This window comes from Salvia splendens, chromosome 15 (assembly GCF_004379255.2).
Source record: "Salvia splendens isolate huo1 chromosome 15, SspV2, whole genome shotgun sequence".
In the NCBI taxonomy this organism is placed as follows: domain Eukaryota; kingdom Viridiplantae; phylum Streptophyta; class Magnoliopsida; order Lamiales; family Lamiaceae; genus Salvia; species Salvia splendens.
The window spans coordinates 15,033,271-15,098,178 of record NC_056046.1 but is presented as its reverse complement, the minus strand read 5'-3'; the positions used below and the strand labels follow the sequence as shown (position 1 = coordinate 15,098,178).

Sequence of the window (64,908 nt, the reverse complement as noted above, 5' to 3'; positions counted from 1 at the left end):
GTAAATGGCTGCATGCCACGATCTTGGTCCTTTGTATAAATAGAACCTAGATCAGATAGATAGGGTTAGACTCTCTCGCTTTCTAGAGATAAAATACAAAATAGCAAGTCTGTATTGTAAGCTGTAAGAAAACAGATCAAGCAATACAACTCTGCCCTCATTTCTTCCCGTGGACGTAGATTTACCTCAGTAAATCGAACCACGTAAAATCTCTGTGTCGTGATCTGCATCTTCCTGCATTCATCACCATCAAAAATTCGCCGATTCATCACTGGCGCCGTCTGTGGGAAACAGAGAACCAAATTTGTGATAAAGCGAATTTTTGACCCTTTTTCCACCCCAAAAAAATGCATACCAGATCACGTAACACCCATAATACCGTTCGTGATAACCGTGAGGAAGCTAGTCCAGCTCGCAGGTCTGAAAAAAGGCCTCGGGAGACATCTACCTCCGGTTCTCACGAAGAAGGAACAAGCCACTCCAGGAGTCATCGCACCGAGTCTTCCCAGCAGCCCGATTTAAATGAAGCTGTCAAGCTGTTCTTGGCCGAGAAGCAGGAGGAGTTCTTAACCTTCCTGCAGAAGAGCCAACAGCCGGAGAAGACAACGGCGGATTCTCCCTCCTCATCCAGACATGAAAGTCACTACCGCAGTAGTGACGTGTCTTCCAGGAGAAAGAATCCTCAACCCGACATGTTCCTGTTCCTCCTCGGTACCGGAACCACAGGAGAACTCCATCTCCTCCGTACCGAAGAGATATCGGGTTCGCCATGTACGGATCATTAAAGACTCCTTTCTCGGACGATATCACCCGAACTCCTTTGCCGCGGAACTACCGGACACCGTCAATGACTTATGACGGGCTAGTGGATCCTCATGACTTCTTGGGACGCTATCAATATAACATGGCGAACCAGGGTCTCAATGAGGTCCATATGTGCAAGCTGTTCCCCGAGCTGCTTATCGGGAACGCCAGAAGGTGGTTCGACAGCCTTCCTCAAGGCAGCATTAGATCTTACCGAGATCTAATGGATGCATTCCATAGGAGGTTCTTTCAGAAAGCGGAAGCCCGGATCACTTCGGCTCAGCTGCTTTCCATTCGTCAAGGTCGCGACGAAAAAATCAGCGATTTTATGACAAGATTCCACAAGGAATGCCTGCAAGTAGACGATCTCAACGATCTGCTTGTCATCTCGGCATTCCAAAATGGAATCCTGCCCGGAGCTCTCTACAGGAAGCTCGTTGAGTGCGGTCCGCAGACAGCTCAGGAAATGTGGGACATTGTGGACCAGTACTCCCGGGCCGATGAGGCAGACCGTCGCAAACGGTCGTTAGACAGCTCATCGTCCCGAGGAGACAGAAGGAAGCCCGATCATAGCGATCAGGGGCATCCTCGCCGGACTCCATTTGAAAGAATTCAAAGGGCTCCGGTGCAAGACAGATTGGGACCCCGTCTCAATCCCGAGAAGCCGCCCGCTCAGTTCGTACCGCTGAACAAGTCAAGAACGGAAATTTTCGAACTACATTCCGATATGTTCGAAAGACCAAAGCGGATGACGAAATCAGCCGTGCGGCGACCTCAGGATCAATATTGCTCCTTCCATCAAACCCACGGTCACGATACCGAGGAGTGCCGAAATTTGGCTGCAGGTATTGATGTTCTTGTGAAAACAGGAACGTTAAAAAAATACCAAAGCAAGCAGCCGAAAAAGAACAAAAGACAGAGAGGTGCGAACTGCAATCCTCAGGATCCGAAAAGGCATGAGGATCCCGAAGACGACGACGAGCCGCAATATGATGGAGTAATCCTGACTATTGATGCTCTCCCTGCCGGGAAGACTAAGTCGTCCCTAAAAGCAGAACGCAGAGGTTCCAATCAAGAGGAGCCAACACATAAAAGGCTGAAGAAAGACGAAGTGATTACATTTTCAGATGCCGATCCCGTCCCAGCCATCTCTCCTCATCAAGACGCTATTGTCATTCAAGCCGGAGTGGCAAACAAACTGATCCACAGAGTATTTGTGGATACAGGAGCGTCAGTCAGCATTCTTTTTAAAGAATGTTTCGATAAAATGGAAGTGGATCCAGCTCGGCTCAGTCCGGCTCCACTTCCTCTGAAAAGTTTCGCCCAGGAGGACACCCGCCCTGAAGGTATTATCAGCCTTCCGATCACGGTGGGAAAAGCGCCTACAAGCTCCAATACGATGATCGAGTTCTTTGTGGTGAAAGCTCGGTCCCCGTACAACATCATCCTGGGGAGAGACTGGCTCAACACAGTTCGGGCCGTTTGCTCTACTTATCACCTCACCATCAAGATCCCCACTAAAGGTGGGATAGCGGTCATCCGAGGTGATCAAAAGAGAGCAAAAGAATGTCTGCAGATTGCGCTTAAAAGTGCCGAACAATCAGTTCGGCACCATCAAGCATAGCAATCACAGCAACCGGAGTCAGAGGCAAGCGAGATGACCGAAGTCACTTCAGAGCCGAACTCAATGACCGTTCAGTTATACGAAGATGATCCATCCAGAACGGTCAAGATCGGCTTCGCAGGAACGCCTCTACTCCGGGAAAAGACCATTCAGCTCCTCAAGGAGTACAAAGATGTCTTTGCATGGTCTCCGTTGGACATGACCGGAGTGCCCCCCGAGGTAATCACTCATCGGTTAAATATTGATCCTTCAATCCGGCCAGTAAAACAGAAGCAAAGACTCTTTGCGGCAGAAAGAAGCCAAGTCATCCATGACGAAGTCCGCCAATTGCTAAAAGCGGATGTACTATTCGAGGTGAAATATCCTTCTTGGGTGGCCAATCCTGTGATGATCAAGAAAAAAGAAGGAGGATGGCGGATGTGCATAGATTTTACCGATCTAAACAAGCACTGTCCTAAAGATTGCTATCCCCTTCCGAATATAGATAAAAAAGTAGAAGCTTTGATCGGCTTCGAAATTTTCTGTTTTCTTGATTTATACAAAGGATATCACCAAGTGTTGATGGATGAGAGTGACGCTCCGAAAACAGCTTTCATTACCGATTTCGGCATTTTCGCTTATAAAAAGATGCCATTCGGTTTAAAGAATGCCGGAGCCACTTATCAAAGGATGGTAGACAAGCTTTTTCGGCACCTAATCGGAAAACAGGTTGAAGTGTATGTCGACGACATAGTTGTCAAAAGCAAAAGCACTTCGGAGTACGAAGACAACCTCAAATCCACTCTCAACGTGCTCCGAAAAGCCAACCTCAAACTCAACCCCCAAAAATGTACCTTTTTGGTAGATTCGGGAAAGTTTCTGGGTTGTTTGGTTTCAAAGGACGGACTCAAGGCAAACCCCTCAAAAGTTCAAGTCGTTCAGAACATGGCGATGCCGAAGTCCATACATGACGTGCAAAGGCTAACCGGATGTCTAGCCGCACTGAATCGATTCCTTTCCCAAGCAGCCGAAAAGCAACTGCCGTTCTTCAAGGTGTTGAAAAAGGCACCAAAGTTCGAGTGGGGAGCTGAGCAGAAAAAGGCCTTTGACGAGCTCAAAAGTTATCTAGCCGAGCTTCCTATTCTCTCTGCTCCAACCGAAGCCGAAGTAATATTCTTATACTTAGCGGCATCCGATCAAACCATTAGCGCGGTGCTTGTACGAGAAGAAGGCCTAAAGCAGTTTCCCATCTACTTTACAAGCCGAGCATTAAGAGGTCCAGAAACAAGGTATCAACCTCTGGAAAAAATTGCTCTGGCGTTAGTAAATGCAGCAAGGAGACTGCGGCCATACTTCTATGCTCACAAGGTATGCGTCTTAACCGATCTGCCTCTTCGGCAAGTTTTGACCAAGCCAGAAGCATCAGGCAGAATCGCCAAATGGGCCATAGAGCTGGGAGAACACTCAATCGAGTACCTACCTCGGAAAGCCATCAAGGGACAAGCCTTGGCAGATTTTCTTGCAGAGGCCAAGTTCGATCAAGCAATCCCTGTCATTGCCGAACAGAAAAATTCTGCCAATGCCGAACTAGCACAGCCCTTGGAATCCGAAGAAGAGCCGCCGGACTGCTGGAGCGGATTCGTAGATGGAGCTTCGAATAAAACGGGAAGTGGAGCTGGTATTCTGCTTATCGCTCCCGATGGACACGAGGTAACCTATTCACTTCGGTTCTCATTCCCAACCACTAATAACGAAGCCGAATATGAAGCCCTCCTTGCCGGACTCCAGTTAGCGCAAAGTCTGCTCGTCAAATCTCTCAAAGTCCATTGTGATTCACAAGTCATAGTAAATCACATGTTGGGTACAAGTGAAGCTCGTGACGAGAGAATGAAGAAGTATTTGGACAAAGCGCAAAGCATCAGCCGAAGTTTCTCCTATTTTCGGATAATCCGCATTCCCAGAGCGGAAAATAGCCGAGCAGATACCTTAAGTAAGTTGGCCTCAGATCCGAGCTCAAAGGCGGAAGAATTAATGCATCGAAGCATTGATGAAGCCGAGGTACATTCAGTATCCAGCTCGCCGAACTGGATGACGCCGATCTTGCAGTATCTGGATCAAGGACAATTGCCCGAGGATAAGAGAGAAGCTCGGAAGATCACGTGCCGAGCACTTCGGTACGAACTTCATGAAGGAGTCCTCTTTAGAAAGTCTTACCTCCAGCCGTTATTGCGGTGCGTAGGACCAGAAGAGACGGACTACATCCTCAGAGAAGTTCATGAAGGATCGTGCGGCAGCCACATCGGAGCTAGAGCTTTAGCTAAAAAAGTTCTAAGATGGGGATATTATTGGCCAACCTTGGTACAAGAAGCAGTGCAGCTCGTCAAGACCTGCCCGAAGTGCCAAATCCATGCAAATATCCCAAGGATGCCGCAGACCGATCTATCCACTATGCAGAGCCCTTGGCCTTTCATGCAATGGGGCATAGACATAGTGGGACCACTTCCTCAAGCTCCTCGGCAAATGAAATTCCTAATCGTTGCCGTGGACTACTTTACGAAGTGGGTGGAAGCTGAACCATTAGCTACGATAACGAGCTCGAAGGCATTGGATTTCGTCTGGAAGAACATAGTGTGCCGATTTGGCATACCCCACATCCTCATCTCGGATAACGGGACTCAGTTCACCGACAAGACGTTCAAGAATTGGTGCCAAGAGCTGAATATTCAACAGCGGTTCACTTCGGTCTCTCATCCACAAGCAAACGGACAAACGAAGGTAACAAATCGTATCCTGGTGAAAGGGTTAAAAGCTCGGTTAGAACAAGCCAAAGGACAATGGGTAGAAAATCTCCCTCAAGTCCTATGGTCCTACCGAACTACACCCACAACCTCCAACGGTGAAACTCCGTACAGTCTGGTGTACGGCACTGAAGCCGTGATTCCGGTGGAGATCGGCGTACCCAGTCCCCGAACTCTAAATTTCTCCTCAGAAATGAATGACGACGGACTGAGAGCCGAGCTAGATCTTGCCGAAGAAAGAAGAGAATTGGCATGCATAAAAGCAGCCAAGTACAAGGAGCAAGTAGCCCGGTATTACAACCAAAGGGTGAAGAAGCTGCAATTTCAAGTGGGAGATCTCGTCTTGAGAAACAACGAAGTAAGCCGAGCAGAAAAGCTGGGCAAGCTCGAACCCACATGGGAAGGTCCGTATCGGGTGTCAGAAGTCCTCGGCAAAGGGTCTTACAAATTGGCTCACATGTCAGGAGAACAGGTACCCCGAACATGGCACATTTCCAACCTCAAAAAGTTCCATTTGTAAGAGAGTCCGGTCAGTCAGTCTTGAGTCCTGTTCAGTCAATGTGCTTTATTTGGTTTACTTGGTCTTTATTTGTCTCTGTGCGTTTTGTCTGTGTGTTTTGTCTGTCTTTGTGCGTGTCGTCTCTTACAAATGTTACTGAGGTATCTTGTTCTTCGAAGGCTGATCCCCTTCTTAGAACATATACAAGCCAACGATTGTGAGTCAAAGCTTCTACAGAAGATACAAGACCACAATTCAGCTTAAACAAGCAGTTCGTCTGAAACGAGCTGCAACAAGCCAACGATTGTGAGTCAAAGCTTCTACAGAAGATACAAGGCCACAATTCAGCTTAAACAAGCAGTTCGTCTGAAACGAGCTGCAACAAGCCAACGATTGTGAGTCAAAGCTTCTACAGAAGATACAAGACCACAATTCAGCTTAAACAAGCAGTTCGTCTGAAACGAGCTGCAATAAGCCAACGATTGTGAAGTCCAAGCTTCTAAAGAGGATACAAGACCACAATTCGGCTTAAAAATCAAGCACTTCGTCTGAAACGAACTGCAACAAAAGTCCGATTCACGCGATAAAACTTGCCTGAATTAGGACAAGGGAAAGTCCGATCCACGCGATAAAACTCGCCGAATTAGGACAAGGGAAAGTCCGATCCCCAAATTAGGACAACGGAAAGTCCGATCCGAGCGATAAAACTCGCCAAATCAGGACACAAGCTTAGTCCGGTCAAAGATGTTTATTTCATCAGACCAAAGACGAGCCCGGCCAAAGATGTTTATTTCATCAGACCAAAGACGAGTCCGGTCAAAGATGTTTATTTCATCAGACCAAAGACGAGTCCGGTCAAAGAAGAGTTCACTTCATAAGACCGAGGACAAACATCAACTTACCCCGTACCTTTTTTCAGAATGCCGAAGTAATTCACTTCGCTTTCCGGGGGGGGTAGTGATGGAGTGCGTACTAAACAAGCCCAACAGCAGTAAAGCCCATCAGCCTAAAGCCCAAGAAAGAGTATCAGTTCGGCATGACTAAAGAGTATCAGCCCGGCATGACTAAAGAGTTCAGTTCGGCACAACCAAAGAGTTCGGCCCCAGCCTACAGCTCGGTAAAAGCCAACCAATCAAACTCTGCTCTCAGGTCGGCATCAAGCTCTACTCTCAGATCGGCAAAAGCTGCTCGGCAATAATTCAGCAGTTCGGTCTCAGTATTCGACCGAACTAGGAGATAGTGGACTCATGCAGGATTTCCACCTCCACTACACCCACGATCTATTTAGTGGTGTCAAGCAGTCATTAACTCATGCAGGATAGTGGACCCATGCAAGATCGCCACGATCTCCACGACATCCACTACCTAGTAAATGGCTGCATGCCACGATCTTGGTCCTTTGTATAAATAGAACCTAGATCAGATAGATAGGGTTAGACTCTCTCGCTTTCTAGAGATAAAATACAAAATAGCAAGTCTGTATTGTAAGCTGTAAGAAAACAGATCAAGCAATACAACTCTGCCCTCATTTCTTCCCGTGGACGTAGATTTACCTCAGTAAATCGAACCACGTAAAATCTCTGTGTCGTGATCTGCATCTTCCTGCATTCATCACCATCAAAAATTCGCCGATTCATCAAGAATCAACTTTTGGAGGGGCGAGATTAATACTACAATTGAATGTGAGAGGAATATATTTTTTTTACTTTACTAAGGCATGAAATTGTAATTTTATGAAATAATATAAAAAATACTATTAAAACAACTTCGCTTTGAGATCGGTCGGGAATGCAACGACAACAAACTTGGACTCGGTAAGACCGGGCTGGATCCGGATGCCGAGCAGAATAAAAAGAGACTTCGGATTAGGTTGGATCAGATTTCACTATCAATGTTAATTTTTGTCACTGGGCTCACAGTGGATGAGAGGTTGTAGTGAAAAAGAGAGAAAATTAAAGTAGAGAAGGAAGATGAAATGAAGAACATAGTGATATTAACTTTTTTTACTACTAGTACTTATTTTAATTTAAAATTCAAAGCGACGTCGTTCTTGTGTATAAATCTTTTAATATTAAAAATCAATCATCAACTTACAAGTACTCAAAATAAATAAAGTCCATGTGGGCCGTACATAGTTATGTGGAGTAATTGCGAAAGCGAATGATTTGGGTTAATTGGGTTATGGGCTCAGAGCATATACCACAATAAGTGAGTTAATAAAGTGTTAAGTGGGATTAATTTCAAAATAAATTGACTTTTAAAATTATTACGGAAAAATAGCGTTAAGTCTAGTGCGTATATTTTATTGAAGTAGTACAATGTATGGGCTAACAATTCTCGTATTAAAAGCCCGAACATGACATAGATATTACGATAAGAATACGGATAATATATAGTTGTATCCCAAATCATGCCCACATTTTTATAATTAAAATCATTCAAACACTTCCATTAACAAAATATCCAATGTATTAAAAATTAAGTCGATTTTCTTAAGCTTGAAAATCTTAATCCAGCTAGATGGTGGACGACTAATGTGAAATTATGTTACAATCAAAATATTTTTAAATAATGATTGGGAAAAATTACATTGATTAAAACGAAATTAATCTGCGGTATAGAGATACAACAAGTGGGATGCCGAATGGAAGATTTTCCGAATAATTGCCCAAAAACAACGTTAACCCAACCCGACTGTACCAGATTAGAAATCTTTTCGCTACATTTTTTCTAGAAGAATCGTTAAAAATAAGATTTTTATAAGTTGGGGTCTTGCTTGGTGGCATTTTACATGTAACAACTAAAAAGTTTTTAGAGCATCCACAATGGCGGCGAGCGGACCGGCTAGCCGATCTCCGGCACTCGCCGGTTCGCTCGCCGAACCATTGTAACCAGCGAGCGCCATTTCGGTGAAAAAATCGGCGAGCGCACGCCGATTCGCGAGCGCTGGGCGATGCGCTCGCCGGTCCGCTCACCGCCATTGCAGGCTCCGGACCGGCGAGCGATCGGCGAGCGAAATTTTCTTTTTTTTTTTTATTTTCGAAACACTATATATACGCGTTTTGCACGTCATTTTCATTCGCACCACTTGTTTTAACGAGTACTCTCTCTATCTTAATTTCTGTACAAGATCAACAACGTGAAATGGAGAACAACAACGAAGGTACTCCAATGACGAGCGGGTCTCAAACTCCCCCGGTACCCGTGGAAGGTGTATGGGGTCCGATGCCCGGTACTACAACATGTACCCGTGGCAGCAGATGATGCCCGGGATGGCAGCCGGGGGGGAAGATCGCCGGGGGGGTTACCGGCGATGCCGGGGTGGGCACCCGGGATGTATTTTTTTAAATTAATGTATTTTTTTTAGATTAATGTACTTTTTTTAAATTTAAATAATATTATTGAATTTTCGCGTATCTGTGTCGTAAATTAAATTCCGTATTTTGTGTGATTGTCAATTATTTGTTTTATATAATTAGGAGTGATGTGGTTAGGCTATTGCTGGGCTATTGCTGGCCTATTTGCTTGTCCTGATGACGTGGCAGGAGGATTTTTAGTGCTGATCCTATGACAGGAGGAGTTTGTGGCTGGGTTAGACCATCCACAATGCCGCCCAGCCGAGCGCCGGCGCTGGGCGGTCTATTGCAGTCGCCCAGCGGGCGAATGGAGAGAGAAACCGCGCAGCGCTGGGCGGTCGCGTGGCGCTAGGCGGTCCGCTCGGCGCTATTGCAGCGCCCGGATCGCCCAGCGCACCGCCTAGCGCGAAATTTAATTTTTTTTTTCCGAAACACTATATATACGCGCTTTGCTCGTTATTTTCATTCGCACCACTTATTTTAACGAGTACTCTCTCTATCTTAATTTCTGTACAAGATCAACAAGGGAAATGGATCTCAACAACGAGCCTAGTTCCGGAAATAGCGGGTCACAAACTCTGTCGATCCCCGTGGGAAGTGGATGGGGTCAGATGCCCGGGTACTACAACATGTACCCGTGGCAGCAGATGTTTTCCGGGATGCCAACGGGGGGGAGTCCGCCGGGGGGTTTCCGGCGATACCGGGGTGGGCACCCGGGACGCAGATGATGCCCGGGGGGGTACCGCCGACACAGGGGACTCCGGGGGTCGTACCGGCTACACAGTGGACTTCTGGGGGGTCCCCGGCGACGGCGGGGGATGTCTATCGCCCCAGTTTAGATTTTTCGACTGGTTCATCGCACACATCGACCCAAACGCCCTTGGGGTTTGATAGTTTCTCCTTAGATGACTTGGTGTTTGATACTCCCGGAGCTCCGGAAACTCTCGTTGAAGGGGGGGCAGAGCTGGGGCGTGACGCCCCCGCGAAGAAGGGCAAGAAGAAGGTCGGCGAGTCGTCGCAGCCGGGTGAGGAGGAGGTACGGAGGAGGTGGACGGACGAGGAGAACGTCGCGCTCTGCAAGGCGTGGGTGAGTGTTTGCGACGATCCTCTCGTTTCGAACGAGCAGAGGATCGTCAACATGTGGGGCAAGATAGCAGCAGCCCACCAGAGATTTTGCCCGGAGGGGAGGCCACGCAACGGGGAGGATTGCCGGAAGGCCTGGAACCGAATCAGGGGTGCGGTCTCCCGATTTTTGGGTTTGTACACCAACGCACTCCGCATGATGAGCAGTGGCCAAACGGAGGAGGACTGCAGGAGAATAGCTGAGAAAGCCTTCCCACTGAAGGGGGTATACAAGGACTTCACCTACTGGAACTGCTATCTTGTGCTGAACGAGTCCGAGAAGTTCCGAGTAGGTGTCGACTCTGGCTGGCCGAAGAAGCAACGACTGAACTACACCGACGATTTCAGCGGCAGCAGCGGTGGTTCCCACGACCTCCCCGAGACGACGCAGGAGTTCCCCACGCCGCGTTCGATCGGTGGCCGACCTCGCCCGATGGGGCGCAAGCGCGCTCAGCGGGAGGCGAGGGGGAACGCTGGGGCTTCCCAGGAGGTCCAGTCGGCATCCCCCCTTGGCCAATCCACCGAGGATCTCAAATTCTTCGCTCGCGCCCAAACGCGCGCTCAGTTGATCAAGACGATGGCCGAATGGAGGGTGGCGACGGATCCCGTGGAGAAGAGCGTGCTTCAAACCTTGCTCATGAGCCTGCAGGACGAGTTGGAGGCGGCACGGAGGGAGACCGGCGGCGGCGGCGATGGTGGCGACAGCGACGGAGGCGGCGACGACGGAGACGAGGAGTGAATTGACACTCCTTTTTATTATTTTATTTTTTTTAAAATTAATGTATTTTTTTTAAATTATTATACTTTTTTAAATTTTAATATTATTATTAAACTTTTCCCGTATATGTCTCGTAAATTAAATTTCGTATATTGTGTGATTGTTAATTATTTCATTTTGTATATATTTGTTAATAGTGATGTGGATATTATGTGGCTAGGCTATGGCTGAGCTATTGCTAGGCTATTTGCTTGTTTTAATGATGTGGCATGAGGATTTTTAATACTGATGATGTGGCAGTGGCTAGGCTATGGCTGAGCTATTGCTGGGCTATTCCTATTGTGGATGGTATGGCTGAGCTATTGCTGGGCGAAAGCTATTGTGGATTATTAAGGATTATATTTTCATCTAAATGACAGCTTTTGAGACTTTTTGCTAGTAAAAAATTACTACTGCTATTTCAATTTTATAAATTCAATATACACCTATCTTCTAGATGTGAGGAAAGTACATTAAATTTGGATACTCAATCCAAACTAAATCAAAATTTAAAATTTGCATGGACTGGTTCAAATCGGATTGAAATTTTGTCTACTTTCAAATTTTCGGATTAGATATATTAAAAACAAAAAAAAATCCAAATTAAAATATGATTATTTAGATATTTGTATTGGTTGGTTGTAACTATCTTATCGGTTAGATTGGTTGATATACATTATTCCGTATTATTTAATATCAAGAAAAATGAGTTTATGATTGTGGTTTTCTTATTTTGGATATTTTTATGAAATTTAAAGTTTTTTGGTTCGAACCGAACTTTGGATTTTCGGATAATTCAGTTCAGTTCGGATTCATTGTCATATATTTTGATTTTTGAATGTGATGGAATTAGGCAAAGTTCCGAACAGGAGTTTAAAGCTCACTTCTAATTCATAACACTATATAATACTAGTACATCTTCAAAGTTAGATACATAAATCCTTTATTAAAATTCTCCATTCTATGCGCTTTGTATATCCCCTTTCGAATATCATATTCGACACCAAAATCACAACATTTTGTTGTGTGATCATGTGATGAATATATGATACATCTGGAATTCAAGAAATAACACAAGCATTAGGATTTTCTTCAGCACTATAAACGCGGTAAGTCTGCGTGTAGTAAGGATTATGTTTCTTGTAGAGCTCCAAAAGCTCTTCAATTTTCTCAGCCTCTGTTTTTTCCTTTTTGGGTTCCTCTTTCTTAGGCTCATCCTTCTTCTTCTTCTCCTCCTCCTTGGCGGGCCCCACTGTCACCAGCTCTGCAAGGCAATGTTTCTTCAATTTTCCAACTATTTCAATTGGATCCACTGCTCCTACTACTGTCAGTTTCTTCTCCTTCATGTCCATTGACAGAGACTCTATCCCTGCATATGTTGCAACCACAAAATTGCTTCAAAAAATTATCTAAAATATACAAATTGTTTCACATTTCCTACTTTTAAATTTTGAATTTCATTTGCAAAAATGTTTAAAGATGGAGAATTTGATACAAGTGTGAAGAGTCCTGATTGATTGGTTACCTGCAAGAGAAGAAACTGATTTGAGGGCCTTCCTCTTCTCCTTTTCATCATGAACTCCTAGTTTTAACACCATTTTCTGCAGGGGTAAAAAGGATCCATAAATTTTCTGTCAAATGTAATTTCACAGAGCTAGAAAACAACAAAATTATGATTGTTATAAACAATAACAACAAAAAGTGGATGAAAAAAGACTATAAATTTGTATCAATTTTTTGCCGGCATGATATATGTGGCACTATTTCATATGTTGGTTAGTGCAATCGAGATTCCATATAATAATAAAAAAAAGTATGTTAAAATTGTGCTATAATATTAGTATACTGATACATATAATAATATATGTGCATCAATAAACAAGCACATCGAGGAGGGAAATGAATGAGATTTTCACCTTCGTCATCGGGAATTCTTGATATGGACGTGAAATAATATTAGGAATTATAGAATGAAAATTTCGTAGAAATGAAGAAGGTGAAGTGTAAGTTTAATTATATGAAAGAACAGAAATGATATGGATTTATATGCTAGTTTAGTAGGAGAGAGGAGGTGAGAGGGAAGTTCCTTGCATAAGAAGGAGAGTGGAAGAAGTCGTTACACATAAAATAAAATACGCTAAAGTCAAACTTAGGCTAAGGCGATTAATCAAAGAACCAATAAATTCCACTCGTCTGGAACAAGGAATTTGGTTTCTCACTAGTTTCATTTTCGTTGATAATGAAATAATATTAAACTTAAAATGTACAATCATTTGTATTTTACCATGGCTGCTCATGATTAATAATAAGAGCATCCGCAGCGGTGCTTGCTGCGGAGGACGGCGTCCGTGCCACTGGCACGGTACGCCCCTGTCCGCTGATGTGCTCTTGCCAACGGCACGGCTCTGCTTGATACATAGAGCACGTCCGTGCCGCTGAGCAGGGCGACGTGACGCGTTTCTATTGACCGTTGGTATTTTTTTAAAAAAAAATTGAAAATAATACCACAAATTAAAAAAAAAATATTTTCGGATTCCCAAAAATATAGCCGTTTTATTACCGTTTTGTTGAAATTTTTTTGAAATTTTAATCTCAAAATCATCTATAAATACTCACATTCATCATCCATTTGGGCGAAATTCGGCCACGAGTAGTGTGTTTTTTTAATTTTACGTATTTAATATGTAATTTTTAATTTTTAGGATTTAAATTATGTAATTTTTAAGACTTTAATTATGAAATTTTTAATTTTTTGTAATTTGTAATAGTATTCCGGTTATTTTTAATGCATTTTAATATTGTGGAAATGTTTTTATTTATATTGAATAATAGAATGGTGAGACCCTTGAGCTTGTCCTTGCGGAAGAGCATGAATGTGAGTGTTGCGCTCTTGAAAAAGAGTATGGAGTAAAAAATTAATAAAAGTGGGTCCGGGCCCACATCCGTGCTCTTGCCAAAGAGCATGGATGTGGATGCTCTAAGACCATGACTCCCTCTGTTTTTTTAAAAGTATGAACTTCTGAAATAGTACGTGTTTTATTGTAAAATTAATAAAGTAAAAGAAGAATTGAAAGAAAAGTGTGTTAACGGAAAATGCATTCCACTTCACAAAGAGAAAGAACTTTCATAAAATTGAGTGTTTCTATTTTTAGAAAACGGATGGAGCATAATAAAGAGAGTTTTCAATGTGCAATTGATTGTAAATTGATTTGAATGACAATTTTGTAAATAGAATAAAATTCTGCATTAATTTTTTTCCTAAAAAAGTCAAGGTTCCCTCATATATTTAATTATGTAATTTAACATATAATTAATAAATACTATAAATGTGCATTATATCATTTTTTATCTATTTTTTATTCCACATGTACACTCAAACACGCTCACAAAATTTTATTTTGTTAATTGTAATGAAAAATTGCAATATTTTACGTTTCATGATTTATATGTATCTCCTAATATTAGCTATATTAGTAGTATTTTTTTTTTCTTATTTAATTATTGCCGTGCATTGCACGGTGGGCAAATCAATCTGGCTAGTTCATTTTTATGAAACTTTTTATATAAGATTATATCATGAAAAAGAAACTAGTAGTACTATTTTTGTATCTTTAATGTGTATACCCTACACCTTTTAACGTTTCAACATGTCTACCAAATCACGGAGACAATTTTTAGAAATTTGGAATTATTTTCACCAGTTACCTTTAAAAACATTTACCTCATATATAACAACATGAAATAAAAATTTAATTTAATTAATATGAGTATCAATTTTGTAGGTGGATGTGAAATGGCATACAATTTATTTGAAAGTCTAGCACCAAATTACTTACGTTAAATGTTCGACAATGAGAATACGAGAAAACAACATAGACAGCCAATTGGAGTTTCATAGTGTCAACATTTATGGGTCTTAAAATCCCAACTCCAATCACATGTTACGAAGAATATAAAGAGTCTAATTCACTACTAATTAATTATTAAATTATAGTAATACTATCTAACTTAAGAGCATCCGCAATGGCGGACTTCCGCGCGGATGTCATACCGGCGTGCGCGACGTCCGCCATTATGCAACTGTTCAACGGATACGGACGTCCGATACGGACACCGCATGTTCGCGCCTTTTTACTGACGTTCGTCGCGACCTCCGTCGGGACGTCTGCCATTGCGTTGAATCCCACGGACGTCGGCGCGGAATTCCCGATTTTTGCATTAATTTTTTTAAAAAAAATTTCTATATATACGTCTCGTTGCACTTCATTTCAATCGCACCACTTGTTTTAATAAGTTTCTCTCTCTAACACAATTTTCTTTCGAAGAACAATGGAGCACCACGATAGCGATTCCCCCGCTTCGAGCGACTCACCGTCGCCTTTTTTTCCTGTCGGCGGAACGGCGCCGATGTCTGCCGCGATGCCCCAACTGCCAGGGATGAGGCCCCAACCTCAAATGCCGGTGGGGATGATGCCCGGGTACTACAACATGTACCCGCAGTGGTATGGGATGATGAGCCAAATATTCCAGATGCCCGGGGGGAGTTCCAGAATGTCCCAAATGCTGGGTATGATGCCCGGAATGCCGGGTATGATGCCTGGAATGCCGGGGATGATGCCCCAGATGCCCGGTATGATGAAGTCGGGGATGATGCAGGGGTTGCCGGTGGGTGCGGGGGGGAGTAGGCAGGGGGTCCCCCAATCACCGGTGGACAACGTCTACCGGCCCTACATAGATTTACTGTCTCCGATCCGGGATTTTCCCACCGACGCGCAGACGCCCACGGGGAGAAGGGGGAAGGGAAAGGGAAGGGGAAAGGGGAGGGGAAGGGGACGGGACACTACATCGTCTGCGGCGGTGTACGATGGTGGGTCGGGGGCCGCTGAGGTGGGGGATGGGTCCAGCGGGAACAAGAGGACCATCTGGAGCATGGAGGAGTGCATTGCGCTGGCGAAGGCGTTGATCAATGTAGTGGAGGATCCATACGTCGGGGCGAACCAGCACATCGACAGGATGTGGTAGCGCATTAGCCAAAGCTACCTCCAGTTCAAACCGGCAGGGGGGAAGCCTCACAACGGCGAACAATGCCGGAAACAGTGGGAGCGGCTGAGAAGGCAGCTCAGCCGCTCTGCCGGCCTTTACACGAACTCTCTCCGCATGGCGTCCAGCGGCATGTCCACCGAGGACGTAAAGGTTGCCGCGCACCAGCAGTACAACGATCCTTAAAAGGGGTTCGGGGAATTCAAGTATTGGGATGTCTATCTCGTGGTGCAGGATTCGGTCAAGTTCACTGTGGGCGTTGAATCTGGCTGGCCGAAGCGAACGAGGATCAGTGCCTCCGGGGAGTATAGTAGCAGTGCTGGTTCCTACGAGCTCCCCCCCCCACCGAGGCAGAGTTCCCCACACCCACATCGTCGAACCGCCGCCGTCGCCCGGTTGGGCAAAAGGCCGCGGCGGGGACTCCGGGGGGAAGCGGCAGCGTATCCGCAGAGGCACAATCGGCAGCACCCACCCAAAACGATCCCGAGAACCCCTCATTCGCCCGCATCGCGGCACATGAAACCTTGTTACGTGCGATGGTTGAATGGCGCCAAGCGACCGACCCCCATTACAAGCGGAAGCTTAAACCCCCTCCTCAACAGTATGCGGCGCGATTTGGGGTTCGACGAGATGTCGGATAGCGACGGCAAGGGGGGTGGCGGCGGCGACGACGAGGGTACCGGCGGCGAGGAATCCGAGGAGTGAGAAGACGGTTTTTTTTTATATTTATGTAATTTTTTTATGTATTTTTTTTAATTAAGTATGTTTTTTTAAATAAAGTGTTCTCATTTTCTCCATATTTGTGTCAAAATTTTACTTCCGTAAATTGCTTAATTCCGTAAATTGTTAAATTGGTGAATTTGTGAATTTTTTTAATATGGGAAGTCCGTCGGGATGTCTGCCATTGTGCAGTGGGATGTCCGTATGACGTGGCATCCGCAGTGGGAGGTCCGTATGACGTGGCAGGAGGTGTTTTTGGGATGTCCGCAGGGATGTCCGCCGGGACATCCGCACCAATGCTGATGCCCTAATTACAACCATTTAAAACTTGAATTGAATTGCAGCAATATGTGAAGTTTGTAATGCAATATGCAATTACGTATCTGTGTTAAAACAGTCCCTAACGATCATGCTTAATTTAAATTTTGAACCATGTTCTAATAAATGGCAACGATGGAGTCAATGCAATTGGTCAACTGCTAGTCTACTGCCGTATTAAAAAATCAACGTTGTTAGCTAAGCTACGTGTATGAATAATTCATTTTGAATGATATCTTAAAATATCAAGACAAATTTTGGATTGGACTAATACTCCATAATACAAATAAAACATTCACGTCATAGAAAATGATTCATAATGCAGTCAATACTTTGAACAACTGATGTATTCTAAAGTTCTAAACCAAACGAACATTCTAAGATCAATGCCTTTTTTTTAACTTCCCTTATGAAATAATTTTGGGTAACTAATATATAGAAGAAAAAGAGAGTAAATAGATTAATAAACGAAAGCTACCCTCCAATATTTTAATATAGTAATAATAATAATAATAATATCTTTGCGGATTTTAGCTGTTTGTTTGATAAAGTGCGCGCGCTTTAATTTTCTCGTAAAAGTTATAAAGTTTATAATTAGATTGATTTAAAATGAGAATGCTTATGACAAAGATTGGTCTATGTTCCTATCTTCACTACTGTATATTAATATTGTCACTTCTCTACCTTACCAAAATTTTGAACTCCATATTTTTAATTTATGCATAAAATTCATATGTATTCACTAATAATATTTTAATTAATCAAATATTTTTCATAAAACTAAAAGAATTATTCACGTGAACAAATAATATTAATATGAATATCATCCATTTTTTAATCAATGCGATCTTGGTTATAGATATACTACTTTACAATTACTACTAATAAAGACAAGTCAAGAACGTTATCAATCTTATAGTAAAAGAAATGAGAGTTTTTATAAAACAAAAAAAAAAAGAATAACACAAATTACAATACAATTGACTTTCAGTGACTCGAAACTTGGCATAGTCAATCTTTTCAATTCACAAAAATCATTATAGCAATTAAAGCGTTCATACTTCATACCGAACCACCAAAACAAAAAAAAATCAGGATGAACATACATACAAAAACACAAAACAAAAAAAATTAGGATGAACCACCAAAATAAATAAAGCATTTATTTCTTTTATTTTCTTTTTTCGTTCAGACATCAATGCAAATAATTTAACCATTCAGATGAGTGTAAAACTTATTGGGAAAATTCTACCAATCTTCTCAATTATCAGCCATATGAAACAGTCTGTAAACCGTTAGAAGAAGAGGTAGAGACGATTTGAGGTTGCATACAGAGCCATCTACATGTCTATGCAAGAAACAAACTAAACCTTAGCTTCAACCTGTAATGAAGATTGTGCGATTTCCAACGCCTCCTCTACTGAAGAAGCTTTCTGAAGCTTGGCTATGTCCACGGACGGCTGGCTCCTCGCAAGTTTAGGAAGCAGTTGGAATTCCTACAAAATCACATCAAAGTGTCAAATGTTACGAGTCAGAATCGAAAGTCAGTGAAAGGCGGGTCATTGTAGCTAATGTCATTACATGGGATGAATTGAGATCATTCAGTCTCAGGCATTTATTAGATGAATGGTTTGAGCATAGCATCTATGTCGATTCTATTGAAAAACCTTCGTATCATGGATTAAAATCAGAGGCTCTTTATTGTATTTGAACTATGTTGGCGCATAATCATTTGCAGAAACATATCAAACCTATTAATGCAACATCTGAGGCATACTGATCGAAACCTGTGACTTAAGTAATCGCCTAGTCTTCGTACAAGATATTTATATGTGCTACTTGATTTTGGTAAACCAAACAAAATGGTTTAGTTAGCAAAGATCTGGGTACAGTTGATTGGGCTCGTATAACTGCTACATTCCCAAGATCCTGTTAAGGTTTGGACTGGTAATACATTAAACATATAGACAGAAGACTTCCAAAATAAATTTGGTAGCTACTTCTGAGCATTCAATATTCTACATGGTCCCAAAACTCAATAGAAACTTTCTATACGGAACATTCATGTGGCAACAGAGATCAGTTAAATAGAAGCTCAAAGTACACGATTTCTCTTCAGAAAGCTGATAAAATCAATTTTTAACGGTGTGAGGGTGAAAATTATGGATTTTAGTATATAGATTAACTGGTAATAACTCATACCTCAGGGCTTCCACTTTCAAGAAAGACGCCTTTCAGTTTCCCTGCAAGCACAAAATATTGATGTCAGTCATCTTTGCCCGTTAACATTTCTACATGAATGTGTGCACATATATATATAAATATATAGTACTTAGTATATAAATTTAACTGGATCCCCTACTGAGATCAATAAGCAGTAGGACCTCCAATCATTTTCTTGTCATTATCAGATGCTTTACAACAATGAGATCACTCGGTCTCAAATCCCCTTTCAGAAGTAAAAAGGGATGCAAAAGCAAGGAAAAAACTTCACAGACAGTTCCCATAGATATGACCACACAGGGGCAGGGATTTTACCAGAGTCAATCCAGAACGTTGCTACTTTGGGATCGAAATTCCCGATTTCAACTGTTTCACCAACTGTTCATTACATTTAAGCACTTAGTCCAGTGATATGCAAAATCCACCTAAAATGTAATTTTAATTTTGTCCTTACCATTGTCGCCAAAAAATTGCCACCAAACTTTCCTCTGACTTCCTTCATATTCAAATACTCTTGAGTAGAAAGAAGGGAGATAGTCATACCTGAAAATTAATCACCATAATGGATTGTTACAAAGGATCCAGTAGTTTGAAGCTCAGGAGCAGAAGTGTGAATTAGAGAAGTATCAGACTTACGTGGCAGTGTGTGCAGTTAGAAGGGACTGAACGCAATGTTTGGCAGAACGACGAGCATGGTCAACATGTTCAACCCGTGCAATTCGGTTGTAAATCTGTCAACATTTTGGCAATATGTTAAATTCACAAAATACAAAAACGTTTTTCTTGCTTAGTTACTATGAAAAAATACCTTTAAGGGAAATGCTGCCACATCCCCAATAGCAAAAATGCCAGGTATGTTTGTTCTGAACTGGCCATCAACCTGAAATTCAAACATCAGAGAAAATGGGTCAGTTATGCTATCTTGCTTGAGCAGGAGATTTCTTATATTTTACAAGTTCATTAATCATGACTGAAACAAAATTATCAGTCTCCACCCAAGTTGGGAGTGTCTTTTGATTTTTGTTTTCCCAGAAACAAAAGACATTAGAAATAGGATTGAGATCCAACAGAAGGTGACATGCCTAGTTTCAGTTACTCTCATAATCACTTGCCTTTGGCAACAGAAGTATGCCCAAAACAATATGAAAGTGGGAATGGTAACCGAAGTCCATAATTCTTGAAAGACACCCTACTCAAAAGAGACTATGTACAGTCATCATTAATACCTGTATTCCTCCAACACTGCTATTCAAACCGATGCTTTCAAATGGACCAACTGCTGGTTTTGCTCCAATGCCAATAACAACCTGCATCATAAAAGACATGATTTAATATCTTCTCATTTGTATTTTGAATAACAAAACCCCTGTCAAACTATCTAATATCTGGAAGCATATAAAAATGACCAACCAAGAACCAACAATACAAGTTTGATATAAAATGATATCCACTTCAATCAAAACTTCTTATACCATAACGTGCATTTATAAATTACCGTGTCAGCTTCAATTGTAGAACCATTCCCGAGTTTTACACCAACTACACGACCATCAGAACCAGCTTCTAAATGCTTTATTGAAGCACCCTGAAGTATGAGACTTAAACAGGTTAGATACTTATTTATCTTGCATTCAATCAGCTGGACAACTCACGTTTCTATACTCTCTTTTTGTCTTATAGTATCTCTTTTGGCAGAGGGTTGGTGAGCAAGGAAATCGCAAGAGTTGGAAGAAGCGATGTTAAAAGAAAGCACTTACTTTTACAAATTTGACACCATAATCTAGGTATAGCTCTTCATATTTTCGTCCCAGAGAAGGAGTAAACAATCTTGTCATAAGATGATCTTCAGGAAAAATTACCTAATAGTAAAAAATAAAATATAAGGATCAGTTCAATATTTGTCAAATGAGAGAACTGAATGAGGTAAAATTGAGTTTGAAACCAAACTTTGATACAATAATAATTCCATGAATGAGGTATACTAATATAAAGCCCTGTCAACAACAGTAAGGAGGTATGATGGTTACAGTGGTATCAAGTTTCCAACCAACAGCTGCTGCTGCAACTTCCATGCCAATGTAGCCACCACCGACGACGACAACTTTCTTTGCTTTCTCCTACGAAAAGCATTGCCCAGTATCACCAGTTTAGCAAATACATATTGTCAAAATTTATATTTACTGTGTGATGTCTCGTAATATTAATTCCAAGTCGGCACAACAATTACAATTTACCAGGGATGATATAAGCGAATTGGCATCTGCAACGTCCCGAATATAATGAACCCCTCCCAAGTTTCCTCCAATCTTATCTGGGAATCTGATACAAAGGAGAAATATGATTACTATTATTGCAGAAGACTACTATCTTTAGAAAACCAATAACTGTATTTACGATGGAGTATCTTTGAGAAGGAAAAAAACTTCACTTCAACTTCTTGCAGATGGGAACAATCTGGAAATCATTAATTGCATAATGTTGACAAACATGAAGATTATTTCAATATCTAGAGAGCAGAAGGTGAGAACAATGTTAACTGTTACATACGATGAAAGAACATGTTGCTTAAAAAAAGCATGCAAACCTATATAACAAGAGGATGCTTATGAGTTAAAAATTATAAGATCATTGATAAAAGACATACATACAGGAAAGCTCGCATGCAGCTCTCAAAATTTTAGGACAGTCAGATGCTAAAATATTTTTTGGGAACCTTAGGCATAGTTACTTGCAAACTTAAATTTAGATTTATTTATAAGGACTTGATTTTCTATTTGGCAATTGGCATATAATACCTCATGGTGATATTGTTTTAAGGACACAAGATAGTCCATCATTCAGTTTCCTTTATTTCAATTAAAAGCTCACTATCACAGTACTTGGATAGAGAGATTGTAAATCAAATTGAAGTAGATACTCTTGTGGTAGATGATAGTCAAAAAGGTATTCAAAAGTGGAAATACCTGGAGGCAGTGCATCCAGTAGCAATTATTAGGGCACCATACTTCACCAACTTTCCTGAATTTGTTTTCAAAGTTTGCTTCTCAACATCAATGTTGGTTACTGGATCTTCATAGATCATCTATTGACAAGGAGGTTGGTGTAAGCACAAACTTATATTAGCAATTCATATGCACATAATGCAGACAGTGGTTACAGAAACTTCCCAAAACAAAATACCAGTTGAAAGAAACTTATTACGGTCTCCAAAAACTCTTCAAAAGCCCTTTTTAAGTGATTCTCCTCTTCTTTGGAACTTATAATTATATAGAATTGTCACAGGACTAAGGAAGAAAATACAATTGGTCTGTGCAGCTGACTTGAGTGAGAATATAATGATACAGTACGATGAAACTTGCCATTCTTTTTAGCATTTTAGCTTCGAGATGACATTTACAGTGAAGAAAATGTTTAGCTCTTTTTTCTTGTGGTCAACTCAATCTACAATTGTCAACCCACTAAAATCTTTGGGCAACAAAGAATTTCAATGATATTTTAAATCAAATAGCTCTGACACCCTTACAATAGAGAGATAACCTAATACAAAGCTGTAAGCACAATAGAACTATGTCAGATGAATAAAGAACAGGAATATGTTTACCTCTATCCCTTTCTCATTGTACCACTCCGGAGTCTGTCTTTCACCACCTGATCCAACACAAGTATGGAAACCCTAGAGTAACAAATGCAAACATGAATATCTAGAGAGAGACTATAAGATGGGATAATAAGTGTATAAATTATGAAAAAGTGCCCAGATATACCATTGATATTGCATCACTTTGATGAAGACAAAGTTAGGTTTTTTATGAAACTCAAGGACAATGATCTTAAAGTAATGATGATGCATTCAAATATGCAGATGATATATCCATATTATCGAGCTGAAATTAATAAGTAGAAAATAGTAATCACCGGCAAACGTGCTGGTTTTTTATCCAAAGGGAATAAATAGCCTTTTGTCAAAGCTGGGCGCTCATAAGGCGCATGTGCCTGCATTTAAGAAGAGTTCAACCTTAATACCACTAAAGCAAAACATATGAAAACTCATGAAGACGATGATGTGATACTAAGTAATGACTCTTTTGCAAGTCCAAACCATTCGCATATCTAATATGAGCTTGTTCCTATTCTTGCAAGTCCGGAAAAATTCTACAGATCATCATAATCATGATCTCAAATATTCATTGAGCAAAACTCAGCAATTTTCAAATTTTCTCCTAATCACTGTCAGAAGGGGCATAGGTGCACATTTTCATGAGCTTATAAGTAGTACTTAACATGTGTAATCAATTTCGCTTATTTATCAATCTTGAATTTACACAAATACGGGGTGATCACGCACATAACTGTCATGTAAAGACCTAATCACGTTTTCCTCCGATCCTCGTGATTCACAGTTCTTCAATCAAGATTCTGTTAGTAGATAACTACCTATGGCTCACGAAATACACAAAATTCTACTGTCTGATACTCCACACAGCTATACAAAGTTTTATGCCATATACTTAACAGAATGAAAAACCTCTTTAGAGATGATGCAGAGCTTCCCATCAGCCAATCCATGTTCAACAAAAGTCCGAGCAGCATAACCAGCTGAATTCCCACCACCTACTATAACATATCTGCAGCCACAAATCCAACCAGACATAAATTCACAAATTCACCTCCAGAAACAAATAGAGCAATTAATTAGATGCAAGAACCAAAAAAGGCGACAGTAATTACTCCCGATTTTCGTTGGCGAAAGAGGAAGCTGAAACAGTGAATCTCCGACTAAATCTCGCGGAGGCAATGCAGGAACTCTCAGAAATCAGATTCACGGAAGCTAATTGAGGACACCAGAGTGAAAGGCCGTGCTTCAGCGACAGCGCTTGCGAAATGCTCGACATTCTCGCTCTACAAACTGCGAGAACAGAAATGAAGAATTGCGATTTCGAGAAGTTGATAGGATAGGGGAGAAAGGGAGGGCAGACCTGAAGCAGAAGACATTGGGATGCAGAGATGATGAGGTTTAATATATATCCTTGAGAATAAAATAATTAGGGATAAATGGAATGATGATTAATGTAATAGTATAGTGGCTCTTCCAAAGATTCTAGAGCCGTGGGTTTAGGGTGTCTACTATAAGGCCGACACCCCAATAGCCCGCCCCCACTCGAGTTTTTATCCATAGCCCCAAAATTTTATTTCCGTCACTACAGTGGACACTTCCAATAGCCCTCAAATTTTATAATCAATTTTTATTTTTTAAATATTTTTAGTTTCAATCAAGTATAATTAAAATTATCACAATGTAAATAATTAGAAAACGAGGTAATTGGGGCCGAATATTCGTTGTATTGCAAAAGAGTAAAATTATACAACGAATAATTAAAATAAAATACAACTAAAAACTCCGTCACCGTCTACTCGGTGTCGGAGTCGGCTTCCTCGTCTTCTTCTTCTTCTTCTTCTCCTCCTCCTCCTCCTCCCTCGCTGCTGCCGACCGCGGTTTCCCCAGGAGCATCATCAACCAACCCGGGTTGATTCGTCGTCTCCACCATGCATTTTACAGAGAGTGAAAGTGTAGATAGTGAATGGAGGGATTTTGTGAAAATAGTGAAAAAATAGGTGGTGGAGAGTGGTATTTATAGAGGTAAGTAATAAAAAAAATTTAAAAATTCGAGGTGACCGCCGGCGCGCCTATAGGCGCGGCGAAAGGACGCCTGGCGCGTCCTCGCCCTCCCGTCGCCTATCCGTCGTCCGCCGCATACTTCCTCAAATTCGCCGTCTGCCCCGGGGGAGGACATCTCCCCCACTATAAATCGCCCCGGGACCACCCCCGCCGGGGCTATAGGCGTGGCGGTCCCATAGTGGATGCTCTTACTGCGCGCGGTGAAAGGGACGTCTGAAAATTTCCGGTGAGATGGGATGGGTCGGCGCCGCCCTAATACTTTGCATTTTTCTTCTTCATAATCCACTTGTCGTTTGACCGAGATTTATTACAGACTAATCACTATCATTGAGTTACTAAGAGCATCCACTACGCGGCACGCCGGCGTCCCCCGACCCGTCCCGGAGAGACGGGTCCGTCGCGCGCCGTGTTGCAGCATCCGTCCCCGTCCCGCGACACGTCCCGCGTCCCGTGTCGACGAGACACGCGACGGGCCGTCTCGCCACGCGCCTTTGCGACGTGGCGCGACCCAGCGTCGTGCGTGACGCCCACTCGCCGGCCCGCGAGTGGGCGTCGTCACGTGCTAACGCAATAAATATTTTTTAAAAAAAAAATTCGAATTTTTTAAAAAAAAATAAAAAATAAAAGTAAAAAAATTTTCTAACGGTAATAATACCGTTTTTTTGTTTTTTTTTTAAATTTTTTATTTTAAAATTAATTTTTTTACTCTATAAATACTCCTACACTCATCCTCATTTCACACACAACTACACATCTATTCTTCTATCATCTCAATTTCCTCTCAAATTTCCTCTCATCAAAAGATGTCCGGCGAAGGCAACTACGGCGGCTCCGGCTCCGACGGGTGGGATCTCAACGCCTTCGGCGATTGGGAGACCATGATCAACACACTGGGCGGTTCCAGTGCGTTGACGCCGGGGACGGAGGGACGGAATAAAAAATAAAAAATAAAGTACGGAATTAAATTAAATGAATAGTAATTTAAGGGACGGAATAAGGGACGGTTAAGGGACGGAGGGTTGCAGGTTCCGTCCCTTAGTTAAGGGATGGAGGAATAAAGTATAGTGGGGCCCTCAAATAGTAATTTAAGGGACGGTGGGGGGACGGCGTAGTGGATGGCCTAATTAGTTTGATGCTTTTTATCCTGCCATAGTATTTCCTTTTGAAAATAAGATATTTTATTAATTATATCTAATAAAAGTTCGGATTTGCATGCAAAAGATTGAAAGCAAACAAAATTGAGCAAAAAAAAAAATGGAAGTATCTACAAGTGCTGAGGTTAATCGACTTTGTGTTTAAAATTTGACAAATGCCAAGAAACTATATATGCTTAGTAATAGTGTGCATAATTTCCCTTGCAATACTAATTTTCTACCAAAAATTATTTTGCCTAATTACATCAAAGTTAAACTCTGTCGGATGTATTTGTATCTTTAACGAATTTCACGTTGAAATATTAAAAAAAAAAACTCGAAGTCATATTCATCCGAGAGCTTATTATTTTACATGTTTTCGGCATATGTTTTGATAGCTTATTATTTGATTTTAGGTTTATATTATTCATATTTGTATAATTGGGTATTTAATCATTCCGGTAAAAGTTTGTAGGAAAAGAGGAATTAAATAGATTAAATACAAAATACAAAAGCTGAAGTGTGAGTCGAAAGGCCCGTTCCGAGAGACCAGAGACCCTCAGCAGCTCGCTGGCTGACTTTGCAGGCTGGGATGTTTGTGGAATAAATATCTGTATCATGAGCAAGTGCCGCAAACATCCAAGATTTGATCATTAAATCATTCAGTCACATGGCCCCTCCTCCAACTTCGTTAAATGCCCCCCCCCCCCCCCTCTCAATGATACTTATAAACAAAATTCTCAATAATACTTCAAAATTTGTTTATAATACTTCTAATATCAATTCGTGGCTCTATTAGAGACATAAATGAATGAGCCAGAACAACACCACTTGACAGCCGAGAAAGAGGCAGAGACGAGATAACTGCTACTTGATCCGGCAATTAATTACTTTACCCACTTTCTCTTTCTTATTTTACCAATTTATCAATAAAATCCGTGAAGTCCACGTGGAACTATTTTTGGTGGATGGAGGGTGGGAGATATTATACTCCTATACTCCTACATTACACTCTTAATAAAGAGTAAACTGGAATATGTGAGTTTCACCTTTGCGGTGTCTATACAAAATTATTCACATTTGCAATCTCTATATTAAGCCATAAGTATGTTTGTACTCTTTCAGACGAAAATGTTTATTTCACATAAAAATACCCACATATGCTTAATTTAATATTATGCCCCCAAATTAACCACTAACCCTATACACAGAGAAATGAGAGGTCGTCTCTCATCACTCTCGAATCCTCAGATTTATCATTAATTGTTTTTGGAAACGACAATCTTTATTAGTACATCAGTCAAGACCAATTCTCCTTGAATCAGCCTGCCTCTAGAATTATATATTCCCAAGTTAAATTATTATCTCACATATATACATATCATATTAGTTTTAGTTTTGAGAATTCATCTGTATAATTAATTAATGGGGTATAGCATGAAACAGCCATGCATGACCTGAAACCCTGAACTATATAACTTCAGAATCATAACTTTAGAATTCTCTAATATCAAAACGATAAAAACTAATCTTGTAAACTGCTTTTAGAGTAAACCTTCTGTCCATAAGAAATTAACAAACAGATGCAAGATGCAGGCCAATACCATAGAACATCTTAGTTAAACTCTAAACTACTACTACAATGTTATATTTTTCTTCTTCTTGAAAACTCAATCAGACAAGTATACCAAACAAAAATGTATACAAAACTAACTAAACTAACATCTTATGATTCCAATCTTCATGAAAAAAAAAGATTAATATGGAACAGGTATGGATGATTTACCAGCTTGATCAAGAACTTCAAGAACATCAGCTCTACTCCTTACCATCTTATGAAACACCTCCCTAACTTGCTGCTGCAGCGGCAGCAGCCCCTCCTCCATCTTGGTGCATATCTCCTCCAGCTCGGCCACCTGTGCCGCCAGCTCCACCGCCTTATCCTCATCCAATGGGAACATAAACGAATCCGCCAAATCGACGAGCCACTGCGCCACCCTCTCCATCCTCTGTATCTCCTCCAGCAAACCCGCCTCTCCCTTCTTCTCCTTCTTCTTCCAATCCTCCCCGATCTTCTCCACCAGGCTGCTCATCGGCTGCGCCCACGTCAGCTGCTTCGGCACGGGCAGGTGCGTCGCCAGCCCCGCCCTGTCCTGGCACGGCACCGCCGCCACCAGCGCCCACATCACGAACACCACCACGTTGCTCATGATGTAAATCGGCATGGGGAGCGACGTCACCTCCGCCCCCCGCGGCGCCACCAGGTTGGCCCCCATCGCGTGCGACTGCTTCGCGGCAGACCACGACCTCGCCACCGCCCACGACAACGAGCGGAAGTTTTTGGCCACTGGGGCGCGGCGATGGAAGGAGCCACCGCCGCCGGAGGAGTGGTCGCGATCGTCGACGGCCATGGAGGTGAGGAGGGTGGAGAGGGCCTTCCTGGCGCGGCGGACCTGGCCCTCGCCTAAAGGGTGGCGGCGGAGGGAGGAGACGGCGATGAGGGCTAAACTGTGCCAGTGGCGGAGGAGGTCGAGGGCGTGGGAGACGGCGTTGCAGATGTCGAGGGCCTTGAGGTGGCGGTCGAGGAGATCGGGGATGAGTTTGTCGAGAGGGGGCTTGGAGAGGGAGGAGGGGTCGCGGCCGGAGATGAGGAGGGCTTTGAATTCGGCCTCGCAGCAGAGGAAGGCGTCGAGGAGGTTGCGGAGCCAAGAGATGGAGAAGAGAGGGGGTGGAGGGATGGAGGACTCGGAAGGGGAAGGGGAGGGGGCGGAGAGGAGGTCGGAGAAGCGGGTGGAGACTTGCTTTTGGAAGAGGTCGAGGTCTTCTTGTTCTTGGTCGGGGACGGGGTCGGTGGTCACCTGGTTGCGACGGATGCTGATCAGGTTCAGGAATGAGCCTTGGTTGTCGGTGGTCGGCATGTTTCACAGAATGAATGATTGTCTCTTCTTCTTCTTCTTTCTGTTGGGAATATACTAAATATACTATATGTATGGGGGATGGGAGATTTGGTGGTTGTGCTTTGTCGGGAGCTACGATTCTTTCTCATCTCTCTTTTCCTATTCTTGTTCATTTTTATGGATCCTCCTATGCTTGTTAATTTGATTAATTGTAACTATTTTAATTAAAATAATTGTATGACTTTTATTCAATATTACTAATACTCTCTCTGTTCCTCAATATGTGTTTTACTTTGATGCGGCACGAATTTTAAGAAATGTAATAGAATTAAAGTTGGTAGAAAAAGTTTGTGAAATTCGGTCATACTTTTATTCTCACTTCGTCTTATTAAAATACACTAGTTTTACTATTTTTGGTCGTTCACAAATATTAGACCAAGTCGAAATTTTTTTAACCAATTACACACCACTAATAATGTGGACCATACAATCCGTTAACACTACTTTCATTATTTTTTTTCTTTACCTCTTTTTTAACAATTCCACATTAAACCCCATGTTATTTCTAAATTTGACAATTTTTTAGAATAGATGGAGTGTATTTTAATTTTATACTAATAAAATGTGAGAAAAAATAAATTAGTGGAATGTGGTATTCACTGCTAATGGTAAAAATGATATGGGACATGGGACAATTAATATGATGCATACCAAATCAGAAAACTGAATACATAATAGACGATGGAGTCACTTTGAATAACTAAAAAATTACTTATCAGCCACGTACAAGTTTGTGTACAATTGATCCTAATTTTATTTACTTACAAAGTGGTAATTAAGATAATATCCAGTCAAACATGCTTAGTTGTGAATCAAAGATAATATTTGATTAGCTAGCATTAGCAATCTGAGTTTGGTTGACCCAAAACCAAAATGAGTTGACCTAAACACTTGATTACATTTTTGTCGATTCTCACGATTGTTTGCAGACTAAGTCGAAATATGATTCATAATTTTGATGTAATATAGTACTCCCTCCGCCCGGCATTAGGAGTCCTGGTTGACCATTTCCATAAAAAGTGAAATAAAAATATTAGTATAAAATAAAATAATAAAAAGCACAAGTAAAAACACATCCAAAGAATAAAGTAAATAATAATGCAAATGGGTCCCACATTTCATTATCTCACACTCCAATTATTATACACTCAAACATTTCTTAAAACCCGCACCCAACTCAACCGGGACTCCTAATGCCGGACAGAGGGAGTAATAAATAGCTATATAATTTTTTTAAAATAAACACTTCAATTTTTATACTATATAAATATGTAAATGCATTAAATTTTTATTAATATGATAATAATAAATAAATTAATTGAAAATTTCAAATTGAGTAGTATAAGAAATGTATCATTCTAAAATATACTTTAAAATTTATCGAAATATTTTTTTGTTTTATTTAGTTTTAGAAATATTAAATTAAGATTTTTAACATGATGAGATCTATTATAACCTATTTTTATATAACAAATCATTCAACAATTCACAATATGTCAAACACATATTTTATTCGATGCCATATTTTTTTAGTGGAGAGATTATGGATCCCATTTTGGAGAATTTGTTATAATGACTTGTTATGTGCTTAACCTTCCTATAACGGCTATAGTGCACAAATTTACTAAACATTGAACGCGATGTTGAAAATAAAAGTTGACCTCAAAATGGAATTTAATACGCAGTTGAACCTTTTATTTTTTTGGTAATAAAAGCAGCCAAGACCGATAATAAATAACTAATGACAATATGAAATATCTTGAACCTTTTTAATACCAAGAGAATTTGCAATGGAAATATAAGATTGGATTAAGATTCGATAAATCAATATAATTCCAAGTTTTCTGAATATCGTCTTTATTTAGAAAACTATATTACAGATTCACAGTACTTGAGTTTTTAAGTAAAATAATAACAATCGTATTCCCATAAAATGATAATAATAATTAATAAAAGACAATTGAAAGATGGTAAGAAAGGTGCATACAACAGAACTAGTAAGATGACTAAATTTCAAAAGTATTTACTATATAGTATAACCTTAATGAGAAATGTTATGCTGCTCATGAGCGCCTGTGAGCACCAATTATTTTACATAGGCCACTTTCCTTTATTGTAGCTATTTCTGTTTGGTAAATTTGATAGCACATTATTTTCCATTTTTCCGCCGCCTTTTTTCCAATGTTTTCCTTTTCACTCTAGGGTTGCATTAAGGTTCTTACATCCCCTTAGTCTTAAATACAACTCTAATATAAGTCCTTCGATTTAATAATTTGATGGCTTTGATTAAAACTAGCGATGTACATTATTGTACCATTTTCGTACATTAAAGGGTAAAATTGTACACAAACAAAGATCTGTAGCAATTTCTAAACTGCATATCTGTAATTCAAGCGGCATTACTTTGAGCAGCGTTTGACCTCCCATTCTCTCACCAACAAAATGCTGTCTTCTCTCTCCCAATTCTCCATTTCAAAAACCCTAAACAGCCGCTGCCAATCGAAGATTTCTAGTTCTGCTCCGCTTCTGGACCGGTTCTCCGTGTTAGTGAGAATTGATGGACCGAATTCTGTGCTCTACATCTATGTTGCTGAAGATATGCAGATGCACCACGCTACTTACAAAAATGAGTGCAACATATATCTTACAATGATTGATTGCTTTGTTGTTTTTCAAATTGGGTTTTTCAATTGGGTTTTTCAAAAGTGAGTGCAACATATACCTTACCAGATGCACTCCGCTTTTTGTTTTTTTTAATTGGTTTTTTCTTCATTACTGATTGATTGGTTTGTTGTTAATTATTGTGTCAAATTTTGTGGTTTCTGTTCATCAGGCATTTATTTGGGTTTATGTTCATCAACAATTCAAAATTCTTGATAGTGGAAGTTTGGTAATATGCAGTGCCTTATTTGTGTATTTTTGTGAAATTGTGAATCAATTGAATACATTGTTTTTTTTATCATGTTACATCATTTAGTCAGATGTGTACATTAATTATTCAATTTTGATACATCTTATTATGTTACATCATTTAGACAGTTATGTATATTAAATGGTTCTATTTTGATACATCATATGTTGTTACATCATTTAAGTAGATATGTACATTATTTGTTTCTGCCTCGATACATCATTTAGCCAGATGTGTACATTAATTGTTATGTTTTAATACATCATATTATGTTACATCATTTAGCCAGTTACGTACATCATTGGTTATGCTTTGATACATCATATGATGTTACATCATTTGAGTAGATACATACATTATTTATTTATGCCTTGTGTGAATTGTATGGTTCAATAAGAGCCGGAAGTTAAATCAGTTCATCAAGGGTTTAGCAATCCATATGGTTAGGATATAGTACCAACCCAGTAACACAACGTTCAATAAGGACATCTAGTTAGAACCATTTCCCTAGGGTTCATTTATCCATTGAGCTAGGGTATAATATTCACAACTTCACGTAGGAGACCTCGATTGACCAAGCTTAGTTCCAATCCCCTAGAGTTTAGCTATCCACATGGTTAGGGCATAGTACAAACTCATACATATAAGTCAAATTTTGACTTTATGTTTGTTATATTCATTATAATTGTAATGTACGACTATAGTTATTTAATGTATATTTCTCTTACTGAGTAATGTACGAAGATAGTATTTTAATGTATGTTTTTCTGATTCTGTTTGTGATCAGATGGGCCACCATGATTCGAGAAACTCTTCAATGCTGAAAGATATAGAGAATGACATGGAGAAGCATACGGGCAAGAGGAAACATTGATATTTTTTAGTTTGTTTTCCAGATATATTATTTTTTATACTTGTTTTAAGATGTACATTATTTAGTAGTTAAGTATTACATTGTTTTGGAGTTATCCTACTTTATAATTTTATCCCTACTATTATTATGTTAAAAGTTTACATTACTATATACTTTTGTCCCATGAATTGGTAAACTCAAAAGACATGAATTCAAGTTCTCTTCAACATTATTCTCTGCAATCTGTACATTATTCACTAATTCGAATGTACATTATTAGATACTATTGGTACATTATTTACTGTACCAAATCTAAAACACACATAAAAAATTAAATTTTAATTCATTTGGTGGTACTATACCCTAGCCCATGGATTGATAAACCCTAAGGGAATGAATCAAACTTCCTGCCCTTGGTGATGACTTCGTTTGTGAGTGAGTACTACAACCTAGCCCCATGGATTGCTAAACCCAAAGGGCATGAATTCAATTTCCTTTCAATATTATTCTCTTCAATCTGTACATTATTCACTAATTCGAATGTACATTATTAGATACTATTGGTACATTATTTACCGTACCAAATCTAAAACGCACATTAAAAATGAAATTTAATTCATGTGGTGGTACTATACCCTAGCTCCATGGGTTGCTAAACCCAAGGGAAATGATTCAAACTTCTTGCCTTTGGTGATGGTTTCGTTTGTGAGCGGGTACAACAACTTAGCCCCATGGATTGCTAAACCCAAAGAACATGAATTCAAGTTCCTTTCAACATTATTCTCTTCAATCTGTACATTATTCACTGATACAAATGTACATTATTAAATACTATTGGTACATTATTTACTGTATCAAATCTAAAATACACATTAAATAACTAATACTTTAAGTTACTCGGTGGGTACTACACCCTAGCCCCATGGACTACTAAACCCTTAGGAAATTGATTTAATTTTTGGTCCTTAGCGAACAAATAAAAATCTACTGAAATATACATTAAACTAATAATTACAAGCAGTATGATTCTACAAATACTTAGTCAAACACAAAAAAAATTTAATAATTACTAGCAGTATGATTCTACAAATACTTAGTCAAACACAAAAAATTTTCTTGTTTGGATGAAATTATGGCCTAGCATAGGGATAGCTTACACAAGAATCATGGATGAATAAACCCAATTATTATAAATGGTGACTTCATGACTTATGAAAATAAAGGAGATGTATCAAATTGTAAGTATAAATGAGGAGTTCACGTGTGAATTATGTAAATATTGTATGTGTCAGTTATAGAAAAGATAAAGATTAAGAAAGAAAAATAAATTAATACAATATTTCTAACAATCATGGAAGCGTAAATTATGGAAAGAAATAATTGATCAAAATGTAGAATTCTTATTACCCTTTTCGATTTTTTTAAGCATTTAATTAAATTCCATATGGAAAAAATGCAACCGTGAGATGACAAAAATGAATGGATACAATTAGTTTTGTGTTTTAGTACTATTTAGCATAAGTATATGAATACGAGATGGGAGCATTAAGGTCCTTACACCCCTGTAGTATTATACATAAAACATATCACATCCATAGGATATATGGATTGGATGGATATGATTCAAATTATCCGAGCTACATTATTCATCTATTTTCGTACATTATCGGGGCAAATTTGGTATCACACAATAATGAGTAGCAGTTTCAAAACGGCAGTATCCTAAATTTCAGCTAGAGATTAATTTGAGCGACGATTTAAGAACCCACCCTCTCTTCTCTCTCAATTCTCTCTGTGAAGCAAACCCTATGCGCCGCCTCAATTCACAGTTCAATCTCCTCTCCTCCCTCAATTCACAGTTCCCCCCTCATCCCAAACCTTAACCGTCCCTTTTTTCAGCCAGAGAGCAGGAAAAAATGACGATTGAGGCTGCAAACATGACAGCAAATCGGAACAAAGCAGATTTCATTCTTGTTGTCATCATTCGACGATCGTTATTGCTGATTAGTCGCTACCAGATGTTGTCGATTTTGTCTCTAGCACTAAATCAGGTAAAATTCTCGACTGAAATTTGATGATTATGTAAATAGTTTCAGTTCATGTACACCTAAAGCTACATTTGTAGTATATTTAAGGTCGTGATTCATTACTTCGTTCATTAATTGATGTTTTGGTATGTGTTTTTAGTTGTTCTACAATTATATGGTAAATTTATAGTTTCTAGTTTGGTGATTCATTTCGATTGTTGGGTTTTTGTTGAATTCATTTTTTTGCGTAGAATGTAATGTCCGTTTTACACATTGTTTCTGCCGATATGTACATTACTTTCACTCATGTGCTATATTATTTGGTTTTGTAGTATGCTCTGTATATTAATTTACTTTTTAAGATACATTATTTGATTCATAAGGGTACATTATCTAATTACATTATTCTCTGATATATTGTTTATTCAATTGTTTACATTACATGTGCTACATTATTTGGATTTGTAGTATGCTCTATATATTAATTCACTTTTTAAGTTACATTATATGATTCATAATGGTACCTTATCTGATTAAATTATGCTTTGATACATTATTTTGGCAATTGTTTACAGTATTTATACTTACGTGCTACATTATTATGTGCTGTAATATGATTGGTGATATGAATTCAGTTGTTAAGTAACATTATATGCATTATAATGGTACATTACATGTTTACATTAGATTGTGATACATTATTTATGCAGATTTATTGTGTGTTTTAATATGATTTGTTACATTAATACATTCATTGAGTTACATTATCTGATTACATTTGGATTTGATACATTATTTATGCAAATGTTTACATCATTGCATTAGATAATTACATTCTTTTATACTGATATGTTACATTATGGTTTTCTATTACTTGTAATGTAATTATTTGTTTATTAGTAATGTAACGGTTAAACTAATAAATGTATATACGTCAGGATAGGTACAAAGAGAGCAAGAATTGATTACGAGGAACACTTCAACGATGACATCCCATTGCATTAGTGCACCAGCTGTGACAAGAAATGCTTGAAGATGTGGAGGGCGATGATGTGGGAGAACCCCCAACTTCCCATAGGGAACCACAGTGGACCGAACTTAGTTCTCATCCCCTAGGGTTAAGCTATCCCTGGTGTTAGGGCATAGTATTTATGTTTTAATGTACAATTTGACTTTGTACATTAATGATAGCATTGTGTGCATTATATTTATTGTATGAATAGTACATAAATTGTATAAAAACGTATACATTATTTACTAAGTATGTTGGTAATGTACATATAAGGAACAATAATGTAACGCATCATGACATAGTAATGTTTCATTATAATAGAATAATTGGAAGAGGGGCATACAAGTCATAAATAATGTAGTCATTCACTTAGAAATAATGTAGTCATTCACTGCCTAAGCGAATGATGTACATAAAATACATAAAGTCATTCACTAGTGAATAATGTACGAAAATTCATTAATAATGCAATCATTCAGCAGTAAATAATGTAGATGTCAAAGCAGATGTTAGAAACAATATATTTGGAAAACAAACAAAAAAATATCAAGATTTCTTCTTGTCATGATCTCGAATCATGATGGCACCTCGCACCACATGTCCTACACTTTCGAAGCGGTACGCTCGCCTCCTTTATAGTCGTTTCCCCCTGGGAGATCATATGACTAGCATCTGTACACAAAACACACACAAAAAATGAAATTCAATGGATGTGGTTATACTATATCTTAGCCCCATGAGCTGCTAAACACAAGGGGAATGATTCAAACTTCCTACCCTTGGTAATGGTTTCTTTTGTGAGTGAATACTACAACCTAGCCCCATGGATGGCTATGAATTCAACACTTGCCAAACATTAAATAAGTAAACATGTACATCATTTAGTTCTACGCATGTACATTAAAGGTCAGTTTGCGTACATTATCTACATTATGAAACCCAAAACACAAAAAAAAAACGAAATTCAATGGATGTGGTGATACTATACCTTAGCCTCATGGGTTTAGAATGATTCAAACTTCCTACCCTTGGTGATGGTTTCATTTGTGAGTGGAAACTACAACCTAGGCCCATGAGTTGCTAAACCCAAGGGGAATGATTCAAACCTCCTACCCTTGGTGACGGTTTCGTTTGTGAGGGGGTACTACAACCTAGCCCCATTGCTAAACCCAAAAGATATGGATTCAACATAGTAATCAGGGACGGATCCACCTTAATATAAGGTGGGGCAAATGCCCCTCCTCAAATATTTTTACTATATGCTATTTTGTCAATTTTGTAATTTTTTTTTTGAAATTTCTTTATATTTGCCCCTTCTCAAATTCTCAAATTTCCAATACATATAATTTTGCCCCCGTTCATTTATATTCCTGGATCCGTCCCTGATAGTAATATGCATTATCATAGATATATCGTACATGACTTCCAGTATATGAATTTGTGGATGCTATACCCTAGCCATGTAGATAAGTTAACCCTAGGGGGTTGGGTCTAATTTCCTCCAGTTAGTGATCGCTATGTTAATGTGACAGTACTACATCCTAGCCCGATGAACTACTAAACCCTTGAGGAATGGTGTTAACCTCTGGCACTTAGGGAACTAATACGATGCTACATTACTGGCTAAGTAAAGTATACATTATAATGCATATATTCGTACATTATGTGCTACAATTTCGATATTTTACATGCAAAACACAACCAAACTGACGAGAACACAGCAAAATTCATATTTAATTACAACCAATAAAATTACTCTTCTCCAATCATTCAATAAAAAAAAAAAAAATTCAAGAACTTCTATTGAAAAAGATTTCCACCGTATGAAATTATCTTCTTTTACTTAAAATAATTACCCAATCACACCAGGAACAGAGGTGTCGAAAACAATTCAAATATTATCCCATCGAGAATGTGTAAAGAATGCAGAGAGTAATTGCAATAAGAAAATTAATTACCTTCTTCCGTTGTTGATAACACCGGAGGATATGACAGAATTAACAATGAGCTATTACTCAAACTCACGACTGGAATGAAGAACTACAATTGTTCAAATTATTGGAAGCCACAAAACTATGATTCATATGCAGTAGAATCGGCGCATAAGCAAAACAAAATTGATCACCGTAATTGTGTCATAATTAAGGAAAAAAAATCTCTCACAATAAAAAAACAGAGCGTGAATTAAGGGTTGTGAATAACTGGCGTGAAATTTCTCTCCCCTTCTTACCCTTTTTGATTTTTTTATAATTAAATTAATTCCATGTTGCATAAATATGGGGCAAGATCTAAGGACTTGGAATTAGTTTTGTGTTTTCCAAATATTTGGGGTTGGGATATGAATAAATCCCATTTACTATATAGTATAACCTTAATGAGAAATGTTATGGTACACAACCATATATGAGCGCATGTGAGCACCAAGTATTTTTTACATAGGCCACTTTCCTTTATTGTAGCTAGTTCTGTTTGGTAATTTTGACATCACATTATTTTCCATTTTTCCGCCTCCTTTTTTCCAATGTTTTCCTTTTCACTTTTTTCTTATAGGTTTTACAAAATTGAAGTGTCGTCTATCTCTCGTCACTATTTCTTTGAAGTACTACTATCTTACGTTTAGCTTCTTTAGCCAAAACCTTTGTTCATATATACTTCATACTTGGAATTGGTACTAATTTATACTCCATTCTTTAGTGTTCTACTTTCTAAAAGAGCATATCTACACCTCAAGTTATCAAGTTTCTTGAAATTTAATCTCTTTGATGCTAATTTCAATATAAATTACTGAATTCTCAACTACAAAATCACACAAATTATTATATCAACAAAAATTGATAAGTTCAAGCTTGGTCTTGTACATGACCAAACTACATTTCCACATTAGTTACTTCATTTGCAGAAAATAAATAAAAACCAACACCATTTTCTATAAGGCGAATTAGAAAGATCCTCTAACTAAACCACACTTTTCCTAAAATAACTAGCAAAATGCAAATCATACTGTGCACACATCTCATTTAGGCATTTTATCGAACATATCGTAGGTGAACTTATTGGAAATTGCAGGGAAGGAAGCGGCAGTTTCAATTTGGAGCAGAGAAAGAAGCAGCAAAATGTTACGATCCGAGCTCGTAGCTTCCCTATATTAGCTCGTCACTACCGAACTCAATGACTTCTTCGCGGTCTCCCTATCTTAGCTCGTCACTGATAGCTCGTCACTGCCGAACTCAATGACTTCTTCGCGGTCTCCCTATCTTAGCTCGTCACTGATAGCTCGCCATTGCCGATCTCAATGACTTCTTCGCGGTCTTCCTATCTTAGCTCGTCACTGATAGCTCGCCACTGCCGAACTCAATGACTTCTTCTCGGTCTCCCTCTCTTAGTTCAGCATTGCCGAACTTCAGCGATAATACGCAAAGCAACTCTTGAATGAACAATTGAGGATCGTATTATTGAATCAACAAGAAGTTTACACGATAGAAACAATCACACGAAGAGGAGGAACTAGATCCACGATCTAAGCTCCGATTTACAATTCAACACTATACTCGACATAACCGAAAGAAATAAGCAACTCCTCTACTTATACTCTTCATCTTAGCTCACTTAACTAACTAACATCCACGTGCTCGACTCTCATTGGCTGCAACACGTCATATCTCACGTGATGATTGCCAGCTGGCTTGAGTTAGTTACACAGCAACTAACTCCTACTTAACTCCAACTTCCAACGACTTCCTTTATAGCTCGCTATCTTGTGTTGCATGCATTTTACGCATGAATGATCATGCATGCAACAATACCCCCGACTTAAGGTTCCTTGTCCTCAAGGAACCAAGGGAAACGCTCGGTGATCACGTCCGCGAATTCCCAAGAAGCATCGGCAGGGGATCTATCTTTCCAATGGATCAGCCATTTTGTAGCCGCTTGATTGTGTCGCTTCACCATTTTTCTATCCAGAATCGCTTGTGGTATAGCATCATTGATATGAGATGTAGATGGTAGATCTGAAATAGGCCCGAGAGGAGGTGCAGCGGGTTTCAGTAATGAAACATGAAAGACATCATGTATAGCAGCTGATGAGGGTAAATTCAGCTTATAAGCTACCTTCCCCATTCTATCCACGATCTGATATGGTCCAAAAAACTTAGCTTCGAACTTGTGGTGTTTGCCCCGAATAGATTTCTGCCTATAGTCTTGAAGCTTCAGCCAAACCCAATCACCAATCTGAAACTCTCTGTCAAAACGATGAAGATCAGCTTGTTTCTTCATTCTTGCTGCAGCTTTCTCAATATTTTTCTTTAATATGACAATCATCTCCTCTCTATCTCTCAAAGCAATGTCTATAGCTTCAATATCTGAATCCCCAGGTAGGTATGGGACATGTAAAGGAGGTGGAAATCCATATAATGCTTCAAAGGGAGTCATCCGAATACTCGAGTGATAAGTAGTGTTGTACCAATATTCGGCTAATCCCAGCCATTGAACCCAAGAGTGTGGTTTCTCTCCCATAGAGCATCTCAAATAACATTGTAAACATCTATTAACAACCTCAGATTGTCCATCGGTCTCAGGGTGATAGGCTGTAGAATATAGCAATTCCACACCCAATAAAGTCATAAACTCCTTCCAGAAAGCTCCCACAAACACAGCACCTCGATCACTCACAATTTTAGCAGGCATGCCATGTAATTTGAAAACAAAATCCATGAATATTTCTGCTACTTTCTTGGCTGTAAAAGGATGGGACAAAGCCATAAAATGAGCATACTTACTCAACCGGTCTACCACCACAAATATAGTGTCTTTTCCATGCGAAGTAGGTAAAGCCTCTATGAAATCCATAGTGATATCAGTAAAAATTGCAGCAGGCAAAGGCAGGGGTTGAAGTAATCCAGCCGGGGAAGTAGTGCTTGGTTTATATCTTTGGCAAGTCACACACATCCTCACAAATTCTTTAACATCCTTCATCATTTTAGGCCAATAACACAAGGCAGAGATCCTCTTGTAAGTTCCCAACACACCCGAATGGCCAGCTGTTGCAGACTCATGGAATATAGTTAGAATTTTGGCCTTCAAGAATACATCATTTCCAACTACAAGTCTGCCATTTCTCCTTAACTCACCATTTTTCCAGCTAAATTTAGGGTGAGAAGTAGTATCAGTCTGTTTTGCATTCAAAATTAATTGAATTTGTTGATCTGCTTTCCAAGATTCCTTAATCTGCTCAATTAATTCCAAGGGAATTATAAGAGAAGTTAGAGCAAATATCATAGATTCTGGCACCCTAGATAAGGCATCAGCCACTGCATTATCACATCCTTTCTTGTACCTTATCTCATAATCGAATTGCATAAGTTTTGTCATCCAAGCTTGTTGAGTTGGAGTTGTCAACTTCTGCTCAACCAAATATTTGAGGCTCTGATGATCAGTTAGGATTATAAACCTCCTACATTGCAGGTAGTAATACCATTTTTTTACTGCCATCAAGATAGCCAAGAGTTCTTTTTCATACACAGACAGGGCTTGATGTTTAGGAGTTAAGGCTTTGCTGATAAAAGCTATAGGATGTTTCTCCTGCATTAGTACAGCACCAATACCCACTCCAGATGCGTCTGTTTCAACTACAAACTCCTTGGAGAAATCGGGTAAAGCTAAAACTGGTGCAGATATCATAGCACTTTTTAATTTATCAAAAGCCTCTTGTGCTTCCTCAGGCCAACTAAATGCAGCACCTTTTGTCACCTCTATCAATGGTTTAGCAATGACTCCATAATTGTATACAAATCGCCTATAATATCCAGTTAAACCCAAGAAGCTTCTAACATGTTTAATCGTTTTTGGTCTTGGCCAATTCTTAACCGCTGCTATCTTGGCTTCATCAGTAGCAACACCATCAGCAGAAATGACATGTCCCAAGTATTCCACCCTTCTACACCCAAAACTACATTTAGACTTCTTAGCTAGAAGGCTGTGCTGCTTCATTAAGTTCATCACAGCCTTCAAGTGAAACTCATGGTCTTCCTTACTTTTGCTATAGATCAAGATGTCATCAAAGAAAACCAAAATAAATTTCCTCAAATGCTCTCTGAAGACAGAATTCATCAAGTTTTGAAAGGTGGCCGGAGCATTTGTTAATCCAAATGGCATCACTAAAAATTCATAGTGACCGGAGTGAGTTTTGAAGGCTGTTTTATGGATGTCCTCCAGCCTCATTCGAACTTGCCAATAGCCAGACCGTAGATCAATTTTAGAAAACCAAGTAGCCCCACCCAACTCATCCAAAAGCTCCTCAATAACCGGTATAGGATATTTATCCTTAACCGTGATAGCATTTAAAGCTCTATAATCCACACACATGCGCCATGATGAGTCCTTCTTCTTGACTAAAACAATAGGGCTAGCAAAGGAACTCTCACTATGCCTTATAACTCCAGATTTCAGCATTTCATCAATCATAGTTTCAATGATATCTTTCTGTTTGGAAGCATATTTATAGGGCCTTATGTTGACAGCATTAGACCCCTCTTTCAAAATGATTTTGTGATCTTGCTCCCTCGGTGGTGGTAATGAACTTGGCTCTGCAAATATGGCTTCATTCTCATCCAATATCAGTTTAAGTTCTGGCCATATTTCTTCTGTACTGATCTCATAACAGAAGGAAATTTCCTCTTCTATTGAAGGCATCAGCTGGCTGATCTTTCTTTCATTTTCATCTTTTTCTTGCAGGTTGCAGATATGTAAACAATGTAATTGATCAGATTTTGGTGACCATAGCTCTCCTTGCAACTTCACAACCACACCAGATAATTTGAATTGCATAGTCAGCTTGTTGAAATCCCATGTAATCTCTCCCAAGGTAGACAACCAAGCACCACCCAATATCAAATCATAAGTTTCTAAATGAATAAGATAGACCTCAGCTTGAAATGTTGCTCCCTGCATTTCCCACTCAAGGTTACTACATTTCTGATTGCATTGCAGTAGTTGTCCATTAGCAACCTCTACAGCCTTAGAGCTCACTGCAGTGAGTTCACACTTAATCTTTTTAGCTACTCTGGAACTCAAGAAGTTATGAGTACTCCCAGTATCAATTAAGATCTTTAAAGCCTTTTTCTGACAGATTCCCCTAATCCTCATCAGTTGAGGTCCATTCTTACCCCAAACAGCATGTAAAGACAGCTGGAGATCCGGTTCTTCACCATCCCTTGTTTCATCTGCCAAATCTGCTTGTTCCTCACTTTCTGCTGTGTCTCCCAGCTCAATCAGTTGTATAACATAAAATTTCCTCTTAGAACATTGATGATTAGGAGTGAATTTTTCAGTGCACCAGAAACACTCCTTCCTAGCTCTTTTTTCATCCATTTCTTTGGGTGATAGATTAGTGCTAGCTCTAACACCACCCAAACGATTAGGCTCCTTATTACCTCCACTCCAATTGTTAGTATTCACCACAGGTTTACTATTAGTGGTGACTGCCAGAGGCTTACTACTCGAGTAATAACTGCTATTAGAATACACATTACTCTGCATCACCTTAGGCTTAATTCCTAAAGCCTTCACAGTTAGTTCTTGCAATTTGGCTAATGAGTAAGCCTCAGCCAAGCTCTTAGGTTTAAACATTCTCACTGGCATTTGTAGTTCATCAATAAGTCCAGATAAGAAAAAACTAAGTGCTTGATCCTCTCTTATACTAGCTCTCGGATACAACTCATCAAAAGTATCCATGTATGATTGTAGCGTACCTTTTTGTTTGAGATTCCTCAGATCTGCAAGCGGATCCTCAAAGGCATGAGCTCCAAAGCGAGCTGCTACGCACGAGATGTAATATCTCCAATCAACATACGCCTCATTTCCATGTAGAGTCAAAAATCCTCTATGCCATTGGAGAGCTTTTCCTTCCATATGAATTGCTGCTATCTTTACTTTCTCCGCCTCTGGTACCCTTGCTACTTGAAAAAAATATTCAGCTCTCATCATCCAACCTTCAAATCCTTCACCATCAAATTTAGGAAACTCATATCGAGTAGATCTTCCCCAATCTGATTTTCCTTCGCTACTTCCTTCACCATTATCCATTGCTGCGTTGTTTTTCTGATTCTGCAAATTAATCGCAGCGATTGCTTGCCTCAATTCCAAAATTTGGATTTCCTGCTCATGAATGACTTGATCACGCTCACTTAACTTCTGATCCATCAATTCCGCCATTTTCTTCTCCATTTCAGCGCCTCGCGTCACCGTTCCAGTTTCCGGAGATCGACTGCTCTGGATACCACTTGTTACGATCCGAGCTCGTAGCTTCCCTATATTAGCTCGTCACTACCGAACTCAATGACTTCTTCGCGGTCTCCCTATCTTAGCTCGTCACTGATAGCTCGTCACTGCCGAACTCAATGACTTCTTCGCGGTCTCCCTATCTTAGCTCGTCACTGATAGCTCGCCATTGCCGATCTCAATGACTTCTTCGCGGTCTTCCTATCTTAGCTCGTCACTGATAGCTCGCCACTGCCGAACTCAATGACTTCTTCTCGGTCTCCCTCTCTTAGTTCAGCATTGCCGAACTTCAGCGATAATACGCAAAGCAACTCTTGAATGAACAATTGAGGATCGTATTATTGAATCAACAAGAAGTTTACACGATAGAAACAATCACACGAAGAGGAGGAACTAGATCCACGATCTAAGCTCCGATTTACAATTCAACACTATACTCGACATAACCGAAAGAAATAAGCAACTCCTCTACTTATACTCTTCATCTTAGCTCACTTAACTAACTAACATCCACGTGCTCGACTCTCATTGGCTGCAACACGTCATATCTAACGTGATGATTGCCAGCTGGCTTGAGTTAGTTACACAGCAACTAACTCCTACTTAACTCCAACTTCCAACGACTTCCTTTATAGCTCGCTATCTTGTGTTGCATGCATTTTACGCATGAATGATCATGCATGCAACACAAAACGATGATATATTGTGAATTCCAATTCGAAAAAATAATTGAGCAAATGAGTATGTAAAAATTGCGATGGGTTTTGTTTGTCATAGAAGCAAAGGGAATTGGCAAGAAGGATAGAGTGACAAGTGCCTGGACAAATTGCGCAGCGACCGTAGCGCTCGAATTGAAGATCTTTTGTTGTTTTTCTTCTTCTACGCTATATCTTCTTTGATGGAGGTCAGAAAATTCTGGTTAAAACGTTAAAGAGGCAGTGATAAGTTTACAATTTTTATAGAGAATTGATAAAGCTTTTGAAACTAAGAATCGAACCAGAGAAAAGGTTGTAGGTGATTAGAGAGAATCTCATAGAAAGAAAGCAAGAGTGGACCAGGCGCTCAACTCGTCGCTCATTTGGAGCGCGCGCGCAGCATCACATTTCTCTAACCTTAATTAGTAGTACATGTGCATTGATGGGGTACGGACTAAACAAGCCCAACAGCAGTGACGGCCCATCAGCCCAAAGCCCAAGGAAGAGTATCAGTTCGGCATTACCAAAGAGTTCGGCCCCAGCCTACAGCTCGGTAAAAGCCGACCAGTCAAGCTCTACTCTCAGATCGGCTAAAGCTGCTCGGCAATAGTTCAGCAGTTCGGTCTCAGCATTCGACCGAACTGGAAGATAGTCAACTCATGCAGGATAGTGGACCAAGTACAGAGATAGTGGACTCATGCAGGATCTCATGCAAGATAGTGGACCCATGCAGGATCTCCATGACCTCCACGACATCCACAACCATCATTAGTGGTGATGCAAGCCACGATCTTAGTTCAATGTATAAATAGAACTTAGATCAGATAGAAAAAGGTTAAGTTCTAAAGAAGTTCTCTAGAGATAAAACCATCATATAGCAAGTCTGTATTGTTAGCTGTAAAAAACAGATCAAGCAATACAACTCTGCCCTCTTTTCTTCCCGTGGACGTAGATTTACCTCAGTAAATCGAACCACGTAAATCTCTGTGTCGAGATCTGTATTTTCCTGCATTCATCACCATCAAAAATTCGCCAAACCATCACTGGCGCCGTCTGTGGGAAACAGAGAACCAAATTTGTGATAAAGCGAATTTTTGACCCTTTTTCCACCCCAAAAAAATGCATACCAGATCACATACTACCCGTAATACCGTTCGTGAAAACCATGAGGAAGCTAGTCCAGCCCGCAGGTCCGGAAAACAGCCTCGGGAGACATCTACTTCCAGTTTTCACGATGAAGGAACAAGCCGCTCAACCCCGACATGTTCCTGTTCCTCCTCGGTACCGGAATCACAGGAGATCTCCATCTCCTCCATACCGAAGAGATGTCGGGTTCGCCATGTACGGAGCATTGAAAACTCCGTTCTCGGACGATATCACCCGAACTCCCTTGCCACAGAACTACCGAACTCCGTCGATGACTTATGACGGGTTAGTGGATCCTCATGATTTCTTGGGACGCTATCAGTATAACATGGCGAACCAGGGTCTCAATGAGGTCCACATGTGCAAGCTGTTTCCCGAGCTGCTTATCGGGAACGCAAGAAGGTGGTTCGATAGCCTCCCCCAAGGCAGCATTAGATCTTACCGAGATCTAATGGATGCTTTCCACAGGAGGTTCTTTCAGAAAGCGGAAGCCCGAATCACTTCGGCTCAGCTGCTTTCTATACGTCAAGGTCGCGACGAAAAGATCAGCGACTTTATGACGAGATTCCACAAGGAATGCCTACAAGTAGATGATCTCAATGATCTACTTGTCATTTCGGCATTCCAAAATGGAATCCTGCCCGGAGCTCTCTACAGAAAGCTCGTGGAATGCAGTCCGCAAACAGCTCAACAGATGTGGGACATTGCGGACCAGTTCTCCCGTGCCGATGAGGCAGACCGTCGCAAACGGTCTTTAGACAGCTCATCCCGAGGAGACAGGAGGAAGCCCGATCACAGCGATCAGGGACAAACTCGCCGAACTCCTTTTGGCGATCAGGGACATCCTCGCCGAACTCCTTTTGAAAGGATTCAAAGGACTCCGGTGCAAGACCGATTGGGGCCACGTCTCAATTCTGAGAAGCCGCCCGCTCAGTTCGTACCATTGAACAAGTCAAGAGCGGAAATTTTCGAACTGCATTCCGATATGTTCGAAAAACCAAAGCGGATGACGAAATCGGTCGCGCGTCGACCTCAGGATCAATATTGCTCCTTCCATCAAGACCACGGTCACGATACCGAGGAGTGCCGACATTTGGCTGCAGGTATTGATGCTCTTGTGAAAGCAGGGACATTAAAAAAATACCAAAGCAAGCAGCCGAAAAAGAACAAAAAGCAGAGAGGTGCGAACTGCGCTCCTCAGGATCCGAAAAGGCAACAGGATCCCGAAGACGATGACGAGCAGCAATATGATGGAGTAATCCTGACTATTGATGCTCTCCCTGCCGGGAAGACTAAATCGTCCCTGAAGTCAGAGCGCAGAGGCTTCAATCGAGAGGAGCCAACACATAAAAGGCTGAAGCAGGACGAAGTGATTACATTTTCAGATGCAGATCCCGTCCCGGCCATCTCTCCTCATCAAGACGCTATTGTCATCCAAGCCGGAGTGGCAAACAAACTGATCCACAGAGTGTTTGTGGATACAGGAGCGTCAGTCAGCATTCTTTTTAAAGAATGTTTCGATAAACTAGAAGTGGATCCAGCTCGGCTTAGTCCGGCACCACTTCCTCTGAAAAGTTTCGCCCAGGAGGACACCCGCCCTGAAGGTATTATCAGCCTTCCGATCACGGTGGGAAAAGCGCCTACAAGCTCCAGTACGATGATCGAGTTCTTTGTGGTAAAAGCTCGGTCTCCGTACAACATCATCCTGGGAAGAGACTGGCTCAACGCAGTGCGGGCCGTTTGCTCTACTTATCATCTCACCATCAAGCTCCCCACTAAAGGGGGGGGTAGCGGTCATCCGAGGTGATCAAAAGAGAGCAAAAGAGTGTCTGCAGATTGCGCTTAAAAGTGCCGAGCAATCAGATCGGCATCATCAAGCATAGCAATCACAACAGCCGGAGTCAGAGGCAAGCGAAATGACCGAAGTCACACCAGAGCCAAACTCAATGACCGTTCAGTTATACGAAGATGATCCATCCAGAACGGTCAAGATCGGTTTCGCGGGAACGCCTCTACTCCGGGAAAAGACCATCCAGCTCCTCAAGGAGTACAAAGATGTCTCTGCATGGTCTCCGTTGGACATGACCGGAGTGCCCTCTGAGGTAATCACTCATCGGTTAAATATTGATCCATCAGTCCGGCCTATAAAACAGAAGCAGAGACTCTTTGCGGCAGAAAGAAATCAAGTCATCCATGACGAAGTCCGCCAATTACTGAAAGCGGATGTATTATTCGAGGTGAAATATCCCTCTTGGGTGGCCAATCCTGTGATGATCAAGAAAAAAGAAGGAGGATGGCGGATGTGCATAGATTTTACCGATCTAAACAAGCACTGTCCTAAAGATTGCTATCCCCTTCCGAACATAGACAAAAAAGTAGAAGCTTTGATCGGCTTCGAAATTTTCTGTTTTCTTGATTTATACAAAGGCTACCACCAAGTCTTAATGGATGAGAATGATGCTCCAAAAACGGCTTTCATTACTGACTTCGGCATCTTTGCTTATAAAAAGATGCCGTTCGGTTTAAAGAATGCCGGAGCCACATATCAAAGGATGGTAGATAAGCTTTTTCGGCATTTGATCGGAAAGGAGGTTGAAGTGTATGTCGACGACATAGTCGTTAAAAGCAGAAGCACTTCGGAGTACGAAGACAATCTCAAGTCCACTCTCGACGTGCTCCGAAAAGCCAACCTCAAACTCAATCCCCAAAAATGTACCTTTTTGGTAGATTCGGGAAAGTTTCTAGGTTGTTGGGTTTCAAAGGAAGGACTCAAGGCAAATCCGCTTAAAGTTCAAGTTGTTCAGAACATGGCAATGCCGAAGTCCATACATGATGTGCAAAGGCTAACTGGATGTCTAGCCGCACTGAATAGATTCCTTTCCCAAGCAGCCGAAAAGCAAATGCCATTCTTCAAAGTATTAAAGAAGGCACCAAAGTTTGAGTGGGGAGTCGAGCAGAAAAAGGCTTTTGACGAGCTCAAAAGTTATTTAGCCGAGCTTCCTATTCTCTCTGCTCCAACAGATGCTGAAGTGATATTCTTATACTTAGCGGCATCGGATCAAACCATTAGCGCGGTGCTCGTACGAGAAGAAGGCCTAAAGCAGCTTCCCATCTACTTTACAAGCCGAGCATTAAGAGGTCCAGAAACAAGGTATCAACCTCTGGAAAAAATTGCTCTGGCGTTAGTAAATGCAGCAAGGAGACTGCGGCCATACTTCTATGCTCACAAGGTATGCGTCTTAACCGATCTGCCACTTCGGCAAGTTTTGACCAAGCCAGAAGCATCAGGCAGAATCGCCAAATGGGCCATAGAGTTGGGAGAACACTCAATCGAATACCTACCTCGGAAAGCCATCAAGGGACAAGCCTTGGCAGATTTTCTTGCAGAAGCAAAGTTCGATCAAGCAATCCCTGTCATTGCCGAACAGAAAAATTCTACCAATGCCGAACTAGCACAGCCCCTGGAATCCGAAGTAGAGCCACCGGACTGCTGGAGCGGATTCGTAGATGGAGCTTCGAATAAAACGGGAAGTGGAGCTGGTATTTTACTTATCGCTCCCGACGGACACGAGGTAACTTACTCACTTCGGTTCTTATTCCCAACTACTAATAATGAAGCCGAATACGAAGCTCTCCTTGCCGGACTCCAGCTAGCGCAAAGTCTATTTATCAAGTCTCTCAAAATCCATTGTGATTCACAAGTCATAGTGAATCACATGTTGGGTACAAGTGAAGCCCGTGATGAGAGGATGAGGAAATACTTGGACAAAGCGCAAAGCATTAGCCGAAGTTTCTCTTATTTTCGGATAATCCGCATTCCCAGAGCGGAAAACAGCCGAGCAGATATTTTAAGTAAGTTGGCCTCATATCCAAGTTCAAAGGTGGAGGAATTGATGCACAGAAGCATTGATGAAGCTGAGGTACTTTCAGTAGCCAGCTCGCCGAACTGGATGACGCCGATCTTACAGTATCTAGATCAAGGACAACTGCCCGAGGATAAGAGAGAAGCTCGGAAAATCACATGCCGAGCCCTTCGGTACGAACTTCATGCAGGAGTCCTATACAGAAAGTCCTACCTTCAGCCGTTATTGCGATGTGTAGGACCAGAAGAGACGGACTACATCCTTAGAGAAGTCCATGAAGGATCTTGCGGTAGCCACATCGGAGCTAGAGCTTTAGCTAAAAAAGTTCTGAGATGGGGATATTATTGGCCAACTTTGGTACAAGACGCAGTGCAGCTCGTCAAGACATGCATGAAGTGCCAAATCCATGCAAATATCCCAAAGATGCCGCAGACCGATCTATATGCTATGCAAAGCCCTTGGCCTTTTATGCAATGGGGCATAGACATAGTGGGACCACTACCACAAGCTCCTCGGCAAATGAAATTCCTTATCGTTGCCGTGGATTACTTTACAAAGTGGGTAGAAGCTGAACCATTAGCTACGATAACGAGCTCGAAGGCATTGGATTTCGTCTGGAAGAACATAGTGTGCCGATTTGGCTTACCCCACATCCTCATTTCGGATAACGGGACTCAGTTCACCGACAAGACATTCAAGAATTGGTGCCAAGAGCTGAATATTCAACAGCGGTTCACTTCGGTCTCCCACCCACAAGCAAACGGACAAACGGAGGTAACAAACCGTATCTTGGTGAAAGGGTTGAAAACTCGGTTAGAACAAGCCAAAGGACAATGGGTAGAAAATCTCCCTCAAGTCCTATGGTCCTACCGAACTACACCCAAAGCTTCCAACGGTGAAACTCCGTACAGTCTGGTGTACGGCGCTGAAGCCGTGATTCCGGTTGAGATCGGCGTACCCAGTCCCCGAACTCTAAATTTCTCCTCAGAAATGAATGATGACGGACTGAGAGCCGAACTAGATCTGGCCGAAGAAAGAAGAGAATTGGCCTGCATAAAAGCAGCCAAGTACAAGGAGCAAGTAGCCCGGTATTATAACCAAAGGGTGAAAAAGCTGCAATTTCAAGTGGGAGATCTCGTCTTGAGAAACAACGAAGTAAGCCGAGCAGAAAAGCTGGGCAAGCTCGAACCCACATGGGAAGGTCCATATCGGGTGTCAGAAGTCCTCGGCAAAGGGTCTTACAAATTGACTCACATGTCAGGAGAACAAGTACCCCGAACATGGCACATTTCCAACCTCAAGAAGTTTCATTTGTAAGAGACAGTCCGGTCAGTCCGTCTTGTGTCTAGTTCGGTCCTAAGGCTATGTGCGTTTTTGTCTCTATGTGCTTTTTATTTGTCTAGGTGTGTTTTGTCTGTCTATGTGCGTGTCGTCTCTTACAAATGTTGCTGAGGTATCTTGTTCTTCGAAGGCTGATCCCCTTTTTAGAACATATATAAGCCTACGATTGTGAGTCCAAGCTTCTAAAGAGGATACAAGACCACAATTCGGCTTAAGAAACAAGCAGTTCGTCTGAAACGAACTGCAACAATAAGCCAACGATTGTGAGTCCAAGCTTCTGAAGAAGATACAAGACCACAATTCGGCTTAAAAAACAAGCAGTCCGTCTGAAACGAACTGCAACAAATGGATAGTCCGATCCACGCGATAAAACTCGCCGAATTAGGACAAGGGAAAGTCCGATCCAAGCGATAAAACTCGCCAAATTAAGACACAAGCTTAGTCCGGTCAAAGAAATTTATTTCATCAGACCAAAGACGAGTCCGGTCAAAGATGTTTATTTCATCAGACCAAAGACGAGTCCGGTCAAAGATGTTTATTTCATCAGACCAAAGACGAGTCCGGTCAAAGATGTTTATTTCATCAGACCAAAGACGAGTCCGGTCAAAGATGTTTATTTCATCAGACCAAGGACCAAGTCCGGTTAAAGAAGTTTATTTCATAAGACCAAGGACCAAGTCCGGTCAAAGAAGTTTACTTCATAAGACCGAGAACAAGTACGATGAAATTATTTCGCTGAGCTGTTAATACGCAGTGTTAGAAGCGAAATGAAAATTTCATTTATTAAATCTTGTTCGGCATACAACTCCGCTACTCTACAAAATGGCGTTACGCTATTACAAAGGACTATTCTACTGTCCAGGGTTGCTGAAGTTGAGCCACCTATTCACAAAATCCTCGTGAAGCCGAGTTCGGGCGTTCTCGGCAGCTGAAGAATTAGCAGGTCGACGAGATGCTCTAATCGACCTACCGCCTCTTCCCTGAGCCCGGGAAGCTCTAGCACCTCGGCGGCGAAGAGTCTCTTCACGAAGCATTTGTTGATCTTGCTCACTCATAACCACAGCTCCTCTGCGAACTTCAGTCCGTCCTCGACTTGACGTCTCTGGTTGTCCCTGAGTTCGTCGCTGACTTGGAGTAGGGTTTTGAGCAAGTGAATCAGAGGTTTGAGCTGGAGTACTAGCATCTGTTGGCGGGAAATGCCTGAGGAATCTCTCAATTGAGGGACGCCGGAAAAGAACTATGTCGTACCGAGAAGCCCAGCGCCGCAATGATTTCACGACTTGTTGGCAAGCCGAGCTCTCCAGCGCATTGTTCCTCCGGAGTACATTATATTCCTCCCACAGTTCGTCAACTCGTTCCTGAACTTCAGAGATGGTCATTCCCCCGCGCCTGCAGATGAAATCCTCATACGCAGTCCTCTCAGCGACGGCGGTATTCAGCTCGGCCTCCAGATCTTTCTTTTCGGACTCTAAGTCCTTATTGTCGGCCTCCAGCTTCACTGAACGAGCCAAGAGTTCGTCATTCTTCACCTGGTCAGCTATGGCTCTTTTCTCAGCTTCGTCTAAAGCCGAAGAGTACAGCCGCTTCCAGTGAAGTACCTCCAGCTCCTTAAGAGTTCAGAATATAGAGCAGCTATGTCAGTTCGGCATTTCAGATTACTGAGCAGGTAGTAAACCACAACAGGAGTAAAAGAGAGTACGAAAGGCTATACGAAGACACAAGAGCAGAAAGAAGAATTTTTTCATTCATAAGAAAAATTTTTTTCTACACAAGGGCTTCAAGGCCGTTTTACAAGAAGGAAGAAACTAAACTAAGAGAAGGGAGACGAAATCATACTCCGCCAGCTTCGTCTCCGCCTTCTCGGTGAGGTTCAGCTTCCTTCTCCTTGTCTGCTTCAGCTTCAGTCTCAGCCTCCCTGCTCTCCCCAGCCTGTTCGGCGCCACCGTAGCCGATCTGCTGCGCCTCCTGCTCGGCCTGCTCATCGCCGGTCTGCCGCTCATGCTGCTCGGTCTCACCCTCTCCATGGAAAATTGGAGCGGGTGAAACTGACCCTATGGAGGCAAAGATAGCCTCCATGTTCTCATCGCGGTCAGCTCGGCAACTACGAACTTGGTCTGCAGAAAGCAGGACCGAGGACGAAGCAAGCTCCTCAAGCACCGGCAGACTCTGAAGCCGAGCTGCTATCTCTCGGCCGTACAGCGGCAGGATGACTTCGGGACCCTGCTCGGCTTTATCGGTCATCAGTTTCAGCAGATCACCGACAAAGGCTGAAAATTGGTTGCTCAGAAAGAGTTTCTCCGCGAAAGCACGGAGAACCTCCCCTTGGGCAACCACGGCGGCAGCATCCCTCCGTTTTGTCTGCTCTCGCTGAATGACGAGCTGGTTTTTGGCAAACTGAGCTTCATCCTGGGCCGAAATCCTAGCAGCTCTGGCTTTCTCAAAGTTTGCCTCAGCCTGCTCGGCCCGGTGACAAGCAGCCGCCAACTTCCTCTGCATCTCAGCATAGTCGTTGGACGCTTTGGAGAGTTCGACGGCGACGAGCTTGGAGAGCATATCGTTCCTCTGAAAATGGAAAAAACAAAAAGTCAACAGAGGGGCCACAAAAAATACAGGAAAAAAAGCAAGGCCAGAAAATCAAGAAGAGAATTCACCTCGGCGAAGTCCGTGGGCCATAAAAAAGGCTCACAGATATGTTCCGAAGGAGGCGCCAAGACCACGTCTTTCTCTGGCGCTCTCGGGGGCTTCTGGGTCTTCCCCTTCCTACTTGCCGAAGTCGACTCCGGCTTCTTTGGATCCGAAGAGGTCTTTTGCCTCTTCGGATTCTTCTCGGCATCAGGCGCCGAGCTGGTAGCCTTCTCTTTCTCCGGCTCCTTAAGCTCGGAGGATTTGCGGCTCATCTTATTCAGCATGTACACTGCCAAAAAGCAAGAAAGCAAGGTTAGTTTTCGCCGCTAAAGCAGTAAAGCATAAAAAAGAAATCCTCACCCTCAGTTTCTTCGTCCGAAGACGAGATATTGAACACGAGGTCGCCCTTGACGAGCTCAGTTTCCGAGTACTGTTTCCTAATCATAGGAATCTTATTGAGCTCGCCCTCGAGCTCGGCCAACGGTTCTAACCGAGGATGAGGAATCACGGACTTCGGCCCTCTCCAGGGAAAGCCCGGAGCCGCTGTCCTATTATAAAAAAAGAAGCGGTTTTGCCATTTCGGCCATTTGGTTTTGCAGAAGGCCCTAAAAGGCTGTAAAGGGATCAGGTAAAACCAAGATCCCTTCCTCTTAAACTGGAAAAAATTAAGGATTGCCCTCAGAGACAGATCCTTATCTAGCCTACGCAGTTCGGCAGCAAAGGCCGATAAGTGCCTCCAAGAATTCGGAGTCACCTGACCTAAAGGGAGTTGAAAGAAATCAAGAAGCTCTACAAAAGGTGGGGGAAGAGGGAAACGAAGCCCGCATTCTAAGCAGGCTTCGTAAACGGTGGCATAACCCTCCGGCGGGTCGTTAGCCCTATGATCATCGTCGGGAACCACCGCCTTCCCCCCGGGAAGAAGATATTTTTCGTGTAGAGATATCACGGTGTCCTTACTCAAGACGCTGTGAAAGTATTCTACAGTCTTCTCCCCGGACTCTTTCCGGCTAGAAGACCCCTTGCCCCCTTTCCTACCGCTACCTAACTCAGAAGAAGAAGAAGACATGGTTCTTACTCTTTGCAAAATCTGAAGAAATTCTGAAGAAATTCTTGAAAGCGGAAGGAAATTTTTTACGCAAAAGAGACAGAGTGCAGAAGAAGCAATAGCAAAAGTATTCAAAGGATGAAGAAAGGGCGTATTTATCAGATTCGGAGAAGATTTCAAAATCATCGCACCGTTTCGAATCCCACCTTTTTAGGATTCAACGGCCGGATTTTACTGTCGCATTTAATGCAGTCACGCGCAAGGCACGTCCCCTGACGTCAGCCTCCCCCGTACCTTTATCAAAATGCCGAAGTGACTCGCTTCGCCGAAGTGATTCACTTCGTTTTTCGGGGGGGGTAGTGATGGGGTACGGACTAAACAAGCCCAACAGCAGTGACGGCCCATCAGCCCAAAGCCCAAGGAAGAGTATCAGTTCGGCATTACCAAAGAGTTCGGCCCCAGCCTACAGCTCGGTAAAAGCCGACCAGTCAAGCTCTACTCTCAGATCGGCTAAAGCTGCTCGGCAATAGTTCAGCAGTTCGGTCTCAGCATTCGACCGAACTGGAAGATAGTCAACTCATGCAGGATAGTGGACCAAGTACAGAGATAGTGGACTCATGCAGGATCTCATGCAAGATAGTGGACCCATGCAGGATCTCCATGACCTCCACGACATCCACAACCATCATTAGTGGTGATGCAAGCCACGATCTTAGTTCAATGTATAAATAGAACTTAGATCAGATAGAAAAAGGTTAAGTTCTAAAGAAGTTCTCTAGAGATAAAACCATCATATAGCAAGTCTGTATTGTTAGCTGTAAAAAACAGATCAAGCAATACAACTCTGCCCTCTTTTCTTCCCGTGGACGTAGATTTACCTCAGTAAATCGAACCACGTAAATCTCTGTGTCGAGATCTGTATTTTCCTGCATTTATCACCATCAAAAATTCGCCAAACCATCACGCATTTATATCACTGGAGTAGAAAATGTGGGAACGCATGGAGCAAAACAATTAGAAAAACCCATTTGAGAAGGTGCATAGACTCTGAATCACCCCAAGGAATCACCTACTGCAAACCCAAATCAAATCCTAAAACACACCGACCACAAAATAAAATGGACGTCACCATCCCTTATTAAAATTACTCATATTTAGAGGATTATTTTATTTTTTTATTTTGCTGTGAGTGTGTTTTAGAATTTATTTTAGGTGATCCCTTCCGATGAATCAGGCTTTTCTTCTATTTATTTTCTCTTGGGCTCAAAGGCCCAAGGCAAATGAAATGCACAATAAAATTGAATTTTCAAATTCTTCAATAAAAAGGAGAAAGAGCTTTCAAGAAAAAGAAAATGAATATATGGGTGTTCAATAAATAATTTGCTAAACGAAGTCATTTGTCTATATTTAGAACACTTTCTTAGTCTTCTTTGTTTTAATAATGTAGAAGAGGTAGCACGTACGTTAGAACGTGTGTATTCCTTACAAAGAATAGGTAATTGCATGATGCAAGCGAAATTATATAAGGTTGTATTCAATCCTTTGTGGGATGTAATAAATACAGTGGCACATGTGTTTCACATATACACTACAAAAACAACAATGTCTACTGATGGGGTACGTACTAAACAAGCCCAATAGCAGTGACGGCCCATCAGCCCAAAGCCCAAGGAAGAGTATCAGTTCGGCATTACCAAAGAGTTCGGCCCCAGCCTACAGCTCGGTAAAAGCCGACCAATCAAACTCCACTCTCAGATCGGCAAAAGCTACTCGGCAATAGTTCAGCAGTTCGGTCTCAGTATTCGACCGAACTGGAAGATAGTCAACTCATGCAGGATCACATGCAGGATAGTGGACCAAGCACAGAGATAGTGGACTCATGCAGGATCTCATGCAGGATAGTGGACCCATGCAGGATCTCCATGACCTCCACGACATTTACAACCATCATTAGTGGTGATGCAAGCCACGATCTTAGTTCAATGTATAAATAGAACTCAGATCAGATAAAGAAAGGTTAAGTTCTCTAGAGATCAAATATCAAATAGCAAGTCTGTATTGTAAGCTGTAGAAAACAGATCAAGCAATACAACTCTGCCCTCTTTTCTTCCCGTGGACGTAGATTTACCTCAGTAAATCGAACCACGTAAATCTCTGTATCGTGATCTGTATTTTCCTGCATTTATCACCATCAAAAATTCGCCAAACCATCACTGGCGCCGTCTGTGGGAAACAGAGAACCAAATTTGTGATAAAGCGAATTTTTGACCCTTTTTCCACCCCAAAAAAATGCATACCAGATCACATACTACCCGTAATACCGTTCGTGAAAACCATGAGGAAGCTAGTCCAGCCCGCAGGTCCGGAAAACAGCCTCGGGAGACATCTACTTCCAGTTTTCACGATGAAGGAACAAGCCGCTCAAAAGGTCCACACACCGAGTCTTCCCAGCAGCCTGATTTGAATGAGGCTGTCAAGCTGTTCTTGGCTGAGAAGCAGGATGAGTTCTTAGCCTTCCTGCAAAAGAGCCAAGAACCGAAGACGAAAACGGTGGATTCTCCTTCCTCATCCAGACATGAAAGTCACTACCGCAGTAGTGCCGTGTCTTCCAGGAAGAAGAATCCTCAACCCCGACATGTTCCTATTCCTCCTCGGTACCGGAATCACAGGAGAACTCCATCTCCTCCATACCGAAGAGATGTCGGGTTTGCCATGTACGGAGCATTGAAGACTCCGTTCTCGGACGATATCACCCGAACTCCCTTGCCACAGAACTACCGAACTCCGTCGATGACTTATGACGGGTTAGTGGATCCTCATGACTTCCTGGGACGCTATCAGTATAACATGGCGAATCAAGGTCTCAATGAGGTCCATATGTGCAAGCTGTTTCCCGAGCTGCTTATCGGGAACGCAAGAAGGTGGTTCGATAGCCTCCCCCAAGGCAGCATTAGATCTTACCGAGATCTAATGGATGCTTTCCACAGGAGGTTCTTTCAGAAAGCGGAAGCCCGAATCACTTCGGCTCAGCTGCTTTCTACACGTCAAGGTCGCGACGAAAAGATCAGCGACTTTATGACGAGGTTCCACAAGGAATGCCTACAAGTAGATTATCTCAATGATCTACTTGTCATTTCGGCATTCCAAAATGGAATCCTGCCCGGAGCTCTCTACAGAAAGCTCGTGGAATGCAGTCCGCAAACAGCTCAAGAGATGTGGGACATTGCGGACCAGTTTTCTCGTGCCGATGAGGCAGACCGTCGAAAACGGTCTTTAGACAGCTCATCTAGAGAAGACAAAAAGAAGCCCGATCATAGCGATCAGAGGCTTCCTCGCCGAACTCCTTCCCCACTAAAGGAGGGATAGCGGTCATCCGAGGTGATCAAAAAAGAGTAAGAGTGTTTGCAGATTGCGCTTAAAAGTGCCGAGCAATCAGCTCGGCACCATCAAGCATAGCAATCACAGCAGCCGGAGTCAGAGGCAGGCGAAATGACCGAAGTCACACCGGAGCCGAACTCGATGGTGTACGGCACTGAAGCCGTGATTCCGGTTGAGAACGGCATACCCAGTCCCCGAACTCTTAATTTCTCAGCAGAACTGAATGAGGACGGACTGAGAGCCGAACTAGATCTGGCCGAAGAAAGAAGAGAATTGGCCTGCATAAAAGCAGCCAAGTACAAGGAGCAAGTAGCCCGGTATTATAACCAAAGGGTGAAAAAGCTGCAATTTCAAGTGGGAGATCTCGTCTTGAGAAACAACGAAGTAAGCCGAGCAGAAAAGCTGGGCAAACTCGAACCCACATGGGAAGGTCCATATCGGGTGTCAGAAGTCCTCGGCAAAGGGTCTTACAAATTGACTCACATGTCAGGAGAACAAGCACCCCGAACATGGTACATTTCCAACCTCATGAAGTTCCATTTGTAAGAGACAGTCCGGTCAGTCAGTCTTGTGTCTAGTTCGGTCCTAGGGGTATGTGCTTTCTTTGTTTTTTACTTGCGTTTTGTTTGTCTATATGCGTTTTGTTTGTCTATGTGCGTTTTGTCTGTCTGTGTGTGTGTCGTCTCTTACAAATGTTACTGAGGTATCTTGTTCTTCGAAGGCTGATCCCCTTTTTAGAACATATATAAGCCAACGATTGTGAGTCCAAGCTTCTAAGGAGGATACAAGACCACAATTCAGCTTAAGAAACAAGCAGTCCGTCTGAAACGAACTGCAACAAAGGGAAAGTCCGATCCACGCGATAAAACTCGCCGAATTAGGACAAGGGAAAGTCCGATCCCCAAATTAGGACAAGGGAAAGTCCGATCCGAGCGATAAAACTCGCCAAATTAGGACACAAGCTTAGTCCGGTCAAAGAAGTTTACTTCATAAGACCAAAGACGAGTCCGGTCAAAGAAGTTTATTTCATAAGACCGAGGACTAAGTCCGGTCAAAGAAGTTTACTTCATAAGACCAAAGACGAGTCCGGTCAAAGAAGCTTACTTCATAAGACCGAGGACGAGTCCGGTCAAAGAAGTTTACTTCATAAGACCGAGGACGAGCACGATGAAATTTTTTTCGCTGAGCTGTAAATACGCAGTGATAGAAGCGAAATGAAGATTTCATTTATTAAAACTTGTTCGGCATACAATTCTGCTGCCCTACGAGAAGGCGTTACGCCATTACAAAGGACTATTCTACTGTCCCTGGTTGCTAAAGTTGAGCCATCTATTCACAAAATCCTCGTGAAGCCGAGTTCGGGCGTTCTCGGCTGCTGAAGAATAAGCAGGTCGACGAGATGCTCTAATCGACCTACCGCCTCTTCCCTGAGCCCGGGAAGCTCTAGCACCTCGGCGGCGAAGAGTCTCTTCACGAAGCATTTGTTGATCTTGCTCACTCATAATCACAGCTCCTCTACGAACTTCAGCCCGTCCTTGTCTTGACGTTTCCGGTTGCTCCTGAGTCCGTTCTCGTCTTGACGATTCCGGCTGTTCCTGAGTTCGTTGCTGACTTGGAGTAGGGTTTTGAGCAAGTGAATCAGGGGTTTGAGCTGGAGTGTGACCATCTGTTGGCGGGAAATGCCTAAGGAATCTCTCGATTGAGGGACGCCGGGAAAGAATGATGTCGTACCGAGAAGCCCAGCGCCGCAATGATTTCACGACTTGTTGGCAAGCCGAGCTCTCCAGCGCATTGTTCCTCCGGAGTACATGACATTCCTCCCACAGTTCGTCAACTCGTTCCTGAACTTCAGAGATGGTCATTCCCCCGCGCCTGCAGATGAAATCCTCATACGCAGTCCTCTCAGCGACGGCGGTATTCAGCTCGGCCTCCAGATCTTTCTTTTCGGACTCTAAGTCCTTATTGTCGGCCTCCAGCTTCACTGAACGAGCCAAGAGTTCGTCATTCTTCACCTGGTCAGCTATGGCTCTTTTCTCAGCTTCGTCTAAAGCCGAAGAGTACAGCCGCTTCCAGTGAAGTACCTCCAGCTCCTTAAGAGTTCAGAATATAGAGCAGCTATGTCAGTTCGGCATTTCAGATTACTGAGCAGGTAGTAAACCACAACAGGAGTAAAAGAGAGTACGAAAGGCTATACGAAGACACAAGAGCAGAAAGAAGAATTTTTTCATTCATAAGAAAAAAAATTTTCTACACAAGGGCTTCAAGGCCGTTTTACAAGAAGGAAGAAACTAAACTAAGAGAAGGGAGACGAAATCATACTCCGCCAGCTTCGTCTCCGCCTTCTCGGTGAGGTTCAGCTTCCTTCTCCTTGTCTGCTTCAGCTTCAGCCTCGGCCTCCCTGCTCTCCCCAGCCTGCTCGGCGCCACCGTAGCCGATCTGCTGCGCCTCCTGCTCGGCCTGCTCATCGCCGGTCTGCCGCTCATGCTGCTCGGTCTCACCCTCTCCATGGAAAATTGGAGCGGGTGAAACTGACCCTATGGAGGCAAAGATAGCCTCCATGTTCTCATCGCGGTCAGCTCGGCAACTACGAACTTGGTCTGCAGAAAGCAGGACCGAGGACGAAGCAAGCTCCTCAAACACCGGCAGACTCTGAAGCCGAGCTGCTATCTCTCGGCCGTACAGCGGCAGGATGACTTCGGGACCCTGCTCGGCTTTATCGGTCATCAGTTTCAGCAGATCACCGACAAAGGCTGAAAATTGGTTGCTCAGAAAGAGTTTCTCCGCGAAAGCACGGAGAGCCTCTCCTTGGGCAACCACGGCGGCAGCATCCCTCCGTTTCGTCTGCTCTCGCTGGATGACGAGCTGGTTTTTGGCAAACTGAGCTTCATCCTGGGCCGAAATCCTAGCAGCTCTGGCTTTCTCAAAGTTTACCTCAGCCTGCTCGGCCCGGTGACAAGCAGCCGCCAACTTCCTCTGCATCTCAGCATAGTCGTTGGACGCTTTGGAGAGTTCGACGGCGACGAGCTTGGAGAGCATATCGTTCCTCTGAAAATGGAAAAAGCAAAAAGTCAACAGAGGGGCTACAAAAAATACAGAGAAAAAAAGCAAGGCTAGAAAATCAAGAAGAAAGTTCACCTCGGCGAAGTCCGTGGGCCATGCAAAAGGCTCACAGATATTTTCCGAAGGAGGCGCCAAGACCACGTCTCTCTCCGGCGCTCTTGGGGGCCTCTGAAGCTTTGCCTTCCCCTTTGCCGAAGTCGACTCCGGCTTTCTTGGATCCGAAGAAGAGGTCTTCTGCCTCTTCGGATTCTTCTCGGCATCAGACGCCGAGCTGGTGGTTTTCGGCCTCTCCGGCTCCTTGGACTCAGAGGATTGGCGACTGAGCTTATTTAGCATGTTCACTGCCGAAAAGCAAGGAAACAAGGTTAGTTTTCGCCGCTAAAGCAGTAAAGCATAAAAAAGAAATCCTCACCCTCAGTTTCTTCGTCCGAAGACGAGATATTGAACACGAGGTCGCCCTTGACGAGCTCAGTTTCCGAGTACTGTTTCCTAATCATAGGAATCTTATTGAGCTCGCCCTCGAGCTCGGCCAACGGTTCTAACCGAGGATGAGGAATCACGGACTTCGGCCCTCTCCAAGGAAAGCCCGGAGCCGCTGTCCTATTATAAAAAAAGAAGCGGTTTTGCCATTTCGGCCATTTGGTTTTGCAGAAGGCCCTAAAAGGCTGTAAAGGGATCAAGTAAAACCAAGATCCCTTCCTCTTAAACTGGAAAAAATTAAGGATTGCCCTCAGAGACAGATCCTTATCTAGCCTACGCAGTTCGGCAGCAAAGGCCGATAAGTGCCTCCAAGAATTCGGAGTCACCTGACCTAAAGGGAGTTGAAAGAAATCAAGAAGCTCTACAAAAGGTGGGGGAAGAGGGAAACGAAGCCCGCATTCTAAGCAGGCTTCGTAAACGGTGGCATAACCCTCCGGCGGCTCGTTAGCCCTATGATCGTCGTCGGGAACCACCGCCTTCCCCCTGGGAAGAAGATATTTTTCGTATATGGATATCACAGTATCCTTACTCAAGACGCTGTGAAAATACTCTACGGTCTTCTCCCCAGATTCTTTCCGGCTAGAAGATCCCTTACCCCTTTTCCTACCGCTACCTGACTCAGAAGAAGAAGAAGAAGACATGGTTCTTACTCTTTCAAAGTCTGAAGAAATTCTGAAGAAATTCTCGAAAGCGGAAGGAAATTTTTACGCAAAAGAGAGAGATTGCAGAAGAAGCAATAGCAAAAGTGTTCAACTGATGAAGAAAGGACGTATTTATCAGATTCGGAGAAGATTTCAAAATCATCGCACCGTTTCGAATCCCACCTTTTCAGGATTCAACGGCCGGATTTTACTGTCGCATTTAATGCAGTCACGCGCAAGGCACGTCCCCTGACGTCAGCCTCCCCCGTACCTTTATCCAGAATGCCGAAGTGACTCGCTTCGCCGAAGTGATTCACTTCGCTTTTCGGGGGGGGGGTAGTGATGGGGTACGTACTAAACAAGCCCAATAGCAGTGATGGCCCATCAGCCCAAAGCCCAAGGAAGAGTATCAGTTCGGCATTACCAAAGAGTTCGGCCCCAGCCTACAGCTCGGTAAAAGCCGACCAATCAAACTCCACTCTCAGATCGGCAAAAGCTACTCGGCAATAGTTCAGCAGTTCGGTCTCAGTATTCGACCGAACTGGAAGATAGTCAACTCATGCAGGATCACATGCAGGATAGTGGACCAAGCACAGAGATAGTGGACTCATGCAGGATCTCATGCAGGATAGTGGACCCATGCAGGATCTCCATGACCTCCACGACATTTACAACCATCATTAGTGGTGATGCAAGCCACGATCTTAGTTCAATGTATAAATAGAACTCAGATCAGATAAAGAAAGGTTAAGTTCTCTAGAGATCAAATATCAAATAGCAAGTCTGTATTGTAAGCTGTAGAAAACAGATCAAGCAATACAACTCTGCCCTCTTTTCTTCCCGTGGACGTAGATTTACCTCAGTAAATCGAACCACGTAAATCTCTGTATCGTGATCTGTATTTTCCTGCATTTATCACCATCAAAAATTCGCCAAACCATCATCTACCAAGCACCAAACTGCTCGGACATAAAGGGGGAAGTGCTCGGTAAATGGATTATGGAATATACCGAGCACTTGTAGGTGCTTGGCAAATTGGTCAACACAACCATACACAATCCTTCGAGTACCCAGATGTGCTCGATTACTAGTGTTGAATTGTGCGAGCACCTCCCATGTGTTTGGATGCCACTCCACGTGCTCGGAATGTGGCGAGCACCTACACAGCAGCTTGATAGTTCACGGAGCACATGTAGGTGCTCGGCATTTTCAAGAGGTTTTGGGAAAGATTCCGAGCACATACATACAGGTGCTTGTAGGCCAGATTCTGGGCATTTTCTAAAAATATAAATTTCCATTTTTAAATTATTTAAAAAATTAAAAAATTATTAGCTGAATAAAAAAGTAAACAAAGTTCAAATGACATTGAATAAGATAAGTTGCTTTACAAAATTAAACTAAACTATACGTTTGTCATTTGTCCGAATTTTCCATTAAAAAGATGCATAATCCGTTCTCGTATCCGCTTTCTCTCGCACCATTGCAACTTGCCTTCTTCATCTTCGCCAACCACTCCTTATTCACCAGATGATACGTCGTAGCCTCTTATTCGCCTTGAGGAAGTCCCCATAGGCAGTAACGAACTTCTCCAGACAAGTGGACTGGTAGAGATCAAAGCAGATCAAGTTCATCTTGAACCCTTCAACCAAATTTCACAATTAAAGTTTGTTGAATCAATGAACCAAATCCAATCCATAAACAAAGTTTTGTTGCACAACCATCATTCTAGCATGGGCAGATCCAATGTGACCTGCTCCAAAGTTTGTCCTTTTAGTAAGTTCTCAACAAAGCTGCCAAAATAGAAACAAAGAACGAGTCGATGATTGTGGAATGCTTCGCTTATGAGTTCAAGTAAAGGACGGACAGATGAGGAAACCATCCACCATACAAGCCACTCCCCTCATTCATCAGCCTCCACAATTCTACTGGCTGCAGTGAAAGAGAGTGAAGCTGCTAACTCTGCTGTAGTCTCTCTCAGCACTGCCTAATCAACAACAACAAACTATTTCTTGCATATCTTTCACATTTCGTCGATCTAATAAATTAGTTACCGTTTCCGACAGCAACGCCATTTTTATTAGCAGCATCAACATCAACGTTGTTGTATCCTACAGCCATGTTGCTGAAGGCAGGCCCTCTCACTCTGCTCAATGCACTAAAAAATCTCTCCCCCCCATCCTCAGTCCACTGGAAAAAAGAACCCAGTCCAAATCATCTCCAAAAATAGCTCTGTGTGTGTGTGTGAAGTTTTCCTGTCCAATAACTCCATCACACTTATTACTGTTAGATTTACGCACACAAGGCTTTCACACACTCAATAAGATCACACACACACTCACTGTTGTATGAGATCACACAATGCAGAAACACACACACTCACACTTTGAGTATTGAAGATGATAATCTTGGAGAGAAACTGGAAAACTCTTTATTGATTAAACTCTACTCTAAACTACATACACGGTGAGCTATTTAAAGCTCTACAATCAAGTAGCAACTGCTACTAACTAACTACAAGAAGAATCAAGAAAGCAAGAAGAATAACCGCTA

General features: G+C 41.9%; 3 protein-coding genes across 4 annotated transcripts; all 3 read right to left on the bottom strand.

Annotated features, from left to right (window-relative positions):
• Window positions 1-11,798: 11,798 nt before the first annotated feature.
• LOC121767207 (heavy metal-associated isoprenylated plant protein 39-like) lies at window positions 11,799-13,040 on the bottom strand. Its single transcript, XM_042163425.1, has 3 exons — window positions 12,856-13,040; window positions 12,465-12,540; window positions 11,799-12,308 (listed from the first exon to the last, which is right to left on the bottom strand). Exons 1-3 carry the CDS (start codon window positions 12,862-12,864, stop codon window positions 12,001-12,003), a joined length of 393 nt encoding a protein of 130 aa, XP_042019359.1. The 5' UTR covers window positions 12,865-13,040; the 3' UTR covers window positions 11,799-12,000.
• A 5,114-nt stretch (window positions 13,041-18,154) lies between these two features.
• On the bottom strand, window positions 18,155-24,321 carry LOC121769430 (monodehydroascorbate reductase, chloroplastic/mitochondrial-like). Of its 2 annotated transcripts, none has more exons than XM_042166230.1 (17): window positions 24,217-24,321; window positions 23,969-24,146; window positions 23,754-23,865; window positions 23,156-23,233; window positions 22,842-22,913; window positions 22,204-22,322; window positions 21,475-21,559; window positions 21,268-21,357; window positions 20,998-21,099; window positions 20,736-20,825; window positions 20,467-20,547; window positions 20,049-20,120; window positions 19,877-19,971; window positions 19,695-19,783; window positions 19,556-19,618; window positions 19,220-19,260; window positions 18,155-18,513 (listed from the first exon to the last, which is right to left on the bottom strand). In XM_042166230.1, the coding sequence occupies exons 1-17, from the start codon at window positions 24,230-24,232 to the stop codon at window positions 18,382-18,384; spliced, it is 1,515 nt and encodes a 504-aa protein (XP_042022164.1). In that variant the 5' UTR covers window positions 24,233-24,321; the 3' UTR covers window positions 18,155-18,381. The 2 variants fall into 2 exon arrangements, with proteins under 2 accessions (XP_042022164.1, XP_042022165.1); XM_042166231.1 differs by having other exon boundaries at window positions 23,766-23,865.
• Window positions 24,322-27,807: 3,486 nt separating this feature from the next.
• Window positions 27,808-28,968, bottom strand: LOC121766741 (protein ROH1-like). The gene has a single exon (XM_042162996.1). The coding sequence runs from the start codon at window positions 28,966-28,968 to the stop codon at window positions 27,808-27,810; it is 1,161 nt and encodes a 386-aa protein (XP_042018930.1).
• Between the last annotated feature and the right edge of the window lie 35,940 nt (window positions 28,969-64,908).

Excerpts from the sequence above, each read along its gene's own strand:
- LOC121767207 (XM_042163425.1), bottom strand. Across the intron at positions 12,309-12,464 it reads ATCAGTTTCTTCTCTTGCAG|GGATAGAGTCTCTGTCAATG; the intron begins GTAACCAATCAA and ends CAACATATGCAG.
- LOC121769430 (XM_042166230.1), bottom strand. Across the intron at positions 20,548-20,735 it reads CTACAATTGAAGCTGACACG|GTTGTTATTGGCATTGGAGC; the intron begins GTAATTTATAAA and ends TTTATGATGCAG. Across the intron at positions 18,514-19,219 it reads TTGAAAGTGGAAGCCCTGAG|GAATTCCAACTGCTTCCTAA; the intron begins GTATGAGTTATT and ends GTGATTTTGTAG.
- LOC121766741 (XM_042162996.1), bottom strand. The coding sequence starts at position 28,968 with ATGCCGACCACCGACAACCAAGGCTCATTCCTGAACCTGATCAGCATC.